Source organism: Triticum aestivum, chromosome 1B, assembly GCF_018294505.1.
Source record: "Triticum aestivum cultivar Chinese Spring chromosome 1B, IWGSC CS RefSeq v2.1, whole genome shotgun sequence".
NCBI classification, from domain to species: domain Eukaryota; kingdom Viridiplantae; phylum Streptophyta; class Magnoliopsida; order Poales; family Poaceae; genus Triticum; species Triticum aestivum.
In genome coordinates, this window is record NC_057795.1 from 504,912,069 (window position 1) to 504,983,335 (window position 71,267).

At 47.9% G+C, this 71,267-nt stretch overlaps 3 protein-coding genes across 4 annotated transcripts; 1 reads left to right on the forward strand and 2 right to left on the reverse strand.

The window, feature by feature from the left end:
* The first annotated feature begins 26,315 nt into the window (after window positions 1–26,315).
* On the forward strand, window positions 26,316–28,624 carry LOC123135139 (uncharacterized). Its single transcript, XM_044554239.1, has 2 exons — window positions 26,316–27,332; window positions 27,712–28,624. Exons 1-2 carry the CDS (start codon window positions 26,596–26,598, stop codon window positions 28,373–28,375), a joined length of 1,401 nt encoding a protein of 466 aa, XP_044410174.1. The 5' UTR covers window positions 26,316–26,595; the 3' UTR covers window positions 28,376–28,624.
* A 4,752-nt stretch (window positions 28,625–33,376) lies between these two features.
* Window positions 33,377–34,910, reverse strand: LOC123093381 (uncharacterized). Its single transcript, XM_044515337.1, has one exon. The coding sequence runs from the start codon at window positions 34,870–34,872 to the stop codon at window positions 33,550–33,552; it is 1,323 nt and encodes a 440-aa protein (XP_044371272.1). The 5' UTR covers window positions 34,873–34,910; the 3' UTR covers window positions 33,377–33,549.
* Window positions 34,911–36,173: 1,263 nt separating this feature from the next.
* LOC123135149 (protein ROS1C) lies at window positions 36,174–46,170 on the reverse strand. 2 transcript variants are annotated; one of them, XM_044554252.1, is made up of 21 exons: window positions 45,932–46,168; window positions 45,426–45,846; window positions 45,070–45,303; window positions 43,186–44,991; window positions 42,518–42,608; window positions 41,519–42,426; window positions 41,069–41,439; window positions 40,730–40,809; window positions 40,328–40,412; window positions 40,159–40,250; window positions 40,009–40,077; window positions 39,849–39,885; window positions 39,665–39,747; window positions 38,840–39,277; window positions 38,654–38,690; window positions 38,523–38,586; window positions 38,291–38,430; window positions 37,467–37,532; window positions 37,233–37,347; window positions 37,121–37,159; window positions 36,174–36,622 (listed from the first exon to the last, which is right to left on the reverse strand). In XM_044554252.1, the coding sequence occupies exons 2-21, from the start codon at window positions 45,826–45,828 to the stop codon at window positions 36,471–36,473; spliced, it is 5,310 nt and encodes a 1,769-aa protein (XP_044410187.1). In that variant the 5' UTR covers window positions 45,829–45,846; window positions 45,932–46,168; the 3' UTR covers window positions 36,174–36,470. The 2 variants fall into 2 exon arrangements, with proteins under 2 accessions (XP_044410187.1, XP_044410183.1); XM_044554248.1 differs by having other exon boundaries at window positions 43,186–45,303; window positions 45,932–46,170.
* Between the last annotated feature and the right edge of the window lie 25,097 nt (window positions 46,171–71,267).

Below are 71,267 nucleotides of genomic sequence, written 5' to 3' on the forward strand. Positions count from 1 at the left end.
GCCTCTCTCCCTTGCTCCCCTCTGCCATGGCCGACGCTGCCGCAGCCACGCTGCCGCCTTAGCCGCGCCCACCGTCGTCCACGCGCCGCTCCACCGTGTCCACGAGCTCCGCCGCTATCCTCTCCGTCGAGCAGGCCGAGCCCCGAGCGCTCGCGTGCCCCGGAGCCACCGTATCGACCTCACCCGACTCCACCACCGCCGGAGATCCCCTTCGCCGTCACCGTTGCAACAACCCGTCCCCGAGCTCGCCGTCAACTCCGTCGCACCACCGTGAGACTGGCTACCTCTCCATCCTCTCCGTTCTCCCTCTCGAGCCCCGTAGCGACTGCACGAAGCTCACCCGCACGCGCCGCCGCGGAGCTCATCGCTGATGAGGCTTCGGCCGTGCCACCTTGTCCGCTAACCTCACTGCACTTACAGGAGGCCGCAGCACCACTCCACGCGCCGCGCCATGCCGCCTAGCGACGAGTCCGAGATCGTTCGAGTCCCGGCTGCCGCCAAACTCGTCGACGGCGTCATTTCCGGTGACCCCGAGGCCAACCACCACCACCACTGGACGAGGCTCACTCCCCGCATCACGTAGATGTGCTCCGCCGTCGTTTTGGTCGCCGGAGCACAAAACCCGCACCGCACCGTCGCGTTTGGCCTCGCCGGCGGCTAAACACTGGCAAGTTTGACCCCGCTAACCGTGTTTGACCATGGGTGGGCCAGTTTGACCCCCCCTGGGTCAATGACAGGTGGGGCCCAGCCCTGCTAATCAAACTAGGATTAGTACTAATTAAAAATAGTTAGACTAATAACACTGACACATGGGACCCATTGGTCAGGTTTGACCTGGACCATCCATGTTGACCACTGACGTCACCCTGACGTAATGCTGACGCAGTAATTCAATTACTGGAATTATTCTTATACAGGAAATTCCAGAAAATACCACAAACTTCAAAAAATCATAGAAATTAATACGTAGCTCCAAATGCAAAGTGTTATATATGAAAAATGATCAGAAAAATCCAATCTATCCATCTGTACTGGTTTCATGCATGTTTAAGCAAGCCAACCTACTGTTTAGTGCAGAACAAGATAAAGCACTATTAAGGGCCATTTATGAGTTTGGAACTTGAGTCTTTGGTTCAAAATGGTTCAAACCCATCTGGTCTTAGTTGCATTAGCCCAATACACTCATTTTGCCATGTCTCATGGATGCATCATATTGTTGCACTTTGTTTGGTGATGATTGTATATCGGTGCTCTCTGCGGCAGGTTCTGCCCCCGAGGAGTATCGCGAATACCCTAGCGAAGAGCAATACCAGTCCACGGACCCGCAAGGAAAGCAACCAACCATTTGATCATATCGATACAATCCCATGTTCTCGCCTCTGCTCTCTTTTACTACATTAAGACAACGCGATTCAAACTCCTGTGTCCTACGGTAGTTGAACCCATTTCCTCTGCATGACCTGTCATTGCCCTAGTAACTAGGTGAAACCCACTAGCATGTGTAGGAGTTGATTGAGCCATGTGTGTGTGTTGTTCCTACCTTGCTATGCCTGCTATGCTTAGAGTTGTGTCAGGTCTGGTTCATCTGGGTGATGGGCTAGAGTGAAATGATCATGTCGGTAATGAGAGTGATGTGTTGAACACGATTTGGTAAAGGTATTGATGATAGGCCATGTAGGAGTACATGGTGGGTTGTTTCATTGGAAGCGTCCTTAAGCACCGAGATCTATATATGTGATTTAAGAATCAGCTACTACCATACATTGCGATCCTTAATTGACTCGCTCGACTTCTTATCCACCCTAGTCCTCTGTCCAGGAGTTGCAAGTAATTTCTGGTGTTTGTATCTTACTGGAGGCCGTGGGCAGCGCTGAACCGCGGGGTGGGCTGTGATGCGGCAGGTACATGGCACGGTGTACCGGATGCCCGTTAGGTATCTCGGGAACCCTGCACACATCATTCAGGGCTGTATGTGGAAACCTCGGCCGGACTCCCTACGGATGGAACCTGGATAGGCGATAAACCTGGACTAGTGACTTAGGTGTTTAGGTAGGTCGTGGTCTACACCCACGTCGGCTTTCGCTTGAAGTCTGCCGAGCACATGTCATGTGTAGACGCTAAGTGGTGGAAACATGTATGAAGAAGTACACCCCTGCAGGGTTAACATGATCAATTCGAATAGCCGCGTCCGCGGTAAAGGACTACTTGGTTGCCTATACAGTTCATAGACAAGTAAATGGATACTACTAAAAGCCTCAAGATAAGCGTGAGTGCCGAGGATGGCTCTTCCGTAGGATGACGGAGGTGGATCCTCGATAGTGTATTGAAGTGGTGAGTAGTGGACTCGAGTGCGCAAAAGCATTTCAAGTTGGAGTCTCGTAAGATAGCTTAGCCAAGAGTCAAAGCTAGCTTGCTGCAATAACCCCACCAACCCTTCTTGATAATGTGCATGTATGTAGGATCTGATGTAGGTCTTGTTGAGTACCTTTGTACTCATGTTGCTTAATTTATGTTTTACAGAAGACGCTGCAACCCCTTCTGATGGGTTCTTCATAGACATCGATGTCGACGAGTAGGTTGAAGCCTAGGTGGTGATCCTGAGCTCATGATGGACCATGTAGTATAGTCAGGCTTACCCAAGCCTCTTTTATTTCCTAGTTGTCTGTACTCAGACAAGTTACTTCCGCTGTTGGCTTGTATGTTTGTATGACTTGAATGCTGGGTCATGTGACCCGTACTTGTGTGTATGATATGTATGGCTCTCTGAGCCTTTAAATAAAGTACCTATGTCGTAGAGTCATGTTGTGATGCCTTGTTGTATTTGCACATATCGAGCATATTGTGTGTATGATTGAAATGCTTGGTATGTGTGGGATCTGACTATCTAGTTGTTTATCCTTAGTAGCTTCTCTTACCGGGAAATGTCTCCTAGTGCTTCCACTGAGCCATGGTAGCTTGCTACTACTCCGAAACACGTAGGCTGGTCGGCATGTGTCCTTCTTCGTTCCTGTGTCTGTCCCTACGGGGAAATGTCACGCGATGAATACCGGAGTCTTGCTAGCCCAGTGCTACAGCCTGGATTCACTCACTGATGACCGACACATTCGTTGCTGGGTCATGTATGCATGTCCCTGTAAGTTAGCGCCACTTTGGGTTTACGACTAGCCATGTCAGCCCGGGCTACTTGTCATATGGATGCTAGCGACACTATCATATACGTGTGCCAAAAGGCGCAAACGGTCCTGGCAAGGTAAGGCGACACCCATGGGAATACCGTGCGTGAGGCTACAAAGTGATATGAGGTGTTACATGCTAGATTGATGTGCCATTGAGTCGGGGTCCTGACAGCGTTGGCATCAGAGCCGGACTGCCTTTAGGTTCTCCAAGCCAAACTGGTCGATGTTGAGTCTAGAAATGCTTTAGTTATATGTAGGGGAATTGATTGTGGGATGGAATGTAAGGCTCTTTTTACTCCTTTACCTCATGGCATTCTGATCTGAGTCAGTCTATTCTTCCACCGGGGGTTAAGGATTAGGATCTCTTCCCTCTATCAGGTTCACGTGGTACTAATCAGTAGTTCCTTATAGGTTTGATGGATACAAGCCTAGTTCAGTTCTACTACCCCATTATGTTGATAAGATGGACCCAGAATCTTGATATGATGTTGTTGAGTGTCTATGCAATCCTTTGCAAAGTGTCTCAAAATCTTTTTTGAGCATTTACAGCCGTTATGCTGTCCAATTCCTGCTGGAAATTCTAATGCCTTTGCATTATATCATGTTTCAGATGGCCTCCCTGTAAGGGCATTTTTATCCCTTAGGTGTTTTAGTGATTGATGACAATGCTTTTGCAGACTAATCGTGTGCCTTGAGTTTCTCAGATACTTCTTCACTAGGCACGAGATAATTCGGTGCCCCTCGGAGACTATTGAAGTCGGCGTTGTTCTATGTTTCTCTTTGGTGGATTTGAGTCGTAGGAGAGCCATACTATTAAGAGGGGGTCCGTGTCGGAAATGTTTGGGTGGAATCAACACGTACACTTGTCCTACCTTTCCCTGCACTTTGGAGCTTCTCGTCGTTATCTTGGTTGTGCGGAAATTTGACGACTACTGTTGTACTTGCGGTAGTACCGCAAGTACAAGCGGTAGTACCGATGTGTGTCACGGTAGTACCGCTCCTCTGGAGCCGTAGTACCGCGGCTCCCAGGCCTAGTGCCGCTCCGGTACGGTAGTAGGGGCGGATGTAATTTTTTACATCCGCGCCACCCACGGTAGTACCGCTCGTCCAGCGCGGTAGTACCGCGGGGGCCCATGGTAGTACCGCTCCCCAGGAGTCGTAGTACCGTCGCCCTCCTACCTAGTACCGCAGCGTCACGGCAGTAGGCGCGGATGTAATTTTTTACATCCACGCCAGCAACGGTAGTACCGCGCCTCGCGAGCGGTAGTACCGTGTCGGATTTTTGTACCACCTCAGTTTTAGCGGAAGTAGGCACGGATGTAATTTATTTCATCTGCGCCCTTCCCAGGCGATGACTTTCCTGCCTTGCGGTAGTACCGCAAGGGGGAGCGGTAGTACCGCGCAAGCGGTAGTACTGCCCCCTAGTTAGGTAAGTCCCGGCCTCTGCTGCTGTCGCGGAAGTATCATGGTCTGCCACGGTAGTACCGCGCGGCCTCGCGGTAGTACCGCGCCCCTGGAGCGGTAGTACCGCGTGTCGCGGGCTGAACATGTGGATAACGGTTGGATATTTCCCATGACTATATAAGGGGTGTCTTCTACCTCTAGTTGACCACCTCTTCCATCTCTAAGCTCCATTGTTGCTCCAAGCTCCATTTTCGCACGATCTCTCTCCCTAGCCAATCAAACTTGTTGATTTGCTCGGGATTGGGTGACAAGGGCCCGATCTACACTTCCACCACAAGATATTTGATTCCCCCCACTTATCACTAGCGGATCTTGTTACTCTTGGATGTTTGAGCACCCTAGACGGTTGAGGTCACCTTGAAGCCATACTCCATTGTGGTGAAGCTTCGTGGTGTTGTTGGGAGCCTCCAATTGTTGTGGAGATTGCCCCAACCTTGTTTGTAAAGGTCCGGTCGCCGCCTTCAAGGGCACCAATAGTGGAATCACGGCATCTCGCATTGTGTGAGGGCGTGAGGAGAATACGGTGGCCCCAGTGGCTTCTTGGGGAGCATTGTGCCTCCACACTGCTCTAACGGAGACGTACTTCCCTTGAAAAGGAAGGAACTTCGGTAACACATCCTCGTCTCCACCGGCTCCACTCTTGGTTATTTCGTGCCTTTACTTTTGCAAGCCTACTTGTGTTGCATCCCTTGCTTGCTTATGTGCTAGTTGTTATTGCATCATATAGGTTGCTCACTTAGTTGCACATCTAGACAACCTATTTTGTTGCAAAGTTTAAATTGGTAAAGAAAAGCTTAAAAATTGTTAGTTGCCTATTCACCCCCCCCCCTCTAGTCAACCATATCGATCCTTTCAATTGGTATTAGAGCCTCGTCTCTTTTTAAGGACTTTACCGTCCGAAGAGTATGGTTGATGTCATAGATGATGTGGGAGAGCACTCCGGTGCGGATCCGATATCATCTACGGGAGATGGGGGTAACTCGATCTCACGTGAGGAATTCAATGTGGCTTTGGAAACATTGAAAACCTCCATGACGACTGAGGTCAAGGACATGTTTAAGGAATTCCTAGAAGGACTTAAACAATCTACCTCGCCGATGAAAGTGGGTGATCCCACCAACAAGGTGACGGATGCTACCTCCGACAAGGGGGAAGCTAACATTGAAAAGAGTCCTTTTATTAGTGGTAGAAATGGCACCGGCATCTTTGCCCATGTGGAACCCCCAACTTATGGAGGGCCGATTCCTTCCACGCATTTAAATCATGTCGGTCCTCCTCCTAAATATGAGAAACATGAAGATTTTGATTCTTGGGTTTATCGCTTCAAGCGTCATTTGAAACATGTGAACACTAACCTTTGGAGAATCATTGAAGAAGGTTTCTATCCTCATGACCCAAGCAACTTCACTCCTCGAGAAGCCGTGGACAATCAATTCAATGAGAGTGCTCTCTTCATCATCCAAGATGCAATCCTTCCCGAAGATCTCCCTCATCTTCGACCTCATGCCATGGCTAAAGAAGCATGGAAATGTGTTGAGTCTCTCTATCGAGGAAGTTCTAGCATTCAACGCTCCAATTATGAAGTGGTGCAAGATGAAGCCGATGAGTTTGCAATGAAAGAAGATGAAGAACCTTGTGAGCTCTTTCGAAGAGTGACCAAACTCGCGGTCTCACTCCGAGATCATGGAAGCAAGGACATGGATGACAATTGGATCAAGCGCAAGTTCCTCAAGGCCATGATGCCCTACAACAAGGCTATGTCCTCGGTCATTCGTCAAAGACCGGAGTTCCACTCCATGACCTCAAGTGAAGTGTTGGATGAGTTCGTTGCAATGAGCATCTTGGACAAGACCGCCAACAATGCGGTGCTCCGTTCTCAAAGGGCAAAGAAGCCCAATCTTGCTTTGAAGGCCAAGGTCATCATGGAAGAAGAGGAAGAAGTGGAAGATGAGGAGAGCAATCCCGAAGACACCAAGTATGATTATCATGAGCACATGGCCCTTGCTTCAAGACAATTTTGGAGCAAGAAGAATACAAGACCCAACTTCAACAAGAACAACTCAAGTGGCATCAAGGGCAAGCAACGAGTTAGAACTTGCTTCAACTGTGGCAATGTGAGCCATTTCGTTGCGGATTGTCCTTATGAGAAGCGGGAAGACAATGGTGGCAAATTCATTAGAAAAGACAAAGCCAAGTCCTTCCCCAACAAGAACAACTTTGCCAAGAAGGCTCCAACTCGTGGGTTGGTGGTTCAAGAAGAATACCAAGAGGATGACGATGATGATGAAAGTGGAGAAGCAATGGTCATGGCATCCGTTGCCATTGCTACTACTCCCCCGGTGTCTCTCTTTGATTCACCCAATGAAAACATCACCGCCAAGTGCCTCATGGCTAAAGCTTCAAACAAGGTAACCCCCAACATCACAACCACCATCATTACTAATCCCTCCTTGCAGGATTGCATTGATGAACATGTTGAGTCTAATAAGGAAGTGAATGAATTTGAGTCTTTGATGAGTAAGCTCAAGGGTAAATCCAAGAAGCACTTTGTTGCTCTCTTGGAACAACTTGGTGAGGCCAATGACATGATCAAGGCTCACGAAGAAACCATCTCTAAGATGGAAGGTCATAGTCGTGACTATGCCGATGAGATATCGGATCTCTCTAATGCTCTTGAGGAAGAGCGTGTGCATCGTTTGACTTTTGAGGAGTCACACAATGATGACGATTCTAAGTTAAAGAAAGATCTTGATCATGCTCTTGTCGTGTCTCGTGTGCTAACTTCTGAGAAGGCTAAGCTTGGGGTTGATCATGCTAGACTCAAAGAGGAGTTTGAGATACTTGACAAGGCCCACAAGGTCTTGAAGGGTGCTCACACTAACCTCAAGGAGTCTCATGCTCAACTCCAAGTTAAGATAATCAAGGAAAAGGCCACCTTTCCTCATATGGTATTAATTGATAATGCATGTGCTACTAACCCGTGTTGTGAGCATGTGCATCTTGTGGAGGAGAATGCCAAGTTGAAGAATCAAATTGAGAAAGGCCTTGTGACTTTCATTCAAGGTGAGAAGAACCTCAATGACCTTTTGAGCAATCAAAAGGAAGTTGTGGCCAAGGAAGGAATTGGGTTTGCACCCAAGTCCAAGAGCAAGAAGAAGAAGAACAACAAGACCAAACGTCCTCCTCCTCTCAAGCAAACGTTTGTGAAAGAGGGAGAGGGTGCTCCTAAGGAGAATAAGGAAAAAGTGAAGGGAGTTGACATCCAAAAGGGCAAAAGCATTTCCTCAAACCAAGCCGGCGACTTTAACCCGTCATATGTGTTGTGTCGTGCTAGTGATGGCATGTTTATGCTAAATTTGTTGGTTCTCCTTACGAGTACATTGAATGGTCTATTTGGGTTCCCAAGACCCTTGTTACTAACATCAAAGGACCCATTACTAAATGGGTACCTAAAACCAAGCATTGATCTCTTGTAGGTGTTTGCTTCCGGTGGGGGATCATGGTTGCTCGATAGTGGAGCAACAAATCATATGACCGGGAGCAAGGACTTGGTGGTGGACGTGCAAGAGATTCATCTATGCCCACCAATGTTGAGTGGGGTGATGCATCACATTCTAAGGTATTGGGTCTCGGCAAGGTTTTCATTTCTCATGATCTAACGATCGAGAAAGTCATGCTTGTTGAGTCCCTTGCATACAATTTGCTTTCCGTTCGTCAACTTGCACTAATGGGTTTTGCTACATTCTTTGACATTGATACCGTGGCCCTCTTGTGGAGCAAGACTCTTAAAGTAGCCTTTGTTGGGCATGTCGAGAACGGTCTCTATGTGATTAACTTTTCGGAGCGACCCACTAATACCGCGACATGCCTAATGGCTAAAGTTGATGTGGGATGGCTTTGGCATCGCCGTTTAGCCCACGTCAATATGAGATCTTTGCAAAGTCTTCTCAAGGGGGACCATGTCCGTGGACTAACAAATGTTAGTTTTGCCAAAGATCGTGCTTGCAGTGCTTGTATCGAAGGAAAGCTTCATGAAAAGGCTCACCCTCCATCAACCATCATCTACTCGAAGAGACCCTTGGAGCTCCTTCACATGGATCTCTTTGGGCCTCCATCTTTTGATAGTCTTGGAGGTAGAAAGTATTGCTTGGTGATTGTGGATGACTATTCAAGATACACTTGGGTATACTTCTTCAAGAGGAAGAGTGAGACTCAACAAACAGTCATCGACTTTGCAAATGAAGCTCAACATCAACACAATGCAAAGATCTTGACAATAAGAAGTGACAACGGCACCGAGTTCAAGAACTACACCTTGGATGAGTTTCTTAGTGATGAGGGGATCAAGCACCAACATGCTGCTCCATACACCCCTCAACAAAATGGTGTTGCGGAGAGGAAGAACCGGACGTTGATGGATGCGGCTAGGACCATGATGGCGGAGTTCAAGTCTCCATACAACTTTTGGGCCGAAGCCATCAACACCGCATGTCATGCATCCAATCGTCTCTATCTTCGCAAAGGCTTGAACAAGACTCCTTATGAGATACTCACCGGCAACAAGCCCAACCTCAAGTACTTTCGGGTGTTCGGTTGTAAGTGTTTCATTCTCAAGAAAGGTGTTCGTTTGTCTAAATTTGAGGCTAGAGCTCATGAGGGCATATTTGTTGGTTATGCTACAAACTCTCATGCTTACCGTGTCCTCAACAAGTCCACCGGACTCATTGAGGAGACGTGTAACATGGAGTTTGACGAAAATAACGGCTCCCAAGTGGAGCAAAGTGGTACTTGTGATGTAGGTGATGAAATTCCTCCCCAAGCCATAAGAAGAATGGGTATTGGTCAAATCCTACCCATCGAGGAACCCCTTGTGGCCAAAGGAGAAGGACAATGCTCCACTCAAGTGGAGCCATCACCTCCCCAAGACCCACACGCTTCCGAAGAACAAAGTGAAGGCCCTCATCCTCGTGAGCAAGACCAAGGGCAAGATCAACCTCAAGATGGTGGTGAACCTCTAAATGATGCCCAAGGTCAAGCTCTCCCCCTCGAGCAAGCTCAAGATCATGAGCAAGCTCAAGATCAAGAACAAGCTCAAGACGGCACTCAAGATGATCAAGTTAACCCTCCTCCTTCCACACCCGAGGAGGAATTAGAGCGTCGTGCCGTGAAGATTGCTTCCAAGCTCACCACTCAAGGCCATCTCATGGAAAACATGATTGGAAGCCTAAGAAAGGGGGTAAGCACTCATACACAATTAGCAAACTATTGTGAACATCACGCGTTTGTCTCTTGTGTTGAACCCCAAAAGGTCTATGAGGCGCTCGAAGACTCGGATTGGCTCAATGCCATGCATGAAGAACTCAACAACTTCGAGTACAACAAAGTGTGGAGATTGGTGCCAAGGCCTTCGGGGAACCACAATGTCATTGGAACCAAGTGGATCTTCAAGAACAAGCAAGATGCTCATGGGAACATCATTCGCAACAAGGCACGATTGGTAGCACAAGGCTACTCCCAAGTCGAGTATCGACTACGGTGAAACCTTTGCTCCCGTTGCTCGTCTTGAATCCATTCGTTTGTTGATTGCTTATGCTTCCCATCATAACTTTAAGTTGCAACAAATGGATGTGAAAAGTGCTTTTCTAAATGGTCCTATTAATGAGTTGGTCTATGTCAAGCAACCCCCCGGGTTCGAGGACCCCTACTTCCCGAATCATGTGTATCAACTCGATAAGGCACTCTATGGCCTTAAACAAGCCCCACGTGCATGGTATGACCACCTTACCGAGTTGCTAAAAGATCGTGGATTCAAAGTGGGGCTAATCGATCCCACTCTTTTTACTTAGAAGGTCAAGGGGAGTTGTTTGTATGCCAACTATATGTTGATGACATTATCTTTGGTTCTCCTAACAAAGCTTTCAATGAGGAATTTTCCGCTCCATGACCTCCAAGTTCAAGATGTCTTCAATGGGAGAGTTGAAGTTCTTTCTTGGTTTTGACATCAAACAAAGAAGAGAGGAACCTTCATCAACCAAGCCAAATACACTCAAGACATGCTTAAAAGATTCAAGCTAAGTGATGTCAAGCCGGCTACTACACCAATGCCTACCAAGTGCCAACTTGACATTGATCCCAATGGTAAAGCGGTGGATCAAAAGGTATATCGCTCCATGATTGGCTCCTTGCTTTACCTTTGTGCATCTAGACCGGATATCATGTTGAGTGTGGGGATGTGTGCACGGTTTCAAGCCGCACCGAAAGAAAGTCACTATGTGGCGGTCAAGCGAATCTTTCGATATTTGGCTCATACCCCAAACTTTGGCTTATGGTACCCAAGAGGAGCAAACTTCAAGCTTGAAGGTTTTACGGATTCCGATTGGGCGGGAGACAAAGTGGATAGGAAGTCCACTTCCGGAGGGTGCCAATTTCTTGGTTGCTCTTTGGTAAGTTGGTCTTCCAAGAAGCAAAGTTGTGTGTCTCTCTCATCCACCGAAGCGGAGTATGTGGCGGCCGGTAGTTGTTGTGCTCAACTCCTATGGATGAGGCAAACTTTAAAGGACTACGGTGTCATTTGTGACAAAGTGCCTCTTTGGTGTGATAATGAAAGTGCCATCAAGATTTCTCTCAACCCGGTGCAACACTTCAAGACGAAGCACATTGAGATTCGGTATCACTTCATTCGGGACCACATTAGGCAAGGGGAGATCAAGCTCAAGTATGTCAACACTCATGATAACCTTGCAGATATTTTCACGAAGCCCTTGGATGAAGCAAGATTTCGCGAGTTAAGGCATGAGCTAAATATCATTGATTTGAGCAATGTGACTTGAACCCGTGCACCCCCCACCACACTCAACTTGGTGTCTAGTTTAGGTGTAGGCATGGACATAGGGGGAGTGTTGTTCTCTCAATGAACTCTCCCTCCCCCCATTATGCATAAATCGATCACCTCTTTCACATTAGCCATTTTTTATGGTACTTGTGCTTCAAAGACAAGTTTTGGTCATGGGCCCAAGGATAATTCTTCGCGGTGCCATACCATCCAACTCAAACATAGGTGGCTTCGACCACCGCCCTCTCTCTTCGAGAGGCTTTGTCGCTTGGTGGTTTCTTGTTGTCTTTCTGCCTCTGGTTTGTGCGTGTTCTTATGGTCTCTTGTGTGTGAAAAGTTTCCGTGCAAAGGCTTTCCTCTCGTGTTGAAACTTGCAGTGACTTGAGTTCACGGTACTACCGTGGCCAGCTACGGTACTACCGCAGCCAGCCACGGTACTACCGCTAGTGGGAGCACGGTACTACCGTCACCACGCGGCAGTATTTTTTTACTGTCGTCTGGGTGAGCGGTACTACTGCCTTGGTGCGGTACTACCGCAATGATACGTGGTACTACCGCGCCAGTTCGAGCGCGTGGGGATAAGGACGGGCAGGGGGAGTTCTAACTCCCCATACCCATTCGCAGTCCTTTCCCACGTCGCCTCCTTCTCTCCCTCGCTCAAGAACGGAGCCGGCGTTCGTCGCCGGATCTCCTCCACCGGCTGCCCTCCCGTGATTCCGTCCGGTGGGATCGTTCCCTACCACGTGCTCTTGCTATGGACCAAGGTTTTTCCCCAAATCCCTCTCCTTGTTGATTGTATTTGGTGTTTCTAGGTTTTGGGGAAGACTTGTGAGTTCTTGAGATTCATAGGCTTTATCTTTGCAAGAGTAGGATGATGGAGCGTGGTATTGCATAGGATTTATACTTGTATTGTTGTCTTGTGCTAGATTTGATCACCGTAGCACCGCCGTTGTTTCGCGGTTCTTTTTCAAATTCAAACCGCCGGTTGGATCTAACACGACGCGGTACTACCGCCCGTCTGGCGCGGTACTACCGCCTGCATGGTACTACCGCCCTTCGGGAGCGGTACTACCGCGCTCTCTGCGGCACTAAAATTTTACTTCCGCTCCAACCACGGTACTACCGTGACCTTGCACGGTACTACCGCGTTTTGGAGCGGTACTAATATTTTAGTACCGCAGGCAGTGGCAGTTCTACCGTGGCTCACATCTATCGCATGCCAACTTTCTCGTATGCCTTCTATGTGTTTCTTGTGCTTTATCGTGGCCTTTGCATTGATCTTCTTCGCGTTCGTTGGTGTTTTTGCGTGTGTGTCTCAGGTGGTGGCTCTCGCCGGTCCAATCCCAGTCGTGACACTGGCTCCAAGCGTCTGCGCAACCCAGGTGAAGTACCAGAGGGATCTTCTGCCTCCAAGCGCAATGTTAAGACCTCTGCTAGCAAGCACAAGGAGCCCGTTAAGGGCATGAATGAGATAGCCCCTTCTGAGTATGTCCGTCTCAGGCAGCTTCACCCTTATGTGCACCCGCGCTCCACTATCAGAGGCTGTGAGCTGTTCTGGAACAAGCAACAGACCAACATCTATCTGGATGTCATCAAGAACAAGCAGAATACCTACATGGGGGTGAAATGGATTGATATGCATCACATGAGGAAGGACAGGTTCCGTGACTACTTTGGAGAGGCTCTGGACTTGGTGGAGCAGTTTGGCATTGAGCATGTGATATCCTTCCACCTTGACTATGACCCTGAGCTTATCTGTCAGTTCTTTGCCTCAGTTTACTTTCACTCCAATGAGGAACGGAGGATGACCTGGATGACCAATGGCCATCAACTGTCTGCTGCCTGGAAGGAGTTCATGGATCTTCTCCAGGTTCCTGATAATGGGCTCAACACTCCAGTGGGTGTTCGCCCCCATGCCAATGTTGAGTCTGCTAACAAGGACAAGCTTGCACCGTTCATGGTTGAGAAGGCGCTCGCCAATGGCAAGACAACTTTGGTGCTCAACTCTTTTCTGGATATCATGTATCGCATCTTTCGCAACTTCTTGTTCCCTCGCATCGGTGACAAAGACAAGGTTCATGCCTATATGGTGGATATGATGCTCATTTGCGAGGAGGCTCGTTCGACTCTGTCTCAGCCACTTGATGTCTCACACATCATGTGGTGTGAGCTTCGGTTTGCAGTGTTCAACCGCAAGGTGCCTATCTATGGGCCCTATCTGTTTCTGCTGATCTCGAAGACTTGGGAGAAGATGTTCCCTGATGAGGAGTTCCTTGCTCCAGACTGGATTCGCCATGAGCCCATCTGTCTGCGTATCAAATCCAACTGGGCCAACACCACTACTCGTGCCGAGGCGACTGCTGCTAGGGCTGCTGTTGATGAGGAGGATGCTGGCGCCGAGGATGTTGTTGAGGGCCGTGCTGCTAGGCCTTCCCAGAGTGCCACTATGCCATCATGGGCCAAGAAGCTGAAGGGCAAGATGAAGACTCTTTTCTGCATGCAAGCCAAGGGGCAGTACAGGACTCACGTGGCGTCCAAGGAGAGTCGTCGCCGGGACAACAAGATCATGCAACTCTATGGTGAGGAAGTGTCTGGAGGGTCTGAGGAGCGCATCACTCCAGAGGCGAGTGGATGGAGAAGCAAGGCTACAGATGGACTGATTCTGAGGAGGATGTCAAGGAGACCATCCCTGCTGCCGAGGAAACCGACGGAGAGGGTTGGGACGAGTTCCCTGCTTGAGCCACCTCTTGTGTGTAGGTGTCCTCTCTGCCTTTTTGGCGTCTTGATGCCAAAGGGGGAGATAGTGTAGGGATTTGCGAGTGTGTCATGTGTTTGCTGCTTTCTCAGTTGAACTATTTGCTGCTTTCTCGTTTGAACCTCGGTTGCTTTACTTCGTTTGGTGTAAGACATATGCACTCTATCTATCCTAGCGAGCTTGTGTTATATTGTGCTATCTTTATGCTATGCTATGATATTTATCGTGCCTTGATCTCTAAAATATAGGGGGAGTGTTGATCCTAGTCTGTGTGCTATGCAGTCCAAAGCATTCATCTAGAGTGCACACATCTAGGGGGAGCCCGTCTATATTTTAGAGAGGTGGGGTTTGCCCTTGCTCTAAATTATCTTATCTATGTGCAAATCCCGTGTTGCCATCAATCCACCAAAAAGGGGGAGATTGTAAGGGCATTTTTATCCCTTAGGTGTTTTGGTGATTGATGACAATGCTTTTGCGGACTAATCGTGTGCCTTGAGTTTCTCAAATACTTCTTCACTAGGCACGATACGATTCGGTGCCCCTCGGAGACTATTGAAGTCGGCGTTGTTCTACGTTTCTCTTTGGTGGATTTGAGTCATAGGAGAGCCGTACTATTAAGAGGGGGTCCGCGTCGGAAAGGTTTGGGTGGAATCAACACATACACTTGTCCTACCTTTCCCTGCACTTTGGAGCTTCTCGTCGTTATCTTGGTTGTGCGGAAATTTGACAACTACTACTGTACTAGCGGGAGTACCGCAAGTACAAGTGGTAGTACCGCTGTGTGTCACGGTAGTACCGCTCCTCTGGAGCCGTAGTACCGCGGCTCCCAGGCTTAGTGCCGCTCCGGTATGGTAGTAGGGGCGGATGTAATTTTTTACATCCGCGCCACCCATGGTAGTACCGCTCGTCCAGCGCGGTAGTACCGCGGGGGCCCACGGTGGTACCGCTCTCAAGGAGTCGTAGTACCGTGGCCCTCCTACCTAGTACCGCAGCGTCATGGCAGTAGGCACGGATGTAATTTTTTACATCCGCGCCGGCAATGGTAGTACCATGCCTCGCGAGCGGTAGTACCGCGTCGGATTTTTGTACCACCTCAGTTTCAGCGGAAGTAGGCACGGATGTAATTTATTTCATCCGCGCCCTTCCCAGGCGATGACTTTCCTGCCTTGCGGTAGTACCGCAAGGGGGAGCGGTAGTACCGCGCAAGCGGTAGTACTGCCCCCTAGTCAGGTAAGTCCCGGCCTCTGCTGCTGTCGCGGAAGTACTGTGGTCTGCCATGGTAGTACCGCGCGGCCTCGCGGTAGTACCGCGCCCCTGGAGCGGTAGTACCGCGTGTCGCGGGCTGAACATGTGGATAACGGTTGGATATTTCCCATGACTATATAAGGGGTGTCTTCTACCTCTAGTTGACCACCTTTCCATCTCTAAGCTCCATTGTTGCTCCAAGCTCCATTTTCACCCGATCTCTCGCCCTAGCCAATCAAACTTGTTGATTTGCTCGGGATTGGGTGACAAGAGCCCGATCTACACTTCCACCACAAGATATTTGATTCCCCCCACTTATCCCTAGCGGATCTTGTTACTCTTGGGTGTTTGAGCACCCTAGACGGTTGAGGTCACCTCGAAGCCATACTCCATTGTGGTGAAGCTTCGTGGTGTTGTTGGGAGCCTCCAATTGTTGTGGAGATTGCCCCAACCTTGTTTGTAAAGGTCCGGTCACCGCCTTCAAGGGCACCAATAGTGGAATCACGGCATCTCGCATTGTGTGAGGGCGTGAGGAGAATACTGTGGCCCTAGTGGCTTCTTGGGGAGCATTGTGCCTCCACACCGCTCTAACGGAGACGTACTTCCCTTTAAAAGGAAGGAACTTTGGTAACACATCCTCGTCTCCACCGGCTCCACTCTTGGTTATTTCGTGCCTTTACTTTTGCAAGCCTACTTGTGTTGCATCCCTTGCTTGCTTATGTGCTAGTTGTTATTGCATCATATAGGTTGCTCACTTAGTTGCACATCTAGACAACCTATTTTGTTGCAAAGTTTAAATTGGTAAAGAAAAGCTTAAAAATTGTTAGTTGCCTATTCACCCCCCCCCCCTCTAGTCAACCATATCGATCCTTTCACTCCCACACCCAGAATCAAGTTGTTCGTATGACTTGATGTATCGATGTACCTGGCCATACTGCTATGTTGGTCCGTGTAATGACCGAGGCTGGATACCGATGGTATCCCGAGTAGACCGTTGAGGAGCAGTATAGAGACTTCAATCAAAGCCAATACCTCTGCACCGTCAGGATATTCCCTTGTTATCCTGGATCCACTGAACCCCTCCATTGCTCATATGGACTTGGGGTTACCATCGAGATGTCCGTGCAGGATGCTGCTTATTCGATGATGACAATTATACGGGCCAGGACTTCCTTGCTTTAGAACACTGACTTCCGCTATATGCCAATGTCACTCCCCGGGGCAGAAGGTTACTTCACAGCTATTTACACCGACTCTTCTCATGAGGATTCGCTGCTCTGCACTACCGCACAGATGCTTGAGGACAAGGACCGTGAAAATCGTGCCTTGCGATTGGAGCTTTTCAACTCTCGGTCTGATCACTGGGCCACCTAGACCCGGTTTGCACCTGCTGTGCAGGCAGGGTATATGGATATGCGGGATCTCTACCCTGTGCGGTCTACTCTACCGGACCATATGGATTGGCGTGATGTAGGGGGCATCACTCCTCCCCGTGGACCTCTTCTACCGCCGTTTGATGGACCCAGGCCACATCCGTGTCCCTATGGACCGCAGGCTCCACAGGATCGACTGTTTCCACATGATCACATTCAGCTCCCAGGACATGGGGGTAATCTCTATGGAGATTACTACCGAAATGTCTGAGATGATGGTAGCACCACTAGTATTGTAACAGTTATATCATCCACCGTCCTGCGTGACTTGTGGGATATGACTTAGTGTGTACCACTTTCTGGAGGTGTAGAAAAATAATGTATAGGAGCTTGGGATGCCTCCGATGAGATGTAATCTTCCTTTCACCGTAGTTGTACTCCATTTGGTCTTGTACTAAACCTTGTATGGTGTGTATGATGATGGAATAAATGAAGCAATTTCTGTATTTACCATGTCATACGATGATCATCTTGCATTCCGAGTTATCCCTTACATTCTGCATTTCTATGTCAGAATCTTATCATTCTGAACTAAACCATTGTCTTGTTTTCCTAGGATGGTCAACACCCGCAACAACCCTGCTCCTCCGGAGCAGGCCGAAGGCAGTGGAGCTAGGGAAGCGAAACTGCCTCATCCTCCTTCTCTAGCTGAGGTCATGCTGGAGGCTGAGAGAAACAAGCGGGAGACCAACCGTTTGTTGGAGCGCATCGAACAGAACACAGCTCTGTACCAGAGGAATAACTTGGTGTCGCTCAGTGACTTCATCAAGTTACATCCACCCACCTTCCATCACTCCGTCGAGCCCCTCGACGCTGATGACTGGCTTCGCAGCATTACCCACAAGCTACATTCTGCACTCGTAGATGAGGCTGATAAGGTCACTTTTGCTGCCTATCATCTTGAAGGCCCTGCCAGTCTCTGGTGGGAGAATTATGAGGCCATGCGCCTAGCTGGCCATGTCACTACTTGGGCAGAATTCAATGAGGCTTTCCATGAACATCACATTCCGGAGGGTCTTATGGACCGTAAGCGTGAGGAGTTCTGCAGTTTCACCCAAGGCAGACTCTATGTGGATGCATACAACAGGGAGTTCGGTAACCTAGCATGCTATGCAACTGAGGAAGTTTCCACCGATGCCAAGAAGCAGGCAAGGTTCCGCAAGGGACTTAGCCCTGAGCTTCGTCGTGATCTCCGTTTGCACAAGTGCACTTCCTTCTAGAAGCTTGTGAACAAGGCCATCAGTGCTGAGACAGGTCAGACTGATTTCGAAGCAACACGCAAGCATGGCCGTGACACGGGTTCCTCATCCGGTTCTGGTCCTCAGAAGCGCCGGGTGTGGGTGCCTAACACTGCCCTGCCACCCAGGTTCACACCGAGGCCATCCTATCAGGCGCCTCGTCCAGCTCAGCAGTATGCACCAGCCAAGCTCTATGGTGGGCCAACCAACAATGCTCCTCCACGCACCAGCACTGTGACGTGTTTCAAGTGTGGAGAACCGGGCCACTACATGCGAGAGTGTCCCCAGGCCAACCCCAACCAGTCTGGAAAGGTTGTTGGCCGTGGAAAGCCAACAGGGAAAGTGTACTACGCCAAGCCGGCCACCGCTGCACGTGGCCATGTGAACTGTGTCTCAGCTGAAGAGGCTCAGGAGGATCCTAATGTCGTTCTTGGTATGCTCCTTGTTAATTGCCATTCGGCATCTGTTCTTTTCAATACTGGAGCATCTCATTCATTCATATCCGAAAGCTATGCTCATTTGCATAGCACCACATTCCATGATATGCCCACCTCCATGGTAATTCAAACCCCGGGATCCAAATGGCAAACTTCTAGAGTAAGCCATGGAAATGAAATTCAAGTTGACAGACTTGTTTTCCTTGCATCATTGATAGCTTTCAAATCTTCAGATATTAATATCATCTTGGGTATGGACTGGATGTCAGCCCATCATGCCAAGATTGATTGCTTCTCTAGGACTGTTCAACTTACACATCCATCGGGCGAGATAGTCAATGTCTTGACCCGAGTAGCTAAGCGACAGCTATACTCTCTTAATTCCAGTCCTTTGTCAGACCTCGAAGACGTTCCGGTAGTCCGTGACTTTCCGGATGTCTTTCCAGAAGAATTGCCAGGTGTTCCACCTGACAGAGATGTCGACTTCGTAATAGATCTCATTCCAGGAACTGTTCCAATTTCTAGAAGACCCTATAAGATGGCACCACTAGAACTAGCCGAGCTTAAGAAACAACTCGATGAGTCCTTGAAAAAGGGTTTCATCCGTCCTAGTTCGTCTCCATGGGCTTGTCCCGTCCTCTTTGTCAAGAAGAAGGATGGTACGGATCAGATGGTTGTAGATTATCGACCCGTTAACTTGGTCACAATAAAGAACAAGTATCCGCTCCCCAGGATCAGTGACCTGTATGATCAGCTCGCTGGATCCTCGGTCTTCTCTAAGATGGATTTGAGGTTGGGCTACCATCAAATCAAAATCAAGAACGGGGACATTCCCAAAATGGCCTTTGTTACTCGTTATGGCCAATACGAGTACACCGTCATGTCCTTCGGATTAACCAACACCCCAGCCACTTTCTCTAGGTTAATGAACTCAATCTTCATGGAGTATTTGGATAAATTTGTTGTGGTTTACCTCGATGATATACTCATCTACTCCAAGAACGAGGAAGAACATGTCGAGCATCTAAGGCTAGTGTTGATGAAACTTCGAGAGCATCGCCTTTATGCCAAATTTTCTAAATGTGAATTTTGGTTGCCAGAAGTGACCTATCTAGGCCATGTAATCTCTGGTAAGGGTGTTGCTGTCAATCCTGAGCGAGTTCAAGCCGTTCTTAATTGGACTCCACCTGAATCGGTCAAGCAAGTTCGGAGTTTCCTTGGCTTAGCGAGCTATTGTCGCTGCTTTGTTGAGAACTTCTCCAAAGTTGCTAAACCTCTAACTGAACTCCTCAAGAAAGATAAAAAGTTCGAGTGAACCCCACAATGCGAGCACAGTTTTTAGGAATTGAAAAGACGCCTGACATCTGCTCCCGTACTGGTACCACCAGATTTCTCCAAGGACTTTGTTATCTATTGCGACGCCTCGCGACAAGGACTAGGTTGCATTCTCATGCAAGATCGACATGTAATTGCTTATGCTTCACGGCAATTGCACCCGCATGAGGAAAATTACCCTACTCATGATCTAGAGCTTGCAGCTGTAGTCCATGCACTCAAAACCCGGCGACATTACCTCCTCGGTAATCGTTGCGAAATCTTCACCGATCACCAAAGTCTGAAGTATATATTCACCCAACCGGATTAGGAAAAGACGTTGGGTCGAGTTGATCATAGATTTCGACTTAGGGATAACCTACACCCCAGGAAAAGCCAATGTCATGGCTGATGCACTAAGTCGTAAATCTTATTGTAACAATCTGATGTTACAACAAAGTCAACCACTTCTCCATGAGGAATTTCGGAAAACTTAACCTTCACATTGTTCCTCAAGGATTCCTTTCCACCTTGGTGGTGAAACCTACCCTTACGGATCATATCATAACCGCTCAGCGGTATGACAAGGGGATATCTCGTATCAAGGAGAACATGGCTAGTGGAGTTGCTACATGTTTCTCTGTGAATGATCAAGGTGTCGTGTACTTCGGAAACCGCTTAGTGGTTCCCAAGAAGCAGCAACTATGACAATTGATCCTTAAGGAATCTCCTCTCACCATTCATCCGGGTAGCACCAAAATGTATCAGGACCTGCGCCAGAGGTTCTGGTGGACTAGGATGAAGAGAGACATTGCTTAATTTGTTGCTAATTGCGACGCCTGTCGTCACGTTAAAGCAGAGCATCAACGGCCTGCTGGCACCCTTCAACCTCTAGCTATTCCTGAATGGAAATGGGATAAAATTGGTATGGATTTCATCACCGGTTTTCCCAGGACCAAGAGATGGAATAATGCTATCTTCGTCGTTGTCGATCGTCTTTCCAAAGTGGCCCATTTCTTGCCTGTTCGCGAGAGTATAACCGCTAGCCAGCTAGCAGACTTGTATATCTCCCGAATAGTGTCCCTCCATGGTGTTCCACTAGAAATTAACTCGGGTTGAGGAAGTCTCTTCACCTCTTGATTTTGGAAAAGTTTCCAAAATGCTATGGGAACCCGCCTTTCCTTTAGCACCGCCTTTCACCCTCAATCAAGTGGTCAAGTAGAACGCGTCAACCAAATTCTAGAAGACATGCTTCGCGCTTCTGTTATCTCATTCGGAATGGATTGGGAGAAATGCCTTCCATTTGTCAAATTTGCTTATAACAATAGCTATCAATCAAGCTTGGGTAAAGCCCTTTTTGAAGTTCTCTGTGGACGAAGGTGTCGAATGCCTCTTAACTCGTCAGAAACCGGGGGAAGACAATTCTTTGGCCCAGATATGATCCAGGAAGCAGAAGAGCAAGTTCGCATCGTTCGTGAAAAATTGAAAACAGCCCAATCTCGTCAAAAGAGCCAATAGGACCGAAAACATAAGGCTATGACTTTTGAGGTTGACGAGAAGGCTTACCTTCGGGTTACCCCTCTGAAGGGAACCCATCGCTTCGGTATCAAAGGCAAATTGGCTCCTCGCTACATTGGACCCTTTCGCATTCTCGCTAAACGAGGAGAAGTTGCCTACCAATTGGAACTACCTCCGCATCTCTTCAGAGTCCACGATGTCTTCTACGTTTCTCAACTCAGGCGTTGCTTCTCGGATCCTATCCGTGGAGTGGACCACGAAACACTTGATCTTCAAGACAATCTCACGTATCGAGAGTACCCCGTTCGTATCCTCGATCAAGCCGAGCGTACCACTCGACGTCATAATATCAAGTTTCTCAAGGTTCAATGGTCGGACCATTTTGAGAAAGAAGCAACTTGGGAAAGGGAGGATCGTCTTCGACTTGAGGATCCCGCCTTCTTTCCGAAGGAACCTAAATCTCGGGACGAGATTTTTCTGAGTGGGGGTGAGTTGTCACACCCTAGCTAGTTCATGCATTAGAGTGTTGCATCATGTTTATTTCATTCATCATAAACTTGAAATGGGGATGACAGAACCCCCAACACCCTCCTGAAACCAACTAGGGTTTACTAAAAATATTTTCAATGAACCTGAAACGCCCTTCTAAAATGTTCATCACCTCTGCCTTGGTCCTAAACCACTGCCAAAAGTGATGCACAAATTTCTAGGTCATCCTAAAGTCACTGGATTAAATCATTAGTTATTTGAGTTTGGGCATTTAAATTATATAAAATATTTCAAATGCTCAAATAATCCCAAACTAAAATGTTCCATGCTGGATATATTCCAAACAGTGGCCATGTGCAGTTTGGTGATTTTTGAAAATGCCTAAGTATTTTTAGAAATGCAACAAACATACAGAAATAAAAAAACAGAAATAAATGGAAAAACACCTTACCTGGACAAACCCACGCCCCGGCCCACCTGGCGGCCCAGCACTGTGCTGGCCTGTGCCAGCCAGCTGCTTCGTCCCCGCCAGGCAGGCAGGGAGGTGACGCCGACGAGTGCGAGCTCGCCACGACGCCACCTGCTTGCCGCTTCGCCGCTGGACGGGCTGGACGGCCTCCACGTCGCGCCCCCAACCCCCTGGACACGTCCACTCGCCCCCTGCCTCTCTCCCTCGCTCCCCTCCGCCATGGCCGACGCTGCCGCAGCCATGCCACCGCATTAGCGGCGCCCACCGTCGTCCACGCGCCGCTCCATCGTTTCCACGAGCTCCGCCACCGTCCTCTCTGTCGAGTAGGCCAAGCCCCGAGCGCTCACGTGCCCCGAAGCCACCGCATCGACCTCGCCCGATTCTGCCACCGCCGGAGATCCCCTTCGCCATCACTATCGCAGCAGCCCATCCCCGACCTCGCCGTCAACTCCGTCGCAACCACCGTGAGCCTGGCTACCTCTGCATCCTCTCTGTTCTCCCTCTCGAGCCCCGTAGCGACTGCACAAAGCTCACCCACACGCGCCACCATCGAGCTCGTCGCCGACGAGGCTCCGGCCATGCCACGGTCGCGCCACCTTGTCCGCTAACCTCACCGCACTCCCAAGAGGCCGCAGCACCACTCCACGCGCCTCGCCGTGCCTCCTAGCGACGAGTCCGAGCTCGTCCGAGCTCCGGCCGCCGCCAAACTCATCGCCGGCGCCGTTTCCGGCGACCCCGAGGCTAACCACCACCACCACTGGATGCGGCTTACTCCCCGCATCACGTAGATGAGCTCCGCCGTCGTTTTGGTCGCCGGAGCACAAAACCCGCACCACACCGCCGCGTTTGGCCTCGCCGGCGAGTTTGACCCCGCTGACCGTGTTTGACCACGGGTGGGCCCAGTTTGCCCCCCCCCCCCGTGTCAATGATAGGTGGGCCCCAGCCCTGCTAATTAAACTAGGATTAGTACTAATTAAAAATAGTTAGACTAATGACACTGACACATGGGACCCACTGGTCAGGTTTGACCTGAACCGTCCATGTTGACCACCGACATCACCCTGACGTAATGTTGACGCAGTAATTCAATTACTGGAATTATTCTTATACAGGAAATTCCAGAAAATACCACAAGCTTCAAAAAATCATCGAAATTAATCTGTAGCTCCAAATGCAAAGTGTTATATATGAAAAATGATCAGAAAAATCCAATCTATCCATCTGTACTGGTTTCATGCATGTTTAAGCAAGCTAACCTACTGTTTAGTGCAAAACAAGATAAAGCACTATTAAGGGCCATTTATGAGTTTGGAACTTGAATCTTTGGTTCAAAATGGTTCAAACCCATCTGGTCTTAGTTGCACTAGCCCAATACACTCATTTTGCCATGTCTCATGCATGCATCATATTGTTGCACTTTGTTTGGTGATGATTGTATATCGGTGCTCTCTGCGGCAGGTTCTCCCCCGAGGAGTATCGCGAATACCCTAGCGAAGAGCAATACCAGTCCACGGACCCACAAGGAAAGCAACCAACCATTTGATCATATCGATACAATCCCATGTTCTCGCCTCTGCTCTCTTTTACTACATTAAGACAACGCAATTCAAACTGCTGTGTGCTACGGTAGTTGAACCCATTTCCTCTGCATGACCTGTCATTGCCATAGTAACTAGGTGAAACCCACTAGCATGTGTAGGAGTTGATTGAGCCATGTGTATGTGTTGTTCCTACCTTGCTATGCCTGCTATGCTTAGAGTTGTGTCAGGTCTGGTTCATCTGGGTGATGGGCTAGAGTGAAACGATCATGTCGGTAATGAGAGTGATGTGTTGAACACGATTTGGTAAAGGTATCGATGAGAGGCCATGTAGGAGTACATGGTGGATTGTTTCATTGGAACCGTCCTTAAGCACCGAGATCTGTATATGTGATTTAAGAATTATCTACTACCATACATTGGGATCCTTAATTGACTCGTTCGACTTCTTATCCACCCTAGTCCTCTGTCCAGGAGTTGCAAGTAGTTTCTGGTGTTTGTAGCTTACTGGAGGCCGTGGGCAGCGCTGAACCGCGGGGTGGGCTGTGATGCGGTAGGTATGTGGCACGGTGTACCGGATGCACGTTAGGTATCTCGGGAACCCTGCACATATCGTTCGGGGCCGTATGTGGAAACCTCGGCCGGACTCCCTGCGGATGGAACCTGGATAGGCGATAAACCTGGACTAGAGACTTAGGTGTTTAGGTAGGTCGTGGTCTACACCCACGTCGGCTTTCACTTGAAGTCTGCCGAGCACATGTCGTGTGCAGACGCTAAGTGGTGGAAACATGTATGAAGAAGTACACCCCTGCAGGGTTAACATCATCTATTCGAATAGCCGCGTCCGCGGTAAAGGACTACTTGGTTGCCTATACAGTTCATAGACAAGTAAATGGATACTAATAAAAGCCTCAAGATAAGCGTGAGTGCCGAGGATGGCTCTTCCGTAGGATGACGGAGGTGGATCCTCGGTAGTGTATTGAAGTGGTGAGTAGTGGACTCGAGTGCGCAAAACCATTTCAAGTTGGAGTCTCGTAAGATAGCTTAGCCAAGAGTCAAAGCTGGCTTGCTGCAATAACCCCACCAACCCTTCTTGATAATGTGCATGTGTGTAGGATCTGATGTAAGTCTTGCTGAGTACCTTTGTACTCATGTTGCTTAATTTACGTTTTACAGAAGACGCTGCAACCCCTTCTGATGGGTTCTTCATAGATGTCGATGTCGACGAGTAGGCTGAAGCCCAGGTGGTGATCCTGAGCTCACGATGGACCATGTAGTATAGTCAGGCTTACCCAAGCCTCTTTTATTTCCTAGTTGTCTGTACTCAGACAAGTTACTTCCACTGTTGGCTTGTATGTTTGTATGACTTGAATGCTGGGTCGTGTGACCCGTACTTGTGTGTATGATATGTATGTCTCTCTGAGCCTTTAAATAAAGTAGCTGTGTCGTAGAGTCATGTTGTGATGCCTTGTTGTATTTGCACATATCGAGCATATTGTGTGTATGATTGAAATGTTGGGTATGTGTGGGATCTGACTATCTAGTTGTTTATCCTTAGTAGCCTCTCTTACCGGAAAATGTCTCCTAGTGCTTCCACCGAGCCATGGTAGCTTGCTACTACTCTGGAACACTTAGGCTGGCCGGCATGTGTCCTTCGTTCCTGTGTCTGTCCCTACGGGGAAATGACACGCGATGAATACCGGAGTCCTGCTAGCCCAGTGCTACAGCCTGGATTCACTCGCTGATGACCGACACGATCGTTGCTCGGTCATGTATGACTGTCCCTGTAAGTTAGCGCCACTTTGGGTTTACGACTAGCCATGTCAGCCCGGGCTTCTTGTCATATGAATGCTAGCGACACTATCATATACGTGTGCCAAAAGGCGCAAACGGCCCCGGGCAAGGTAAGGCGACACCCGTGGAATACCGTGCGTGAGGCCGCAAAGTAATATGAGGTGTTACATGCTAGATCGATGTGCCATTGAGTCGTGGTCCTGACAGTTTTTCGGAGTTTTGAGGCATGGATATACGGATAATTACCCAAGGGGGAGCGTTGGGAAACCGGGGCCACCGAGGGGCGGCGGCGGCCTCGTGCGTATTGCACGGGCTAGCCTCTACCGTTTCCCCCATGTTACGTTAAGTGGGTACTTATCCTTTGACCCCCTAGTCCCTATATAAAGTAACGAGGAGCCATCATTGTAATCCCCTGATCATTAATTAATAAAGCTGGTCTCCTCCATATCTCTCTGTGTCATTTACTTTTGCGTGTTTGACTATTTCGACTACTTCATCTACAATGCTCGCCTTCGCTCCGCAACCTCGGACCGGACTCGCCGGCGAAGTTGCGGAACAGTGAGAACTGAATGCCTGCTGCCTTTTCTATCTATCTAGAAAAGAAAAAGCCTGCTGCCGACGCGCGCGCACAAACCGACCGTCAATGCTTAAGCGCGAAGTTTATAGGCTCTCACGACGACGGTCATCATCCCGGGGAAGCTAAATCCCAGATCTGAAAATCCTCTCCATCCTGCTACCCAAACCCTCGGTCCATCTCGACATCGATGACCCAAATCCTCCTCCTGCTTGATCTCACCTGATCCGAGATCCCGACCGGATCGAAACCCTCGGCGATCTCAACGAGCGCGTCGTTCCGGAGGACATATCGCCGGCTTGGTGGTCGCCAGATCGGGATGGAAGGCGATCCGATGGGCGTGGCGCTGCCCGAGGACGCCCTCGCGGAAATCCTCCGCCTCCTCCCGCCGCGCAGCCTCGCCACCTCGCGGTGCGTCTGCAAGGCGTGGCGCTCCATCGTCGATGGCCGCCGGCTGCTGCTCCCGGAGCTCCTTCCGCACTCGGTGCGTGGCATCTTCCTCGAGTATAACGAGGCCTCTTACCCGAGTTTCCTCTCTCACCCCTCCGTGGAGCCGGATGATATCTTGGGCAAGCTCAACTTCCATCGTCTTCCCCCCGACCCCTACCAGTGGACCTATACTCAAATCGAGGGTCACTGTAATGGGCTCCTGCTCTACCGAGACAGGCTAGGGCTCCAAGTGGCCAACCCCGCGACGCAGCGGCGGGCACGCTTGCCCCCGCCCCCGGAGAGGAAGAAGGAGGGGGGGATCGTCCGGCCGCACCTTGCGTTTGATCCCACCGAGTCACTGCACTATGAGATATTGCTCGTCCCTCAAACGCCTCTTGCAGAGGAGAGGGACCAGCCTGAGCCGTCCAAGGAATGGCCAGCATCCACATGGGTGTTGTGCTTGTTTTCATCACGCACGGGCCAGTGGGAACAGAGGGCGTTTCTCCGGGAAGGCGAGGCTGCAGGGATGGCTTCCGACGAGGTGTTGCACCGGACGTCAAAAAGCTGCAGCACTTATTGGCACGGCATGTTATTTGTGCAGTGCAACGGTGGATTCACTGTTATGAGGTAAGCACCACATGTAATTCAGTTGTGTTACTCCAATGCAATGATTTCTGAATTTAGTCATCTGCTCATATGTAGTATGTATTTGTAACGCGAATGTCTACTCCATGAGCCTGTTATATTTATTTACTTTGTGAATCGAGCCTGTTATATTTATTTACTTTGTGAATCGAGCCTGTTATATATTTGTAGCAGTAAATATATCATTGCTCTATGTTTGATATTTGGATACAATATGACCTTTAAACATATTTTCTCTGTGAGTTAATGTTTCCACATGTAGTTGCGTCCATCTGCATCTTTCTTGCCCTGCTTTTCCTCTTAAAACATTAAGCAATTCCACCAATGTTAAATGTGTCGTTGATGGTTTCATGTTTTGCAGAATATCCTTGTCAAATAATAAGTATCGGGTGATTAAAATGCCAACAGATATTGTGGAATCAGAATATTATGAGCTTCATCTAGGACGGTCAAGGGAAGGGATATGTTGTGCAACATTTCGTGATCGGACCATCCTTCGTGTTTGGATCCTTGACGATTCATGTGGTACGATGGAGTGGGCGTTGAAGCATCACATTGACCTTGACCAGAGTTTATCACGTGTAATGTGGCATTGTGGGGAAAAGGAGGGACCCTGGAGTTTACAGGATGTTATCAATGTTGAACACTATGGTCAACAGGATTTAAATGATGTTAACATGGATGAAGATCACAGCAACAATTCTTTTGTGAAGAGTGAAGTCGAATGGGATTCCGACAACGATAATATAGGTGACAATGAATCTGAGGTCGTAGAGAGCTACTTACCCTATGTTAGTTTTCTTGGATTTCATCCTTACAAAGAAGTCATCTTCTTGGATCTTCTTTCGCTAAGAAGAGCAGTGGCCTACCATCTGAATACCTCAATAGTGCAGGATTTGGGTAATATATGGCCCAATGACTACCACGTTGGGAACGCGGGAGGCATAAAAAAGTCTTTTCTGTACACACCTTGTTTGATAGCAGATTTCCCAGTAAACAAACTGAAAGCCCATGTTGAAGGCTAGCTAGCCAGCTTATTTGTTTCAAACAGTTTTGAGTCCTCAAGACCTATGTTGTACTTGTCTTTGGCTCCATGTTGTTTTAATGTCTGCTACCTTGACAAGACAAACTTGTTTACAGCTTGAATTGCCGAAGGACATGTAAGCAGTGTTATGCTCCAGCAAAATTTTGTTTGTGAACTGATTGATGTATCCATATATAATTCATCAGGCTAGTCATCTTGGCTCAAAGAATAGGATTGGCTTGTTTCTGTAGCATTGTTTAGAAATTCTATTGGCTCACAGGTTAGTTTCTTAGTTAGATTTCTTAAGTTAATCATCATTTTGTTTCTTTCCACAATATCCCTCTAGTCTGTGTGTAAATTTTACAAGTATTGTGGCATCCACTTGCCTCCATTGCTGAAGGATGGAACTTGTTTATTGATTGCCTAGGTCATATTTGGCTTGCTCGTGTTGTCTTCAGAGTTTCTCATCAGCAACATACGTACCCCACTTCGATTAAGAGTGTGCAAGCATAATTATACCTGTTCTTGCTTTTTACCTTCAAAAAAAAAAACCTGTCATTTTGGTAAATATGTTGGCCTCAAGGTTCGTGTTGATAAGGGAAAGTTTCCAACCTATAACTGCTAGGAGCATCATTGTTTTTTTTCCCACTTTGTTTGTAATGAGATATCTTGTATATTGCGTTATTGAGTTGTTAATTTCATGTTGTCAGTTCTTAATTTCCAGCTCCAAGGAAATCATGTTGGTGTGCATCTTTGAGTTCATCTTCATCACCAGTGGGTAAGCGGCTCTTCTACCACGGAGTGCTATCATAAGGAGCTGGCAAAGGTTCTTCTGGCAGGCTGCTGCCGATGGCCGCCCAAAATACCACATGGTCAAATGGGCGGACATCTGCCTACCTAAAGATCGAGGTGGGCTAGGTATGACGGCCTCTCGACGCATGAGTGTTGCCCTGATGTTGCGTTGGGTTTGGAGGATCTTGCGTGGAGAGGGCGGTTTGTGGTTGCAACTTCAAGCGAAATACTTGTGGGGTGCGCCCCTCTTGACATGCTCGCGCGTAGCTGGGTCTCAATTATGGAAATCCATCCAGAAGATTAAGCACGAGATCCGGTTCGATGCCATCTTCTCGGTTGGGAATGGGAATTAATGACACTCAATTCTGGCTCGGTCATTGGTTGGGTGATGAGCCACTACGCATTTGTTTCCCTAGCCTTTTTGCTATTAGTTCGGACCTGTATATTCTGGTTTCCGTGGCGTGGGTAGACGGCTAGTGGAACATCGCGTTCCGTCGAGCATTTGGCCAGGAGGAGGCTCTGGAATGGGAGGAGGCTCTGGAATGGGACAGACTGAGGGCCGCTGTCCCGTCGAGGCTATCACAGTCCCCTGACATTGTCTCCTGGAGTCTCTCTCCTTCGGCCGTCCCGTCGGGTCGAGGCTATCACAGTCCCCTGACATTGTCTCCTGGAGTCTCTCTCCTTCGGCCGTCCCGTCGGGGCTATCACAGTCCCCTAACATTGTCTCCTGGAGTCTCTCTTCTTCGGGAGAATTCTCCGTTAGTTCGGCATATCAGCGCTGTGTCACGCTCTGGCCATACGGTGGCTATCACCACTGTGGAATGCCACTGTGGAATGCCCCTGTGCCGCTTAAAATAAAAATATTCGTCTGGCAGCTGCTCCGGAACCGCTTGCCCTCGGGGACTGAGGTCTTTAAGCGCAACGGTCCGGGCGATGGCGTGTGCCCCCTTTGTAGTGTTCTAGAGACGGGCACTCACATCCTGTTCTCCAGTTCTACGGCACAGGCTCTATGAAGCTTTATTCGGGCGGCACTCGGGCCCGATTGGGAGGCCGGAGACCTGGCTGAGTTTCTGCAAGCCAGGGCGACCCAACCAGGTCGCAAGTGTCGTCTTTTTTGGGGTCGCAAGCGCCGCCTTTTTTGGTGTATCTTTACGGCATTGACGTGGACTCTTTGGATAACTTGCAACAAAATGGCGATTGAGCGGATCTTCCCGCAACGGACTTCTGACTCGTTCTTCAATTTTCTTGCTTTTTACAGCACTGGCACCCGCTTGCTAGACAGTGGGTCCGTGATCGGCTTGGAGCGATGTTGGATGTGCTAGTGGCAGCGGCGCGACGTCTTTCTGCTCCTTGGGCTTGCTTCGGAGTTTGCCACTAGGTGGCCTTTTTTTGTTTCTTCTTCGTTTCTTGGGCGTGCTTGTGTTGTGGCCCCAGCCTCTGTTCCTACTATTGGTCCTCTGGTACTTGGTTGTATAGAGGTTGGCTTTATTTATAAAGCGGGGCGAAAGCCTAGTTCGAGAGTGCTATCATAAAAGCTAAACATGCATGTGTCTTCATGTGTGAATCCTCAACGGTAGTTCCAAGTTTGCTGCTCGACAATTTTCAGACTGCAAGTAAATTGATAGTCAATCGTGTTCTTATTTGTAATATCTTCGACGTGTTCAACACAAATGAGTAAACAGACCCAACAATAGTCTAAAGCTGTTTATTTACAGTCTTAGATTTGTAATCTAGCATAGAAAGCATAATTAAAATCACAAGGAAATCATCTTCTTATGCTCAACAACACTCCAAGAGCCGATTCTGCATTTTAATGTCTGCTTCCTTTTTTTGTCCTTAGTAGAACACAAGTTAATTAATTCTCTGATAATTTGTGAATCTCCAAGTAAGTATTATTGGCTCGAGAATCTTACGGGAGTTAGGGATTTAATATTGTATAAGTGAAAGGGAATAGTCCCTTTAAGTAGCAATCGGAGAAAGCTTTCAGGTCAGTCTTGGCTATGAACGCAGGTGTTAATTGCTGCTCGATAGATTTACAATTAATATCATTCTTTTGTTTTCTCTAACAACCAAGACGAGTATTGTGCTGACTGAACTGGTGATGTTCCTTTCTCCAATTCTTCACCTTGATTGCTGCCACCTATTTCCTTGTTGGTGACCGAGTCTTGACACCTTGTTTGTATAGATAAAATCACCCTCCATTTCTACGTTAAGTAATTTGGGACGGAGGGAGTACTAAGGTGGTTACAAATTTGTTTCTGCTGCAAAAAATAATACTTTCAGGAAATAAATTTACACCATTTTGGAGTAATTGTAAGAACCCACCACATTAATGACTAGGTTATCAGAAAACACGGTTTACAGAGCTTACACTTTTTTGATATAATTTTAAGTTTGAAAAAACCACAAAATCTATCCCCAGGCTACAGTCGCTTGTGATGGCCAAGGCCTCAAAGCCTACAGGCTTAGGCCCATTAGCATGCATAAAACATCACAACCATTTTCTCTGCAAGTGCAGGGTACATAGTTATTGGGATTTTTTTAGTAATGAACACCGGATAGATTTTCATTTTGGTAACAATTAAATTTCTCTTCAAATGATCGTTGTATGAATATGCATTCAAAAGAACATAAAAGTTAGATGCAAAGCTATTGTCTTACCCTAACCATGAGAAATATGGCATGCGGAACTACTGAGAATGAGAAAGAAGAGAGACAAGAACACAAGAAGAGAATGCAGTATGTGACAAGATGAAGCAAATGCAAAATGTTTCAATAAAGAGAATGAGAAAAGATTTGTAACTTGCTTTGTTCACTTTTCCTTCCTCATCAAATGCTTATATGTAGTGGTAACCCTTTGTATGGATATGCATCCAAAAGAACATAAAAATTACACAAAAAACTATTGTCTTACCCTAACCATGAGAAATATGGTATGCGGAACTATTGAGAATGAGAAAAAAAGAGAGACAAGAACACAAGAAGAGAATGCAGTATGTGACAAAATTAAGCAAATGCAAAATGCTTAAGCAAAGAGAATGAGAAAAAGATAAGGACCGAATAAAGAGAATGAAAAACAAACCCATGACTGAAGGAAATAGAACGAGAAATCGCTCCAAGCCAGTGAAGAAGACTTGGTACGCAGAGCTGGCAGAGCACACCTCCAACGACGTCCACTCCAGAGTCCTGGGGCTACATGAGGTTACCATTTTTGTGCCTCTATAGCTGAGTTCGTTTGCTTCACGATAAATGCAAGATTATTGGTAGCTGCTATCCTGTAAATTTGGAACTTTTACTATCATTAGTTGCAGTACTAGGAGAGATGCTAAACAACTATCATGTAGTCCAGCAAATGCTACAAAAGTGATATGCTGTAGATACGATGATCGAAAAATGCAACATATGTACAGTTCTGCACATGATTTTACATAATCAACCTCAAGTGAATAAGGGTTAGAATGTTCAATTCTGCATTCGTTGTATCTCGGTTGGCTTGACTTATAGGAGAACTTTTCTGGGGGTATGCAGTGACAGATGGCACAAGAGAATCATTCATTCAGAGAACTGCAAAAGGCACATGTAGACGATTTTTTGTCAATTACACTATGACCTTGGAACAAATTATGTTCGTCATATGCGGCTTCATCTCTTCCCCGTGGTTGTGCTAGGAGTGATATTGTTGTGCTCAGCGCCTATGTATCATGTCCTGAGTGTGTGCGTGTGTTGTGGTGGCGTGCGTTTGTATCGGATGATTGATGATCATTGTTTTATATATAAAGCGGTGTGAAAACATTTTTCGGTAATACTCCCTCTGTTCCTTTATGTAAGGTGTATTATTTTCGGCACGGTGACCAAGGCACATAATTATAGACTAGTTAGGAAGAAATTACCCTTGACAAATTTGTTGATTAGTGGCAAGTATATCAGTTAGTCCAGAAAAGTAATCTATTTTGGAACGGAGGGAGTATCTTTTTTTTTTACTACAAAGAGAGATATAGGCAATCATGAGGCATACTTTTCTTTTTTCTGAAGGGCTAACAAGGAAATTATGAAGAATTAGAAGGAATGCATCTTATATTCTAAAATTTTATCAAAAACAAATACATCTTATATAAAGAAACGGAGGGAGTACGTAGTAGCTAGTAGTATGAAATTTCACAGTGCTCAAGCGTAAAGAGGCATCAGAAACAACCAAGTTTTTCCACATTGGTCAATTAACACTAGCCTTTGTTTATTTATTGGTGCATGCATGCACATACATTATACTGCTACTAGGTGAGTACATAATAATTAAGCCCAATAATTCTCTGTGTTTTGGGGCTCTTCTTTTCTAACTCGGCATTCACCTTCTTTTTCTCAGCCTTCTCAACCTTCTCAAGCTGCTTAATCTTCCTCAGCCTCCCGTTTGTACCCAATGGGCAAAAGGATAACCTTGAGCGCGCTAACGGCATCTTGTGCGCCGTGGATGCCCGCTTCTTCTACGTCCTCGCTATCTTTCGGGTTCCATACTCCATCCTTTTTCCAATCAAGCAGCGCCTTGGACGTCACGCCCCAAACGACGATGAGCTTCGTGTCTCGTTCGGTGATCCGGCTCGGGCCTCCTTGCTCGTCCATCGCCGCCACCACCGTGGCGTTGATCGTCTTGAACCTGGCCGCCTCGGAGACCACAAGGCACAGCCTCCCCAGGCTGGTACCGAGCTTGGCGTTGTGGGCCTCGTCCGGCCGGGAAGGGAGCCTATACGTCGACAGGAAGCGAACGTCTTGCGCGACGGCGTCCCGGTTGATGTCGAGGTCCTTCAGCTTCTTGCGGCCGCCAACGAGGCTGCCGTAGTCATGCACCTTGGGGAGCGGCGTCGAACCTTTGATCAGGTCTTTGTCCTCGGGGAAGGCGAACCAGACTCCCGCCGCATTCTTGAAACCGACGATGTAGACATTGTCGGTCCGCACGGCGAGAACTACCGCCTCCTTCGGCGTCTCGCCTTCGATGGTGATCAGGATCCACATCGGCGGCTGCTTCTTGGGGCCCGTATGGGGAGCCAGCTCGCGAACGTTTTCCACCTCCCTCCCGCTGGGCGTCAGAAACAAGTAAAGGCTTTGCTGGAAGTTCATGTACTTTGCCTTGACTTGGTAAGTGATCTTCATCGCCGGCGACGGGTCGGACTGCAGCGTCGTGATCGTCTCCACGCCGGCGGGAGGTAGCGGTGGCAGGACGCCGCCACGGGCGCGCCGCAGAGGAGCCGCAGCGGGAGGTAGCGATGGCAGGGCTCCAGTGCCACGGGAGCGCGGCAGAGGAGCTCCGGCCGGAGGCAGCGGTGGGCGTGCTCCGGCGCCCTGGATTTCTTGGCCTTTGAATTCTGGAAGGACGAGGGCGAGGGCGCCATGGGCGCGCCGCAGAGGAGCTGCAGCGGGAGGTAGCGGTGGCAGGGCTCCAGTGCCACGGGAGCGCGGCAGAGGAGCTCCGGCCGGAGGCAGCGGTGGGCGTGCTCCGGCGCCCTGGCTCTCTTGGTCTTGGGCTTCTGGCAGGACGAGAGCGACGGCGCCACGAGCCCGCCGCAGAGGAGCTGCCGCGGGAGGTAGCGGTGGCAGGGCTCCGGTGCCGTGGCCGCCAGCTGGCGGGCCAGCCTTGCCTGCCGCGCCGCCGGCAAGCAAGAGTGCCGTGGTTGCGAGCAAGCACACCATCAGCTTGGTGAGGCGATGGAGAGCCATGGTGGACGCACCTCTCTGTCTGTCTCAGTTGTTCTGGTCACACGGTGCAAGTTTGTTGATCAAGTCACGGTGTACCATCTCCTATATATACAGGAAGCCACAAGAAGGGAGCGTTTTCTCTTCGCAAGAAGAAAAAGAGAGAGAGAGAGAAGAGAAAACGCTGCAGCTGCACCGCGAATTTGCTGGACTGGAACAGGCATGCATAATTGCGCGAGGCTGTTTAATCGTGCCGGCCCATAGACCTCCATGGAGGATTTGAAATAGTAAGTAACCACCCACCCATGTGTACACCTCCATGGCTCCATGGAGGAGGATTTGAAGTAGTAAGTAACTCCCCACTCATGTATATAGACCTCCATGGAGGAGGATTTTAAGTAGTAATAAGCAAGTGCCCACTCATGTATATGGACCTCCATGGTCATGGAGGAGGATTTTAAGTAGTAAGTAACCGCCCACCAATGTATATAGACCTCTCCATGGAGGAGGATTTTAAGTAGTGTAAGCAACCGCCCGCCCATAGACCTCCATGAGGATTTCAAAGAGGGTTCGTAACCGCCCGCCGATTTTGCGGGATACTGTTTTATCAAGCTTCTGCTCTTCAACTTCTACTCCCTTGTTTCAATTGTCTTTCCTTCTTCAGTCTCCACCTCCTAACCCAAGAATGATCTTCAGTCTCCACCTCCTAACCCAAAAATGACCCTGCATGACGAATCTTGATTATTTGCCATGGCTTGGCCAGTGGAACTAATCTCGGAACTGATCCTTCTCAACTCAGACAACTTGGCAAACATATTTGTCCATTCAAGCATCCAATTGCCTTGCTTCTTCAGCGTCCCAATCCAACAACCACCACCATGCACGACGGGCGTTGATTATTTGCCATTATTGATGAGGCTTGCTGGTGAGACGAGTAATCTTGAAATTGATCTTTCTAAACTCAGATAACTTGGCTAACTTATTTGTCTTCAGGCATTCAACTGGCTTCCTTCTACAACCTCCCAATCCAAGAATGACCATGCATGATCATTTGCTATTGATTATTGATATGGCTTTGCTAGTAAGGATAATCTCCAAATCGATCCCTCTCACCTTACACAACTTTGGCAATTTTTCGCTAGTATGAATAATCTCGATGCTGATCTTTCTCACCTTAGAGAACTTGGCAAACATATTTCTACATTGCAGCTTCACGGATCGCCACGCTGCCACCGGAGTTTGGGATTATATGACACACTTTATACCTCCACAAAACTGCCAGTTACTGAAGAAATAATGGCACATGAAAATAAGTTGCGCATACATACGTAAGGTCGTCTGGCAAGACAAGTTTTTCAGAGGAACCATGATGTATATACAACAAGATGCCGGTACATAACAAAGGCCTCTTTGCAAGCGGATAAACTGGTCGGAAAGTAAATTCAAGGTACAATAGAGCTCACAGGGATTTTAAAAAAGGTACTACAGCAGAAGTATACACTCAGACCAACTGGATGATAATTCTCTTGCGCAGCGGTTTATTTCCTACAAGAACGGCTGTAGCCCGGCAGGAACCAACACTAGCGTACCCATGCACAGGTCGATAGCCGGTGTGATGATACTCATGGAGCCGATGCCTTTGCTGAATCCGAGTTCAGCCCAGCTGCTGCCGCGTTGCGTGATCTCGGCACTTTGCTAGCCGCGACGTGCAGATGTTGGCATAGAGGCCTTGGTGCCCCGGTTTCCCTCTCGAATCCCCGCACACAGACAAATCCTGCACCACAGCATCACACTCTCTTGTGAGGGAAACTCCAGATAAATTATGGAGAAAGATCATCCCTTTCCACCCGAATAAGTTCACAAGCAACAGAAGCAATCCTTTGTAAATGCAAAAAAGATGAGGCCCATATAAGAAAAAGGAAAATGCAAAAAGAAATCCTTTGGAGCCATAGCCTTGGTTGTTTGGAGAGAACAAGAGGCTTCCACTATTTTTAACTTGAGCCTGGAAATTGCTTTACACCACAGTTGGTGCATTTCAAAGATAAATTCCACTTTAGTTAGTTCAGTGCTGTATTTCATACTGATGATCTAGCAGTTCTCAGCATACGGTACATGGGCATGTCTGTTCAAGCATTAATGCATACCCTTACTCATAAAACAATGGTTATATCATGTGATCTTCATTTTGCAAATTGATGAACGACAAGAGGCAGCAAGATGTTCCCCCATGGTAAAATGCATTGGCAACCTAACTGAAACGTATTGTTCTTACCTTTCCAGAAGCACTGCTGTATTTCTTCAGTTGTTAGACCTGCAGAGGAAAATAAGAGCTGTTGGTAATTACAGATAATTTGTCTGAATTGGTGATGTATGTTGGTCACGACCTTTGAATATGGAGGGCACTGAAGTTCCAAAGTAGACCATTCGTCTTTCCAACTTCCATAACTGCTCCCTTGCAACGTATATGGGATCGTAGCTAGATTTGTGGTCTGCAAATACCTGCGTCAATAAATTCACAAAAACATTGAAAATCAACTCTGTAGAGGGGAGGCCCATGGCTCGCAGCTTATCTCTACCCTATTCATGAGGAAAAAGAAATATGTGGGTCTATGACATACCTCATTAACTTGAAAATAAGTGCCGTTCAGTGGGAAACTACCCTTCGTAGCTGTTCGACACGGAACCTGTTAATGTTCCAGTAACTCGTCATTAGTAGACTGGAGAAGCACATGCAATTTTGCAGACAACAATGAATTATTATATTATTAATAAACCTCAAGTATTTAGTAGCTCACTAATAATATTATTTTGCATAGATGGAATGGCTAAGAAACTCACATTTATGCAACCCTTTTTCAGCGCCAGTACTATAGATTATTCTCATGCAATAAATACTCCCTCCGTTCTAAAATAGATGACTCAACTTTGTACTAACTTTAGTACAAAGTTGGGTCATCTATTTTGGAACGGAGGGAGTACAAGTTAAATATAAAGAACAGAAGTGCATTTGATCGACCAGCAATGAGTTATTCATATAATTCTTAAAATGTTAGTGTGTATTATGTTATTATGTAGCTCACCAATATATTTTTAGTACACCTGGACTGGCCCAGAAGGTCAAAACATACACGGATGTTCTTCTTTTGAGCAAAGATTATAGATTATTATCATGCAACAAACACAGGCTAGATACAGCACAAATGTGTATTTGAGCAAAGATATAAATTAAACACACTATGTTAACCTTCAACTTTTCCTTGAAGTAAAATGCTTTATGAGTTAAGAGATTGACTAACAACTCTGTTATTTTATTTTATTATGCAAATTCAATAATTCAGGAATTTATATGTGGCCTACTTCTAGGATGGCTTTGCTCACGTTACATAAACTAACATCTCTACTCTAAACGGTATTCAAGATTGCCAGGTAATTATTGCTTTACCAGAATGGTGGCTCTGACATATCTAGATTGGTTTTCCCGCTCAAGCACACAATACTGGCACTTCTCATTATTACAAAATCGATCTTCCATCGGAGAGTCAGAACATGGTTTGGGGGCCTTGATCATTTCATTTATGTCATCTGCATTGAGCCACAATATCCACTTAAGATCAACTTACAAGTGCAGTCAAATTACATGTGCAGTCATGCATTCTCAAATAAAATAAGCTTGCCTTGCATCCATATCGTCAATAGGTAAGGGCTTGGATCGCCAGTTTCCCGTTGATCAAGTCCTAGCTGTAAATCATTTTCTGGGTCAGGAACAATGTTTTCAAAAGCTTAAATGTAAGTGACAGTATCTAACCTGCTGCACAAGGGAGTGTGAATCTGGAATTTCGTAACTGCAGGGAAAATCTTACTTCAGTGATGGAAATCAAAGAACTGAGCATTTTCTAGATAAATAATATTATTTACATTGGAAAACAGTAGCTATATAGTAAGTGTAAAGTCATGCAAGTTTAAGCCAAAGCAAAATCAGATCACTGCTTACACATAGTGTTCTGTCCGAAGCCTGCGCACGTTCTTTAGTTTAGGGACAGGAATTGAAGCTGATCCAGTGCTAACAGCAACAAGTGCTTTCGCGATATCATCAGACCCAAGATCCATATTGCTTTCTTTAATGCAGTTTTCCAAGTTCTGAGCAAAAGCTTGCAAGTTAAGCTTAATTAGTGGGATTTCACCAGTATCTGGATCGTAATCTTCAATATCATTTTCAAGAGTTTCTGGACATTCTTCCCGTGCTGGACTTGCTGGCTCCTCAATAATTGGCTCTGAATTGTTAGTGCAAAAATCCTGTCCCTGGGCACTTCCCTCAAGCTGAGGAAGCACAGTTGAGTATGGAGTTGGCATGCCACCACTCTGGAAACTGAATTGATTGCTCGACATCACCAAACTTTTCTCCTGAGGTGCAGGAAGTGCAAGCCGTGCACTTCATTAAAAGGAATCAGGAAAACAGAAGAAGATTCAGAAGGATAAGAAATCCACAAATCAATAAGTACGCAGAAGTAAGAGCTCCCAGTTAAGACCAAGAGTCCGAGATAGGTGTCACATAAGTTTTGGTTGCACAAAAGATAAGAAATATGATGTTTGTATCGAAACTAACAAAACCATCTGATTAGTAGCATGTTATACTCTGAATGGAACTAATGTATCTCACAAATCTAAACCAACAGAAGGCAATTGGTGCAAGAATCAATTATGCAAGTCCAATCAGTGCTAATTTTTTTCAAGTCTCCTGGTTGCTTCTTAAGATTCTTGTTTTTTGCTCATTGAATGTAGGTTACTATTTCTTAAAGAGTAAAAACTGTGATAATACCTTGCGAAGGCACTTGCGAAATGCCTGCATTCGCTTCTCATTGGACAAGCATTGCAATTTGGCTTGTTTTTTGTACAGAACACCTGCGATGATTGGAAAAAAAATACTTATTACCCTTTCTAGGGAATATTTGTCTACTAGTTCCAAAAGAGAACAAATTCATCTGCAGATCCTAATAAAGTACCTTTCCAAAAGTAATCATATGATAATGCAGCTCATACCTGTGAAAATTGTTAAATCTGTTAACTACTTTAGTTATTATGAGTACATGATTTACAAAAATTGCAATTTACATGGAAAGAATAACATATCATTTACCAGTAAACTGATATTAATATACTCACAGTGTTTTTTGATCAAGTTTACACAGACGAGGCCAAAGGTACTTCTGTATAGTCTCCAAGACAGGATATCTTTGACAAGAAATCGACATAAACAAATATTAACTGAAGATACAAGATGAAATAAATGTTTAGACAATGGAGGACCCTTACAGCTCGAGGAGATGTAGCTGCAGAGATTCTGGAAGGGGTTGAATAGGCACCCATCCCAGTCTTACACATATGCGGCCAACATTAGTGTCAACCTAGAGTGATCAAAGCATTGTTGGGTAAATATGAAATTGATTGCAGGTGAATTAAAACTACTCCAATAGCAACTTACAGGGAAAGCGAGATGATGTAATGTCAGTAGACGAACACATTCAACACTTTTGAGCCCCAGTCCACGTATGCTAAGCAAGTAGTCCCTGAAAAGTACACCAGATCGTTTTTTTAGCAGAAAAACTTCTCATACTGCATGGGGCTCATTTTCCTAAAACTAGACAAATCATTCACTACTTTAGTCAACTGCATCACATTTTACAACCTTTTTGTTCCATTCACATAACTTGTACATTAGCAGTTCAGCACATAGTGCTCAGTTTTTAGATATTAAATGCAACATCCAACTTGTTGGGCGTCTTGATCCATCTCATTCCTTCACACTAGGTTATAGTTAACTTCTCATTTCAAACACTAGAAAATGTCACCAGCAGAAGGTAAAGTGATATACTGAGTATCTTACTTTGCTGAGTCAGGGGGGATATCTCTTAACCATTCAAGATCAATGCTTCCATGATCCCTGACCAAGCGATTCAGGAATTCCTGAAAACAGCAATTAGTGTGAGCATAACTGGAGGCATTAGATATCTCAGTGCTACAGAAGAATTTAATCCAGCGTCTGCTATTTCAACAAAACATCAAACAGTACATACAAAACTAGTAAATCATTGGCTCCTAGTTACTATGTACTATTAAACCGTAAGGTTACAGTCGCCTTCCCAGAAAGAGAACATATGTAACTTTGAAAACAAAATCAAGCAGTGCAAACAGAACTTATTAAATCCCACTATTCAGTTTGTACCTGGATTCGTTCTGACAAAACATTATTCATTCCTCGTTCCCGGATGGCCTGAGAAATTCTTTGTACATCTGCACATCGTACTGCTTCCCAATCAACAGAGTCTCTTCTTTCAGACTTCCTTTCTTTCATGTGGCCATCAGCAAAGGCCTGTCTCCGAAATTTGTCCCAGTCGAAGTTTTCAGTATTTTTTTTTCTTGTGGTTCTTGTTTTCTTTGGACTAGCTGCTTCTGCTGCTTTATCTGGTCCTCCGACAGTAGATTCATCCACCCTGTTTGCTGTTTCTGCTACCGTTCCACCAGTGACAGAGTGTGATTCATGCTCCTGGAAATCTGTTGCTTCAAAACTAGTCTGCTCGTCATAGTGCGACTTGACTGCATGGGCATCAACATTTTGTCAAGCAACTAACAAAACTACATGTCAACAAAAAAGATGGAAGAGATGCTTGCTAACCTGGAAGATCCATGCTTGTTTTTGGAGCATTTGGTGTTGAGATAACAGTCTTGCTATAATTCATTTGTGCTATATGATTATCAAATGGCACCAAGAGAGGAAGTTCCTTCTCAGTTCTGTCATTTTTTAAGTGCAATGATGCAGAACCTGAGGAACTATTAGAAGATGTAGGCAGAACATATGATTCATTTGTCATATCTAGTTGTTGATGATCAACTGAGATAAATGGATAATACATAATGGAAGTAGAGGGAATTCCATGCTGACTTGCACTATCATCATTTATTGCTGTTGTTTTGATTCTTTGGCATTCAAGTTCCTTGGTTGAGGCATCGTTTCCTGCTAATGAATTTTCACCATCGAAATTGCTTCCAAGCTGCTGAGAAGCTGAACCACCGCCGCTGCCAACAGAATCTTTAGGTGAACAATTTTTCCCAGAACTTGAAGACAATCGAGATTGAAGAATAGTTTCTGAAACTGCAACACTTTGAGAAGATGACATATCCTTCTGGAACTGCATTGCTCGTGAGCTTCTTTCTGATGTTATTAACTCGATGAAGAAATCTGGAAATTGTGATGCTTTGGGGTCTATTTCTGTCTCTTGCTGGTCGCAAAAATCTCCATTTGGTTCTTTGGAGTAGAAGGAATAATCTTCACCTTTAGTCAACTCATAAGCACTAGAATTGTTCTTTGTTTCTACATGTATGTTCTCATAGTTTGTTGACAGCTCCTCAAAGTTCTCTCGTAGATCTGGTCTTGCACCGTTGTCAAAAAGGTCAAATGTGCTTATCCCTCCTACTGCACTCGTGCTAATTATTTCTTCATAGTCTTGACTGATAATATCATCCTTACAATTGCTATTAACTGGCCCTGGAGGAAAACTTGCAGCAAGGGCCATATAGGCAGAGCTGAAAAATTAGCAACCATAACCAGAGTTCGTAAACAAGAGTAGTTCATTTATTTTAGATTGTATAAGAGTATTGACTATGGCTATCATACCTCGAAAGATGGTCAGCTACATTCTGAGTGAGGAAAACCCCTACTACGGAGTCAACTACTGATCCTTTCCATGGAGAGAAGTGTCTGTCGCCTGATAAACATGCGGGTCAACATAAGCTATAAATTTCAACCATCGGTTCATGGAAATTAAAATTTTAAAAACAATACAATTAACATTTTCACACCCATCTTTCATATATACTGCAATTTGTTGTATTCAGAGATCAAACACGAGCCTAAAGGTTACTATCATATTCTTCCACCGGTGTTGATGGAACATGAATGTTTCACATTTACCATTCATGAAAGCCAAATCCAGATTTTTGGAAGCAAAGCGCAAGCTTCTCAAATTGCAAACTTTGAACATTACCTATTATAAGTTGCTGCAGTAGAGAACTACTGATCGCTTGCTAGAGAACTACCAGCCACCACACTGAGCAGAGGGGTTACTTCAGCATTAAAGGTTTTTCAAACTAGGATGCCCGATAATAGTTAATGTGGATGTTTCAGTAACTATATCGAACAACTCTTTCATTGGCAAACCCTTGAGATAGGTGCCAGGCGGTAAAAAGGGGTAACAAGAATGTTCAAGAAAAACTGAATTCAGCATAGCATGAATGTTAAAATTGATTTGAAATCTTAATGAATTTACGCCTCCAACAAAGTACCTTGAATTAGTCGCATGCGTGCTACAAATGAATTAGCACGGCCTTGAAAAACCTCTCTTTCTTGTTGCCACCATTTCTCTTTGTCAACATCATTCCCATCAACAGGCACATCAGTTGCTTTCCCCATCAAGAGGTTCCAAACTCTTGTTGTCTCAAAATCCAATTCAACTTTAGCTCGAGGGCGCTGCTTCTTGACTAAATGCAATGGCATCTCATATGGAAAGATCATCTGACTACCAAATGGTACAAGAGAATTTGATAGGCTGCATGTTGCTCCAAAAGGGACAACAGCTGATGTAGTCAGAGATGGATACATCTCATTCGTATGCACAGGCTCGGTGTTCAAATCAAGATATTTCAGCCCTGAGGCAACTCTTTGAAGGAAATCCATATATGGAGTTGACTTATATTGTGAGTTTTGTGAGCTTTTTTCTGTTGCTTCAGAATAAACATCATGATAGAATTTTCTGTTTTCTATAGGCTGAAAAAATCCATCTGGTCTGTGGTAATGGCGTCGTACCCTTCGTGAACGTTTCTTGGTAAAAAAATTAAAACCAGGACTTTCATACAGGGCCTCCAGGCATGACTGAGATAACCGTGGCAGTACTTGTGCCCTATTCATCTCAATATTCATTATAGGAACATACGAACTCCTGCGGACTCGGACCGTTCGCTTCTTTTTTACCCCACCAGCTTGACAAAATGCTAGCATCTGAGCAGCAGTCCTTAAGATGATCGAGTCCCGTGAGCCAGCTAGGGAGGACTCACTCTCTCTGCGCTGCTGACGTTTCTTTTTCTCCACTCTCGACACCTTAGTCTGACTTTCTGTGGATGCTGTTTCAGGTATAAACATAGCTGAGCAATGCATAGCAAAACCAGCTTTGCTAGAGTCGTTTGCCTCCAAGCCCTTGTTATACCCTTCCATTACGGGAACCCCGATCCTTGTGGCATCAAGACCATGAGTTCTTCGTGCACTGTCTTGTTTTGTTGTTGGCTTCCTGCTAAAACATCCAGAAGTTTCAGGCGGAACTTCTTGTGTACAGTTTGTTCCCATCTCTGGCAAATGTATGTACTCATCTAACAGTTTGTTCATCTTGCGACTCATGCCAAAAGCTAATCCTCCTGGTGAAGTTTCCATGTCCACATGTAGTCCATGTGCACCCTGTGCAGTTGATACAGTGGCAGTTGAACAGAAAGAACTTTTAGCATGAATGAGTTTCTCCTCAATGTGGAGACATGAGTTGCCAGCTGATGATTGGTCTCCCAGCGCTCCTTGTTCACCAAATTCCAACTGCAACCTTCTTCGGACTGATACAGCTCTGCTTCTAACAGCGTCTTCTGCTCCCCTGGAGACTGATTGGTCGCTAACAGGTCCCGGGCAATTCTCCAGAGAGCTGAGATTTCTTTTCTTCCGGACATAACTTCTCTTGGCTTTCTGATTAGTTCCTTCTTCTGGCGTTGTAACAGCAGGCTTTTGCTTCTTGATTTGCTTGTTAAGTTTCTGATTAGAGTCTTCTTCTGGCGTTGTAACAGCACGCTTTTGCTTCTTGATTTGCTTGCGAAGTTTCTGATTAGATTTTTCTTCTGGCATTGTAACAGCAGAGTTTTGCTTCTTGATCTTCTTGTCTTCACGGATTACCTTCGCTCTATGTTTCTTCCTCCGAGGCTTCACTTTTCTTGCAGGGGCCTCCTCAATTTCCTTGAATGCAGCTGCTACTGACAAAACTGTGTGATCATTCAGCTGACTTTGTGTCTTGAGCTTTTCTGGTGTCTGCTGAGATGTTTGCATGTTCTGATCAGTCACACCTTCAGGAAGCAGTGAGGCCAATTCATCAGTATTTGCAGGAATAGCCGATTGCAAATTACAGTGGCTGTCAGAGATACCTGGTGATGATGATGACGATTGTTGACTATCATCTGCTTGAATCCCGGTTGTGGGTGCTTCTGCATCTACACCATTTGGCTGAAGCTGTATTGGTGGATGTTCAGAACTGCAATTAACTGGAACTGCTAGCGTTGAAGGATCTATGGCCATATCATTGGCAGCAACATCTGACTCCCTTCCAAGTGACAGGAAATCTCTTCGAGCAAACTGGATAGAAGCATCATCTTCAGAATCTGTAGAGAAAATACAGAAAGAAGAAAATTGCAGTCAAGTCTTCGTATTCAGCCCAAAGATTCGAGGAAGCTAACATAAAACCTCGGAAGATGTCATGTTGCCATGAAGAGGAAACGGTCACCTCGTGCTACACCGAGCGGAGCAGGAACTGGAGTGGCCGTATGAGGTGGTGGCGGCACAGGCCTGGATGCCCTCCTATGGAACACCACGATACTTATCGGCACCTGCGTGCAGCACCCTGCAGGCAGGTTACAGGGCGGCCGGACGGAGGACCCAGCATCTTGTTGGGCAGCGCTACTCATCGGAGTGGCACCCCCGCGCATAGCATTCACCATCGCCGTGGTATGGCTGATCCCGGGTCCAGCATGATTTTGCCAGCCTATGGTGGTCGCCGCATCGCCCTGCAGGAACAAGGGCGTGTTGCCAGGAAGGCTTCGAGCGCCGCTCTCCGGCCACACGCCCGGGGCCCAATTCTCTTGGTTAATGGCAGGATTCGCCTGCGGATTGAGCCCCGAGGGCCCCATCCGTGCTTAATCCACAACCTGCGCAGAGAAGTAGAAGATCGAATCGGGGAAAAAGCAACAAATAGCACGCGAAAGGGAGAAACGGGGCAAGGGGTTGCAAAACCTCCACAAACCCCTGGAAACAGAGCAGATTTGTGGGGTGGCACCCCGCCGTCCAGTCTGCCGGAGAAGAGATTGATCCGGCGAGGGAGGGGAAGGGCGCGAGCACAGGGAGTGGGAGAGGCAGAACTGGAGGAGGGGAGGGAGGGGCTGGGCGGCGGAGCAAATGCGGGGAGTTTGTTAGACGAACACGAGGGGCGGCGTTGAGAGGAAAAAGGAGAGATACTGCGCTCTCCTCCGATCTCTCCGTACCTTAACCGCAACCAAGCGCAAGAATCGGAACGTACACCCTCTATCGTTTTGAGCGAGTGGACTCCTCCCGCGCGCCGGCGCGAAGCCGACGCGACGGAGGAGTTTTTGTCTGAAAGACCGCATGACCAAAATCTCTACTATTAAAAGAGAGTTTGTCGTGTGTTTCGTTCATTTTTTTAACATTGTTTTGTTTATTTCTTGTATCAACTTTGACGCTATATTATTAGCCTTTTATTCATTTTGGTCGTCAGTTTACCCTATGTCCGTTCATATTCATGCCAATTTGTTTGCAATGCACGCAACTGGCCGACCTATTTGATCCATTTGGCCAGTGCGCTGACACATTTATCCCTCGGTCGTTTATTTTCAACTTCCATATTTTCATAATCAAACATTAGATAGCAAAAGAAATAATTTTACTCCCTTCGTTCACTTTTTGTAAGTCATTTCAGACAACTAAAAATGAACTGTTGTGCACACTGTCTGAAATGTCTTCAAGGACTTATAAAAGTGAACAGAGGGAGTAGCATTTTGCATAAAACCATATGCCATGCCGGCGGGGAGGGTCAACCCCCTCCCCCTCCCCGTGACGGGCCGGCTCGCGCGCCGGCGCTCCTTTCTTCCCGCTGCCTTTCCTCCTCCTTGTCGCCACCGGGCTGCGTCCGCCGGGTGAAGCCCGTGGGATGCGGGCGGTGACGGGGCCTCTACTTCCCTCCCCTGTTCGTAATTGCGGCGGTGCCGGACAGCTGCTCGGCGGCGTGGGGCGCGAAGTCTGACGAGCTCCCGGCGGCGGGGATGTCCATTCGACGGCTGCTAGGCTGGGAGGCAATGGTGCATCGTCACGGCGCCGGTGGCGGAGGTTCGGTTGGGGTTGGCCTGATCTGGATCTTGATTTGCGGCGTGCGGTGCAGCCGGTGGTACTGGTGGGGGTCTCGCCCAGCAGGGGTAGTCTGGTGGGGGGTAGACACGGCTAGGAGGGTCGATGGTTTGCCCCTCCTCACGTGGGACTCGCCGTGATGGAGCCTGCTCCAGCCCAGATCGGGGTCAAGTAAGGTGCGCCGACCAGGTGAGGGGTCGCACCGAGGGGGTTGTCGCCGCCACCTACCTCCTGAAGTGGCACGGCCTAGGAGTCGGTAGCCGCCTTGGACGGCCTTGTGTCATGGGCTTGCTGCCCAAGGTCATGCTGCCCAGTTCTCGATAGCATGGGGTCGGGTGTCGGACGGGCGACTATGACTAGGGGTCAAGGCAGCCGGCGTCCGCTCGTCTGTACGTGGTTCTGTCACCGGCCTAGGGCCCGGGACGGCTTTACCTAGTTGGCTTGACAGAAACCGGTGGTTTTCTAAGGCGGTGGATTTTTCGTCCTCGACATGGTGGTCATGTTATAGTGGCTAGGTAGGATGGTTCGGCGAAAGCGGCGTAAGGCCTTGGCCGTCCTTAGTGACGACGATGTCTATGGACGTCGTTTTCCTCCTCGGTCACATTGCTTACAGTCCATCCTCCCCAGGCAATCTGACTTCCTCCCTATTGCAGCGTCCTCCCGTCCCTGACATCTTCTTCAGTGGTGTTCATCTGATTTATCGATACCAAGATACCTCTAGTGGCCTCTTGTCACTGATAACGTACCTTGATGTGACCTTGGTCTATTTTAGATGACAAACTACTTGGTGTGCAAGGTCATCCCAGACCAAGGGGTTGCTGGGATCGGTGTCCTGCAGGTAGGCTGTCAGAGGTATTCTTTAGTCAAGTTGCATTGTGTGTGGTTGTCAGTTACTAGTGATGCTCTCTCGAGTTGGCTGGTGGGGCGCCAATGAATGTCGTGCTTGACCTTGTCAGACCGACAACGACGACGTCCATGGATGTCGCTCTCCTCCTTGGAGGCGTTGTTTATTGACCCTTCCTCCGTCAAAGTGATGGTATCTTACTTCGCCTGGCCTGTCGATTGAAGTGTGCCTAGGATTGGTGGCATGCATGGTGAGGTGTGTTGAGGAAATCCGGAAAAACTTGGGCTTTTGACTACAAACAGTAGGGTAAAACCCCAGTTCAACTTTTATTAACAATAAGTAAGAACAAAGGTCTTAGAAATTACATGTGCGCTTGAGCTAAGCCCTAATGAAAAGAAAAGAGACTACTCTAATCTAAAATAAAATAAAAATCTACAAAAAAGAAAGAAGAAAAGGAGAAAAAACAGAGAGAAAAGAAGAAGAAATAAAAAGGGAAAAAGACAAATAAACTAAGCTAAGTAACAACAACCAAGCAGTAAATTGAGTGGCATATTTTCTTTCCATCTTGTATCTTAGTAATTTGAGCTCTTCAAAATAAATGAATTTTCGGCCAAGGAATGAACGTGTGATGTTTTCAAAAATCTTGTTGTTTCTGGATATCCAAATGGCCCTTGATCCAGAATTATGAGCTCCATTAAGAAGGGATATCTGAGTTTATCTTTCAAATCCTGAAAAGCCTCCAGAATAGATAAGTTAGCATTTCTGGAGGGGCAAATGAACTCCTAGCATTGGGCAGCAAAAGAGCACCCCCAAAACAGATGGTATAGAGTTTCTTCCTATTGATAGCTATTGACTGCACAATTATAAGCCTCAAGTTCAAAGCTCTTTCTTCTCAATAAGTTTGTTGTGTTTACCCTGTCATGGAGAAGCATCCAGAAAAAAACCTTATGTTTAGGCTGGCAAGGGCTTTTCCAGATCCAGTTAAAATTGGGGGGGGGGGGGGCTACTTATGGCCAATTAACACCTTATATGCTTTGATTGAAAAGTAGAATTCATTTAGCCACATGTAGCTCCATGTGTCCTGATACATCTCCAACGTATCTATACTTTTTTATATTGCATGTTATTATAGTATCTTGGATGTTTTATGCATTTACAAGCAATTATATCTCATTTTTTGGGACTAGCCTATTAACTTAGTGCCAAGTGTCGGTTGTTGTTTTTTGTTTTTTTTAGAATATTAATACCAAACGAAGCCCAAATGCCACGAAACTTTTTGACAATTTTTTCTGGGCAAAAGAGACCCTAGAAGGTTTGGGAGAAGACCAGAAGACGAAGGAGGTGCCCACAAGGTACCAGGGCGCGCCCAGGAGGGTAGGCATGCCCTGGTCTGTTGTGGGGCCCACGTTCAGCTTTTTTACCTAATTCCATCTCTATAAATCCTCTAAAATCGGGAAACCAACAGAGAGCCACCCGAAACCCTTTTTCCGCCGCCACAAGCTTCTGTTCTTGAGAGATCCCATCTGGGGCCTTTTCTGGCACTCTGTCGAAGAGGGAATCAACCACGGAGGGGTTCTACGTCAACCTTGCTGCCCCTCCAATGATGCGTGAATAGTTTACCATAGACCTACGGGTCCGTAGTTAGTAGCTAGATGGCTTCTTCTCTCTATTTGATCTTCAATACAATGTTCTCCTCGATGTTCTTGGAATTCTATCCGACGTAATCACTTTTTGTGGTGTGCTTGTTGGGATCCGATGAATTGTGAGTTTATGATCAGATTATCTATGAATATTATTTGAGTCTTTTTAAACTCTTTCATGCATGATTATTATAGGTCTGTATTTCTCTCTGGTCTATTGATATGATTTGGACAACTATATTGATTTTTCTTGCAATGGAAGAGGTGCTTTGTAATGGGTTCGATCTTGCGGTGCTCAATCCCAATGACAGAAAGGGACATGTCATGTATTTGTATCATTGACATGAAGGATAAAAATATGGGGTTTATTCATGCGTGAGTTTACTTTGTCTACATCATGTCATCTGGCTTAAGGCATTACTCCGTTCTTTATGAACTTAATACTCTAGATGCATGCTGGATAGCGGTCGATGTGTGGAGTAATAGTAGTAGATGCAGGAGGGGTCGATCTACCTCTCTCGGACGTGATGCCTATATACATGATCATTGCCTCAAATTTCGTCATGATTATTCGATTTTCTATAAATTGGCCAAAGTAATTTGTTCACCCACCGTATGCTATTTTCAAGAGAGAAGCCTCTAGTGAAAACTATGCCCCCCTGGGTCTATTAAATCATATATCAAATCCCAAAAATATATTGTTGCACTTTTACTTGCGTTACTTTATTTTGTGTTTTATTTTTCTTTCACTATGAGATTTGATCCTTGCAATTGACCGCCAAGGGATTGGCAACCCCTTATTGCGTTGACTGCAAGTATTTGTATTTTGTGTGTAGGTGCTGCTAACGAGTTGTTGCGTGATTCTCCTACTGGATTGATAACCTTGGTTGCTTTTTCGTGTTTGCTTGCTTGTCTTAATATTATGACTACCATAACTATCCCTCCCTTGTCAACGGATTTTGAAGTTCTCTACTTCAAGTAGAAACAAGGAGAAAATTTGAAAGATGCTTGGTATAGATTAATAGAATCTTATCATGTTTGCACTATAAAAGGGGATGTAAAAAAATATTCGCAATTTTTATATAGGTTTAACCATGGCCCATAGACAACTCTTGGATTTTGTTGCAAAAAGGAATTTTTTAGAGTGATGCTAATACTGCTTACGAGATAATGGAGTGTATTTGGAATTGCACCTTCATAGAAAGGATTCAATTATACTCAAGAGGGGATCCCAATCCTAGACGAACTAGGTGATATGTAGAAAAACTTGACTGTATTGTGATAACCCACAAGTATAGGGGATCACAACAGTTTTCGAGGGTAGATTATTTAACCCAAATTTATTGATTCGACACAAGGGGAGCCAAAGAATATTCTCAAGTATTAGCAGCTGAGTTGTCAATTCAACCACACCTGAAAGACCTAATATCTGCAGCAAAGTATTTAGTAGCAAAGTAGTATGGAAGTAACGGCGACGGTGGCAAAAGTAACAGTAGCGGTTTTGTAGCAACTGTAAGAGTGGCAACGGAAAAGTAACTAAGCAAAGATCAATATGTGAAAAGCTCATAGGCAATGGATCAATGATGGATAATTATGTCGGATGGCATTCATCATGCAATAGTTATAACCTAGGGTGACTGTCGGTGTCAAAACCGGCAGATCTCGGGTAGGGGGTCCCGAACTGTGCGTCTAAGGATCAAAGGTAACAGGAGGCAGGGGACACGATGTTTACCCAGGTTCGGGCCCTCTTAATGAAAGTAATACCCTACTTCCTGCTTGATTGACTTTGATGAGTATAGGGGTTACAAGAGTTGATCTACCTCGAGGTCGTAATGGATAAACCCTAGATGTCTAGCCTGTATGATTATGATTCCCTCTATGGACTAAACCCTCCAGTTTATATAGACACCGAAGGGGGCTAGGGTTGTACATAGTCGGTTTACACAGAAAGGAGTCTTCATATCCGAATGCCAATCTTGCCTTCCATGTCAAGGAGTCCCATCCGGACTCGGGGGAAAGCCTTCTATTTAGTACCTTCACGGCCCACCAATCCGGCCCATATCACATAGCCCGGACGCCCGAGGACCCCATAATCCAGGACTCCCTCAGTAGCCCCCAAACCAGGCTCCAATGACGATGTGTCCGGCACGCAGATTGTCTTTGACATTGCAAGGCGGGTTCCTCCTTTGAATACTCCAAAGCAAATTTGAACAAAAGAACTGTATTCGATGCAATATCCTGCTTTTATGTCTTCGGTTCTATTAGGTGTGCCCTCCATGATACTCCGGACAACTTCGGCTTCACATTAAATATCATATCCCTCAACTTTTTTGCTACCATCGCCTCGGATTCCATGTGTCATACGAATACGAAAGGTCCAAGTGTTTTTATAGATAACACCCTGACGACGCAGGGAAGGCGTCTATTTAAGGAGATTGGATCTCAAATACCATTCCAAACCAGGCAAAAATCCTTAGAGCTGGCAGCAGAGAACCACGCAAACATGGCTGGCACTCCCAGTTCTTCCTCACGCCCTCACGACCCTCAAAAAGGTGATTGGGAGAGCTGCTCGGTCTCCCATGCCCAGGTGACCAAGCTCCAGACGCAAGGATATCTTCCTCCCACGGATCTCGTTCCCGTTTGGGCAGGATTAACTTCCATAAATGGCGAAGCGCTGGCGGAAAATTTCCCAATCCTACTGAAGGGGAGAGAGTGTGCTTCGTTTCCTTCCTACTAAGAGGCGTTGGATTTCCAATCCACCCTTTCCTCCGAGGTCTCCTGGAGTACTACGGCCTCCAGCTGCACAATCTCATGCCTGGCTCCATTCTGCACATCGCGGGCTTCATTGCTCTTTGTGAGCTGTTCCTAGGTTGCGAGGCCCATTTTGAGTTATGGAGAAAACTTTTCTGCCTCATCCCCCGCTCCCAAAACAGATACATATTCGAGATGGGCGGTGCCGAAGTATGGCGTATAGCCGGGATAGGATACATGTCCGGCACTCCGAAGAAGGCATTCGAAGAGTGTCCCTCAGAGTGGTTTTATATTGAAGATGTTATTCTCCCAGACCCAATTCGACGGGGCCTACCTGAATTTTCCAACACTCCGTTGAAGAAGCGCCACAGCTGGCGCCCCTGGAGCCTAGAAGAGGAAGATAGTGTGGAGATTAAGAAGTTGATGAGCAAGATAAAGATACTCGTCCAATCCGGACCATCTATAATTGAGGTAATGGCGATTTCAATAACGCGAGGCGTTCAGCCACTCCAATCTAGAGGACTCCCCATGTGGCACTACAACGAGGAAGATGACGCATCATGCTGCGGGCGCAAGGGTCCGGACAACTTTGCCGCCTTGGCTGCCATGTTGGCTAATCTTTATAAAGGGGAGAAAGAAGATTTTACTCGCCTTAAGTGCCGAGAGGGCCTTTCCATGTACAACCCTCCTAGCTGGGTGAGCTTTTGCTTCGTAACCTTACTCAATCCTCTTCCTGAGTCGCACCTAGTTGAACTTAATCCGACTATTTTTAACAGGAATTGAGGAAGGTTGTCGCGGGGATCTATAGCCCCACTCCGCAGCCGGAGGACCATATTCGAGACCTGGATCCTGGATTTTAAGAGGATCCAGATATATTTATAGAGATCAAGGAGGGGGTCTTTTATCAGGCAAGCTACGACGACACAGAAGTGGCCATCACAACTGATTATCCTGGCCTTCTCCCCTCCTCCCACGCAAGTGTCCAGGAGACATCTTATCAATAACAGCCTTCCCATTGCGCCTCACCCATTGCACTATCTCATGCTCCAAAGGGGCGGCGCTCGTCCCGTCAAACCACATCGAAGGCGCTCTCCAAGAAGGCAACGCCTGTGCAGGGCAAGTCCTTGAAAAGAAAAGCGGGTAGTGATACCATCGAGCCTCCTCGTTCATCGAAGAGGTATAATTTTCAACCTGCACTTAGCAAATAGGCCAGATTATAATGTGCTCCACTGTGTTATATTTCAGGAAGTGCATACACCGGGCCGTATCCGGGGATCCCACTGGCCATGCATCGGTCAATCCGGCCCCGAACCCTACCACTAGTACAAGGGTTCGTACGGGTGCCATGCCGGATCGTCACCTCCACGAGGATTCGGATAACGTATCCATCACCAATTCCGAAGTAGAGAGCGCGATGGTCCATCGGCAGCGAAAATAAGCCATGCGTGATCCAAGCTTCACCGAAGAGGTGTTCAATGCCCTCAGCTCTACGGATGCATACATCCGCGCTGCTCGAGATGGACTTGCCGGTGCTACCCATCAACTTTCAAAGGATATGCGGGTAAGGCTTTGTGTAGATTCAATAATCCTGTGCACCAGTAGCCCCCGAGACTTGAAGTAGTTGGCACAACTGATTTGAGGATTGTTGTATAATTAGGTACTCCCGGAGGCTATGAGTTGGTTTGGAACTTGGCATCGCGTGTATCTGACAGGGCTTGTCGAGCCATTCATCAAGGACAGTTCTGAGTCCCAATAAGGGCTTAATTTTCCTTTCCGTGAAGTAATGATGAGGTGCCCCGTAAGGGTACATCCTTTTTGCCCGGCCGGTGGGTGGCTTAAAGGCCGGTGATTCCCATCGAGTTGTCTGGGCTTTCCACGTGCTTTCCATTGCGCAATACTTCTGTACTATGTGTGCCAAATCTGCAAAGTGTAGTATATGATGCCGATTAAGGTCATTGATGATCCCCTTGTCTGTACAGTTGCGACAAAAGACTGATACCGCATCATCGTCGCAACAATCTTTGATCTTGTTTTTAACAAGTAGGAATCTAGCCCAAAAGTGGTGGACTGTTTCCTGAGGTTGCTGTCGTATGTACATTAAGTCACATATGTCTGGGGAACCGGAATTGCTTGGAGAGTATTGATTGTGGTGGGCGGGTGGGCTTAAATCCGAGCCCTAGCCCACCGCGAAATCCGGATTTTAAAAACTTTCTAAGGTCGTTGGCCCAGGATCCGGAGTGTCCTTGGGGCTGGGGGTTCTTAGGTTCGACGCCTGATTCCATGCTCGGAGGACAAATGATCTCTTTTCGAAGATGAGTGTCCAGCTCGTGGGGCTCGGAGATCCGAACATAGCTTGTTTTTAGCATAGGAGGAGTAGTATCCTCAACTTGCTCTTCCACAACAGTCACCAGGTGGGTGACTAGTGGGGACCTGATTTCCCTCTGATCGGGTTTAAGCCCAATCAGATCATAATCCGTTGTGACCCCCAGGGCGATAATGTGATCTAGAAATTCATTTAAAGATGAGATATCTGCTGGATCCATCTTATCGACGCTTTCGGGTTGATGTGGAGATGATTTTTGGCAATCCGGGGGACCGCCTTGGGCTTAATGGTCGGGCGGGCGCCTATGGTGAAATTACCGATCTGGAGGGTCTGCCCAAGAACTAGGGCCCTTACAGAGGTGATTTTTTCATTGATGACAAGGCGAGCCATCAGTCCTTCTATCGACAATACGGAGGAACTCTCAATGAAAGCACCAATGTCGGTGTCAAAACCGGCAAATCTCGGATAGGGGGTTCCGAACTGTGCGTCTAAGGATCAAAGGTAACAGGAGGCGGGAGACACGCTGTTTACCCAGGTTCGGGCCCTGTTCATGGAGGTAATACCCTACTTCCTGCTTGATTGACTTTGATGAGTATAGGGGTTACAAGAGTTGATCTACCTCAAGATCATAATGGCTAAACCCTAGATGTCTAGCCTGTATGATTATGATTGCCTCTACGGACTAAACCCTCCGGTTTATATAGACACCGGAGGGGGCTATGGTTGTACAAAGTCAGTTTGGGTTTATGCAGACTTATGGAGAAGCCTGCATTTACAAGAAAGTGAGTGGGAGCTCTGTAGCATTTCTCATATTATATGTAGATGACATACTCCTGATGGGAAATAATATAGAATTTCTGGACAGCATTAAGGCCTACTTGAATAAGTGTTTTTCAATGAAGGACCTTGGAGAAGCTGCTTATATATTAGGCATCAAGATCTATAGAGATAGATCGAGACGCCTCATAGGTCTTTCACAAAGTACATACCTTGATAAGATTTTGAAGAGATTCAGAATGGATCAGTCCAAGAAGGGGTTCTTGCCTATGTTACAAGGTATGAGACTGAGCTCAGCTCAGTCACCGACCACAGCAAAAGATAAAGAAGAGATGAGTGTCATCCCCTATGCTTCAGCCATAGGATCTATTATGTATGCCATGCTGTGTACCAGACCCGATGTAAACCTTGCCGTAAGTTTGGTAGCAAGATACCAAAGTAATCCCGGCAAGGAACACTGGACAGCGGTCAAGAATATCCTGAAGTACCTGAAAAGGACAAAGGACATGTTTCTCGTTTACGGAGGAGACGAAGAGCTCGTCGTAAAGGGTTACGTCGACGCTAGCTTCGACTCAGATCCGGATGACTCTAAGTCACAAACCGAATACGTGTATATGTTGAATGGTGGAGTAGTAAGCTGGTGCAGCTGCAAGCAGAGCGTCGTGGCGGGATCTACATGTGAAGCGGAGTACATGGCAGCCTCGGAGGCAGCACATGAAGCGATTTGGGTGAAGGAGTTCATCACCGACCTAGGAGTCATACCCAATGCGTCGGGGCCGATCAAACTCTTCTGTGACAACACTGGAGCTATTGCCCTCGCAAAGGAGCCCAGGTTTCACAAGAAGACCAGGCACATCAAGCGTCGTTTCAACTCCATCCGTGAAAATGTTCAAGATGGAGACATAGAGATTTGCAAAGTGCACACGGATCTGAATGTCGCAGATCCGCTGACTAAACCTCTCTCGCGTGCAAAACATGATCAACACCAGAACTCTATGGGTGTTCGATTCATCACAATGTAACTAGATTAGTGACTCTAGTGCAAGTGGGAGACTGTTGGAAATATGCCCTAGAGGCAATAATAAAAGTATTATTATATTTCATTGTTCATGATAATTGTCTTGTATTCATGCTATAACTGTATTATCCGGAAATCGTAATACACGTGTGAATACTTAGACCACACTATGTCCCTGGTAAGCCTCTAGTTGACCAGCTCGTTGTGATCAACAGATAGTCATGGTTTCCTGACTATGGACATTGGATGTAGTTGATAACGGGATCACATCATTAGGAGAATGATGTGATGGACAAGACCCAATCCTAAGCATAGCATAAAAGATCGTGTAGTTCGTTTTGCTAGAGCTTTGCAAGTGTCAAGTATCTCTTCCTTCGACCATGAGATCGTGTAACTCCCGGATACCGTAAGAATGCCTTGGGTGTACCAAACGTCACAACGTAACTGGGTGACTATAAAGGTACATTACAGGTATCTCCGAAAGTAGCTGTTGGGTTGACACGGATCGAGACTGGGATTTGTCACTCCGTATGACGGAGAGGTATCTCTGGGCCCACTCGGTAATGCATCATCATATTGAGCTCAATGTGACCAAGGTGTTGGACACGGGATCATGCATTATGGTACGAGTAAAGTGACTTGCCGGAAACGAGACTGAACAAGGTATTGGGATACCGACGATCGAGTCTCGGGCAAGTAACGTACCGATTGACAAAGGGAATTGCATACAGGGTTTGATCGAATCCTCGACATAGTGGTTCATCCGATGACAACATCGAGGAGCATGTGGGAGCCATCATGGGTATCCAGATCCCGCTGATGGTTATTGACTAAGAGAGTCTCGGTCATGTCTGCATGTCTCCCGAACCCGTAGGGTCTACACACTTAAGGTTCAGTTACGCTAGGGTTATAGGGATATGTATATGCAGTAACCCGAATGTTGTTCGGAGTCCCGGATGAGATCCCGGACGTCACGAGGAGTTCCGGAATGGTCCGGAGGTAAAGATTTATATATGGGAAGTCCTGTTTCGGGCATCGGGACAAGTTTCGGGGTTATCGGTATTGTACCGGGACCACCGGAAGGGTCCCGGGGGTCCACCGGGTGGGTCCACCTGTCCCGGGGGGCCACATGGGCTGTAAGGGGGTGCGCCTTGGCCTAATGGGCCAAGGGCACCAGCCCCACATAGGCCCATGCGCCTAGGGTTCAAGGGGGGCAAGAGTCCTAGGAGGGTAAGGCACCTCCTAGGTGCCTTGGGGGGAGGGAAAACCCCCCTTGGCCGCCGCACCCCCTAGGAGATTTGATCTCCTAGGGCCGGCCACCCCCCCTTGGCACCCCTATATATAGTGGGGGGAGAAGAGGGACTTCATACCTGAACGCCCTGGCCTTTGGTTGCCTCCTTCTCCCTCCCCAACACCTCCTCCACCTCCATAGTGCTTAGCGAAGCTCTGCCGGAGTACTGCAGCTCCACCAACACCACGCCGTCGTGCTGCTGCTGGTGCCATCTCCCTCAACCTCTCCTCCCTTCCTTGCTGGATCAAGAAGGAGGAGACGTGGCTGTTCCGTACGTGTGTTGAACGCGGAGGTGCCGTCCGTTCGGCGCAGGTCATCGGTGATTTGGATCACGTCGAGTACGACTACATCATCACCTTGCAAGCTTCCGCACGCGATCTACAAGTGGTATGTAGATGCAAACTCTCTCCCTAGACTCGTTGCTTAGATGAACTCATAGATGGATCTTGGTGAAACCGTAGGAAAATTTTTAATTTTCTGCAACGTTCCCCAACAGTGGCATCATGAGCTAGGTTTATGCGTAGTTCTCTTTGCACGAGTAGAACACAACTTTGTTGTGGGCGTGGATTTTGTCATCTTACTTGCCTCTACTAGTCTTTTCTTGCTCAACGGTATTGTGGGATGAAGCGGCCCGGACCAACCTTACACGTACACTTACGTGAGACCGGTTCCACCGACTGACATGCACAAGTTGCATAAGGTGGCTGGCGGGTGTCTGTCTCTCCCACCTTAGTTGGAGCGGAATCGATGAACAGGGCCCTTATGAAGGGTAAATAGAAGTTGACAAAATCACGTTGTGGTGATTCGTAGGTAAGAAAACGTTCTTGCTAGAACCCAATTGCAGCCACGTAAAAGATGCAACAACAATTAGAGGACGTCTAACTTGTTTTTGCAGCGATTGATCATGTGATGTGATATGGCCAGAAGTTGTGATGAATGATGAATTGTGATGTATGAGATCATGTTCTTTGTAATAGGATTCACGACTTGCATGTCGATGAGTATGACAACCGGCAGGAGCCATAGGAGTTGTCATTATTTTTTGTATGACCTGCGTGTCATTGAATAACGTCATGTAAACTACTTTACTTTATTGCTAAACGTTAGTCATAGAAGTAGAAGTAGTCGTTGGCGTGACAACTTCATGAAGACACGATGATGGAGATCATGATGATGGAGATCATGGTGTCAAGCCGGTGACAAGATGATCATGGAGCCCCGAAGATGAAGATCAATGGAGCTATATGATATTGGCCATATCATGTCACAACTATATAATTGCATGTGATGTTTATTATGTATTATGCATCTTGTTTACTTAGGACGACGGTAGTAAATAAGATGATCCCTTATAAAATTTCAAGAAGTGTTCTCCCCTAACTGTGCACCGTTGCTACAGTTCGTCGTTTCTAAGCACCACGTGATGATCGGGTGTGATGGATTCTTACGTTCACATACAACGGGTGTAAGACAGTTTTACACAGCGAAAACACTTAGGGTTAACTTGACGAGCCTAGCATGTGCAGACATGGCCTCGGAACACGGAGACCGAAAGGTCGAACACGAGTCGTATGGAAGATACGATCAACATGAAAATGTTCACCGACGATGACTAGTCCGTCTCACGTGATGATCGGACACGGGCTAGTCGACTCGGATCGTGTAACACTTAGATGACTAAAGGGATGTCTAATCTAAGTGGGAGTTCATAATTTGATTAGAACTTTATTATCATGAACTTAGTCTAAAACCTTTGCAAATATGTCTTGTAGATCAATGGCCAACGCTAATGTCAACATGAACTTCAACGCGTTCCTAGAGAAAACCAAGCTGAAAGATGATGGCAGCAACTATACGGACTGGGTCCGGAACCTGAGGATCATCCTCATAGCTGCCAGGAAACAATATGTCCTAGAAGGACCGCTAGGTGACGCTCCCGTCCCAGAGAACCAAGACATTATGAATGCTTGGCAGTCTCGCGCTGATGATTACTCCCTCGTTCAGTGCGGCATGCTTTACAGCTTAGAACCGGGGCTCCAAAAGCGTTTTGAGCATCACGGAGCATATGAGATGTTCGAAGAGCTGAAACTAGTTTTTCAAGCTCATGCCCGGGTCGAGAGATATGATGTCTCCGACAAGTTCTACAGTTGTAAGATGGAGGAAAACAGTTCTGTCAGTGAGCACATCCTGAAGATGTCTGGGTTGCACAACCGTATGACCCAGCTGAACATTAACCTCCCAGATGAGGCGGTCATTGACAGAATCCTCCAGTCGCTCCCACCAAGCTACAAGAGCTTTGTGATGAACTACAACATGCAGGGAATGGAAAAGACCATTCCTGAAGTGTTCTCGATGCTGAAGTCAGCAGAGGCTGAAATCAAGAAAGAACATCAAGTGTTGATGGTCAATAAGACCACTAAGTTCAAGAAGGGCAAGGGTAAGAAGAACTTCAAGAAGGACGGCAAAGATGTTGCCGCGCCTGGTAAGCCAGTTACCGGGAAGAAGTCAAAGAATGGACCCAAGCCTGAGACTGAGTGCTTTTATTGCAAGGGGAAGGGTCACTGGAAGCGGAACTGCCCCAAATACTTAGCGGATAAGAAGGCCGGCAACACCAAAGGTATATTTGATATACATGTGATTGATGTGTACCTTACCAGTACTCGTAGTAACTCCTGGGTATTTGATACCGGTGCCGTTGCTCATATTTGTAACTCACAGCAGGAGCTGCGGAATAAACGGAGACTGGCGAAGGACGAGGTGACGATGCGCGTCGGGAATGGTTCCAGAGTCGATGTGATCGCCGTCGGCACGCTGCCTCTACATTTACCTACGGGATTAGTTTTGAACCTTAATAATTGTTATTTAGTGCCAAGTTTGAGCATGAACATTGTATCTGGATCTCGTTTAATACGAGATGGCTACTCATTTAAGTCTGAGAATAATGGTTGTTCGATTTATATGAGAGATATGTTTTATGGTCATGCTCCGATGGTCAATGGTTTATTCTTAATGAATCTCGAGCGTAATATTACACATGTTCATAGTGTAGATGCCAAAAGATTTAAAGTTGATAACGATAGTCCCACATACTTGTGGCACTGCCGCCTTGGTCACATTGGTGTCAAGCGCATGAAGAAGCTCCATGCCGATGGACTTTTAGAGTCTCTTGATTATGAATCGTTTGACACGTGCGAACCATGCCTCTTAGGTAAAATGACCAAGACTCCGTTCTCCGGAACAATGGAGCGAGCAACCAACTTGTTGGAAATCATACATACCGATGTGTGCGGTCCAATGAGCGTTGAGGCTCGCGGAGGATATCGTTATGTTCTCACTCTCACAGATGACTTGAGTAGATATGGGTATGTCTACTTAATGAAACACAAGTCTGAGACCTTTGAAAAGTTCAAGGAATTTCAGAATGAGGTGGAGAATCAACGTGACCGAAAGATAAAATTCTTACGATCAGATCGTGGAGGAGAATACTTAAGTCACGAATTTGGTACACACTTAAAGAAATGTGGAATCATTTCACAGCTCACGCCGCCTGGAACACCTCAGCGAAACGGTGTGTCCGAATGTCGTAATCGCACTCTATTGGATATGGTGCGGTCTATGATGTCTCTTACCGATTTACCGCTATCATTTTGGGGATACGCTCTAGAGACAGCTACATTCACTTTAAATAGGGCACCGTCTAAATCCGTTGAGACGACACCGTATGAATTATGGTTTGGAAAGAAACCTAAGCTGTCGTTTCTAAAAGTTTGGGGATGCGAAGCTTATGTCAAGAAACTTCAACCTGAAAAGCTCGAACCCAAGTCGGAAAAATGCGTATTCATAGGATACCCTAAGGAAACTATAGGGTATACCTTCTACTTAAGATCCGAAGGCAAGATCTTTGTTGCCAAGAACGGATGCTTTCTGGAAAAAGAGTTTCTCTCGAAAGAAGTAAGTGGGAGGAAAGTAGAACTCGATGAAGTACTACCTCTTGAGCGGGATAGTGACGCAACACAGGAAACCATTCCTGTGATGCCCACACCAACTGAAGAGGAAAACCATGATAATGATCAAGGTACTTCGGATCAAGTTACTGCTGAACTTCGTAGGTCCACAAGGACACGTTCCGCACCAGAGTGGTACGGCAACCCTGTCCTGGAAATCATGTTGTTAGACAACAATGAACCTTCGAACTATGAAGAAGCAATGACGGGCCCGGATTCCAACAAATGGCTTGAAGCCATGAAATCCGAGATAGAATCCATGTATGAAAACAAAGTATGGACTTTGACAGACTTGCCCGATGATCGGCGAGCGATAGAAAACAAATGGATCTTTAAGAAGAAGACAGACGCGGATGGTAATGTTACCATCTATAAAGCTCGACTTGTCGCTAAGGGTTATCGACAGGTTCAAGGGATTGACTACGACGAGACATTCTCTCCCGTAGCGAAGCTAAAGTCCGTCCAAATCATGTTAGCAATTGCCGCATACTATGATTATGAGATATGGCAGATGGACGTCAAAACAGCATTCCTTAACGAGCATCTTAAGGAAGAACTGTATATGATGCAGCCGGAAGGTTTTGTCGATACTCAGAACGCTAACAAAGTATGCAAGCTCCAGCGATCCATTTATGGACTGGTGCAAGCATCTCGGAGTTGGAACATTCGCTTTGATGAGATGATCAAAGCGTTTGGGTTTATGCAGACTTATGGAGAAGCCTGCATTTACAAGAAAGTGAGTGGGAGCTCTGTAGCATTTCTCATATTATATGTAGATGACATACTCCTGATGGGAAATAATATAGAATTTCTGGACAGCATTAAGGCCTACTTGAATAAGTGTTTTTCAATGAAGGACCTTGGAGAAGCTGCTTATATATTAGGCATCAAGATCTATAGAGATAGATCGAGACGCCTCATAGGTCTTTCACAAAGTACATACCTTGATAAGATTTTGAAGAGATTCAGAATGGATCAGTCCAAGAAGGGGTTCTTGCCTATGTTACAAGGTATGAGACTGAGCTCAGCTCAGTCACCGACCACAGCAAAAGATAAAGAAGAGATGAGTGTCATCCCCTATGCTTCAGCCATAGGATCTATTATGTATGCCATGCTGTGTACCAGACCCGATGTAAACCTTGCCGTAAGTTTGGTAGCAAGATACCAAAGTAATCCCGGCAAGGAACACTGGACAGCGGTCAAGAATATCCTGAAGTACCTGAAAAGGACAAAGGACATGTTTCTCGTTTACGGAGGAGACGAAGAGCTCGTCGTAAAGGGTTACGTCGACGCTAGCTTCGACTCAGATCCGGATGACTCTAAGTCACAAACCGAATACGTGTATATGTTGAATGGTGGAGCAGTAAGCTGGTGCAGCTGCAAGCAGAGCGTCGTGGCGGGATCTACGTGTGAAGCGGAGTACATGGCAGCCTCGGAGGCAGCACATGAAGCGATTTGGGTGAAGGAGTTCATCACCGACCTAGGAGTCATACCCAATGCGTCGGGGCCGATCAAACTCTTCTGTGACAACACTGGAGCTATTGCCCTCGCAAAGGAGCCCAGGTTTCACAAGAAGACCAGGCACATCAAGCGTCGTTTCAACTCCATCCGTGAAAATGTTCAAGATGGAGACATAGAGATTTGCAAAGTGCACACGGATCTGAATGTCGCAGATCCGCTGACTAAACCTCTCTCGTGTGCAAAACATGATCAACACCAGAACTCTATGGGTGTTCGATTCATCACAATGTAACTAGATTAGTGACTCTAGTGCAAGTGGGAGACTGTTGGAAATATGCCCTAGAGGCAATAATAAAAGTATTATTATATTTCATTGTTCATGATAATTGTCTTGTATTCATGCTATAACTGTATTATCCGGAAATCGTAATACACGTGTGAATACTTAGACCACACTATGTCCCTGGTAAGCCTCTAGTTGACCAGCTCGTTGTGATCAACAGATAGTCATGGTTTCCTGACTATGGACATTGGATGTAGTTGATAACGGGATCACATCATTAGGAGAATGATGTGATGGACAAGACCCAATCCTAAGCATAGCATAAAAGATCGTGTAGTTCGTTTTGCTAGAGCTTTGCAAGTGTCAAGTATCTCTTCCTTCGACCATGAGATCGTGTAACTCCCGGATACCGTAAGAATGCCTTGGGTGTACCAAACGTCACAACATAACTGGGTGACTATAAAGGTACATTACAGGTATCTCCGAAAGTAGCTGTTGTGTTGACACGGATCGAGACTGGGATTTGTCACTCCGTATGACGGAGAGGTATCTCTGGGCCCACTCGGTAATGCATCATCATATTGAGCTCAATGTGACCAAGGTGTTGGACACGGGATCATGCATTACGGTACGAGTAAAGTGACTTGCCGGAAACGAGACTGAACAAGGTATTGGGATACCGACGATCGAGTCTCGGGCAAGTAACGTACCGATTGACAAAGGGAATTGCATACAGGGTTTGATCGAATCCTCGACATAGTGGTTCATCCGATGACAACATCGAGGAGCATGTGGGAGCCATCATGGGTATCCAGATCCCGCTGATGGTTATTGACTAAGAGAGTCTCGGTCATGTCTGCATGTCTCCCGAACCCGTAGGGTCTACACACTTAAGGTTCAGTTACGCTAGGGTTATAGGGATATGTATATGCAGTAACCCGAATGTTGTTCGGAGTCCCGGATGAGATCCCGGACGTCACGAGGAGTTCCGGAATGGTCCGGAGGTAAAGATTTATATATGGGAAGTCCTGTTTCGGGCATCGGGACAAGTTTCGGGGTTATCGGTATTGTACCGGGACCACCGGAAGGGTCCCGGGGGTCCACCGGGTGGGTCCACCTGTCCCGGGGGGCCACATGGGCTGTAAGGGGGTGCGCCTTGGCCTAATGGGCCAAGGGCACCAGCCCCACATAGGCCCATGCGCCTAGGGTTCAAGGGGGGCAAGAGTCCTAGGAGGGTAAGGCACCTCCTAGGTGCCTTGGGGGGAGGGAAAACCCCCCTTGGCCGCCGCACCCCCTAGGAGATTTGATCTCCTAGGGCCGGCCACCCCACGTTGGCACCCCTATATATAGTGGGGGGAGAGGAGGGACTTCATACCTGAACGCCCTGGCCTTTGGTTGCCTCCTTCTCCCTCCCCAACACCTCCTCCACCTCCATAGTGCTTAGCGAAGCTCTGCCGGAGTACTGCAGCTCCACCAACACCACGCCGTCGTGCTGCTGCTGGTGCCATCTCCCTCAACCTCTCCTCCCTTCCTTGCTGGATCAAGAAGGAGGAGACGTGGCTGTTCCGTACGTGTGTTGAACGCGGAGGTGCCGTCCGTTCGGCGCAGGTCATCGGTGATTTGGATCACGTCGAGTACGACTACATCATCACCTTGCAAGCTTCCGCACGCGATCTACAAGTGGTATGTAGATGCAAACTCTCTCCCTAGACTCGTTGCTTAGATGAACTCATAGATGGATCTTGGTGAAACCGTAGGAAAAATTTTAATTTTCTGCAACGTTCCCCAACAACAACATGTTTACAAATGCAGAGCACCCCTGTAGATGGTATCTCGCTAGCCCTTTCTGAGACCGCAAAACATAAATGCAGAGCACCCCTGAAGATCAAGGACTGACTAGACATTGTAATTCATGGAAAAATAGATCCAGTCACAGTCATACTCAATATAAATTAATAACAATGCATACAAATGATAGTGGTTCTCTCTAACTGGTGCTTTTTATAATAGGATGATGACTCAGCAATAAAAGTAAATATATAGGCCCTTCGCAAAGGGAAGCATGGATTTGCAGAGGTGCCAGAGCTCGAGTTTTTGAAACAGAGGTGAATAATATTTTGAGCGGTATACTTTCATTTTTCAACATAACAACTAAGAGATCTCAGTATCTTCCATACTAGATACATTATAGGAGGTTCCTGTCGGATATCGGGTTCCGGCAAAACCCTTAAGGTTCGAACACTGGGGTGCGCGCAAAGATCTCTCCCTATCGAAACATGCCCACAACCTCGCCGTCTCTAAGCTAGCACGATGAACAACACAAGAGACACAAGATTTATACAGGTTCGGGTCACCGCGCCTGCACTCCGCGCCTGCACTTGTCCCCTTTGCACCAAAGAGGAAACAAGGACACTGCATGGGCTGGCGCCCGCCTGGTCTCGATCGTCACGGCTTGCGTCATGAGCACCTCGCGAGGTACCCCTTGCCTTGATCTCTCCGCCTCCTCGCGAGCATGCCTGGTGAGGCCACTCCTGAAGAGGCCTTGCATCGTCCGCTCCGCGAGGCTTGGCCCCTCGCGAGGGTCTTGAGAGTTGGTTGATGAAGACGGGCCATACTAGGCCACCGATTGAGCCACGCTGCAGGCTGCAGGCAGGCAAGTCTGGGGACCCCCATTCCCAGAATGCCGACAGTAGCCCCCGGGCCCAAGGCGTGCTCGGGCCTGGCTTAACAACGAATCCAAAGGACAAGTGCGGAGCGCCGCGGGCCCCAACAGCCTACGGTCGTGGTCGCCCCGTGGCAACTAATTGCACGTGGGCGTCTCCGCTTCCCCACGCTACCTCGGCAACTGCCCGACTGACAAAAGGCTGGCTTGGGCAAGGCTTGCCTTCATTGCTCTCCTTCATCTTGCTCCAGGTCCCCTTCCTTGCTTCCTTGCTTTCGAAATCTCCAGATCCGCTCCACTCCTTCCCTTTCAACGAGCAATGGCGCCCCGCAAGGTCAAGGTCGACGCGCTGCCGGCTTGGTATTCGCCAGCCCTGGATGCCCCCAATATGTCGGAGAAGAATCTCGCCGCTACGCGCCTGATGACGGCGATGAAGGGCAGCGAGATGGGGGAGACCAAACTCCGGGCTGGCTCCGTCGAGCCGGAGGCTAAGGGGAGCACCTTCTACCCCTTCTTCATGAACGCCATCTTCGCCGGCCTAGTTCCTCCCTTCTCCGACTTCTTCTACGCCGTCCTTTGCCATTACAGGTTGCAGGCCCTTCATCTCCATCCCTACTTCATTCTTATTTTGTCGATTTTCGCCTACTACTGCGAGGCGCATGTTGGGGTGATGCCATCTGTGGCTCTGCTGTGCCACTTCTTCTCATTCCGAATCAATGGCGAGCACGCCTCAGCATGTGCCAACTTCATCGCGTACGCCAAGGCCAACACGATCTCGAAGACCGGGAAGAGGGCCGACAACTTCTGGAGAAAGTGGATCATGGTGGACGCCAGGTGTATCCACCCCCGGTTGGTGTTGCCAATGGAGATGCCCCAGCCTGATGAGGGATAATCTCACGCGAAGCTTGCTGATGATAGGGCGAAGTTGGTGCTGGAGAAGATGAATGCCGACTTGAAGCCGGGCAACGTGAAGGCAGCGAAGCTGATGGGGGCCACACTCCTGAGGGAGTTCCTGACGCAGCGGGTGGCTCCGCTTCAGGCGCACTCGCGCCCCTTATGGACGCTTGGGGGTGCAGACGACAAGCTCCGCCTGAATCCGGCGGCTCTAGCTGACGATGAACTGGCCTCAGCTCTTCGTCTCTTGGTTGGAGACGACCAGGAAGGTCTGCAGGGTGCCCTTGCCCCCTTGTTCCTCCGTGAGGACCGGGAACATGTGGTGGCTGCTATGCCCACCTTTGATGGCCGCAGCCTGGTGCCGGCGGCGCGTCTTGTGGCCCAGGGGGCGACGGCGTCGGTGGACGTGTCTTTAGGCAACTCCCATGGGGGAGGAGAGGGAGAAGAGGAAGAGGAGCGCGACTCGGAGGCGACCTTTGAGGGAGTGGGGAGACCTCTCCCCTGTGCAGGTCCAACATCCTCTGTACCTTGCCGGACAACGACGAGGCCGATGCCACGCGGGAGGAGGGGGATCCACCTGTGATCCTAAAGAAGGACAGGTGGGCGCTAATCTCCCGAGAGGCTGCTTCTGCCCAGGCACCGCCTGGAGCCGCCTCCAGCCCTTCACCTGCGCCCCGGGCCACGAGGCTCTCGGGCTTCAAGCTCGACAAGAGGACGGTGAACTATCCTGCGATTGACCAGTAAGTGCTCGAACTCCATCTTGTTCTTGATTATGCCGCCGGGGCTTGATGTTCTCCATCAATTGGCTAGGCCGCTGCTTGTGGCGAAGAAGAAGAAGGGGGATACGGTGACTCCGTCTGGGGCAAACTCATCTGCCGCGGCCGCGCCTTCATCCGTGGGAAGGGGAGGCGATGACATTCACACCTCCCCTGCCCGATCATCCTCGCGAGGCCTGGAGGAGCGCCCTGGCGGGGTGCCAGCCCCCGTGCCCCGCTGGCTCTGGAGGTGCTAGTGCCCGATGCTGTTGTTGAGGTACCCAAGGCTCAGGTGCCCCCAGTCTCCCGAGCCGTGGTTACGCTGCCGCCTTCTCCTCCTGCGCCGCTGGTTCTGGGTTCTTCTGCCTCCTCTGCTGTCTTGGACCATCCCCTTTCCGAGTTGGGCCAGCTACGCGAAGACCTCCAAGGCACCGACTCCCACTTGGTAGCCTGGCGCCTGGAGCTGGTCTCCGGCTGGATTCATTCCGATGCCTCCGTCCAAGGGGCGCTAAGGCGGGTCGCGGCTGCTTCTGAGGAGGAGAGGCAGGCCGCCACCCAGGCTGCAGCTGCTCGCGAGGTGGCATTGAAGGATGCCGTGGTCGCCCAAGACTGCTGCAAGGTGCTGGAGGCCGAGCTGCAGGGTTTGCGCGATGAGCACGCCAAAGAAGCTCGCGACCGCCAGGCAAACAAGGAGAAGATGAAGGCTCGGGAGGACGCCGTCAGGGACCGTGACACCGAGCTGACCGCTGAGTGCGGCTGGCTAGGGACACTGGAGCATAAGTTGAGGGCAGAGAGGGCCGAGCTGGACTCCAAGGAGAAGGTCCTGGCCGAGGACCGCGTGGCCTTCATGCTCCTTGAGGAGAGGTCTCGCAAGGAGCTGAAGACGCTGTCGGATATCGGGTTCCGGCAAAACACTTAAGGTTCGAACTCTGCGGTGTGCACGAAGATCTTCTCCCTACTGATCCACGCCCCAAAACCTTGCCGTGAATCTAAGCTACACGATGAACAACACAAGGGACACGAGGTTTATACTGGTTCGGGCCACCATTGTGGTGTAATACCCTAATCCAGTGTGTGGTGTGGTGGATTGCCTCTAGGGCAGATGATGAACAGTACAGAGGAAGAACAGCCTCGCGAGGGGTGTGATTGAGTTGGTGCGGTGTTCTACTTGGAAAGGATCTGATCCCTTTCTACTGTGGCGGCTATCTCTATTTATAGGGGCCCTGGTCCTCTTCCCAAATATTGAGCGGGAAGGGAGCCAACAACGGCCATTTTGAAGGGGGACAACTAGTACAAGCTATCCTGACTAAAGTTGGTCTTCGACTGCCAAAGGCACTGGCGATGGCGCTATCTTGGGCTCCACGGTGACCTCCGTCCTGCCGTCCTGCTGGTCTTGGTCTCGTTGCACCGATAGGGAAACCTTTGCTTGACGCCTCGGTACTCCACGCCTGCGCTTGCCCCCTTTGCACCAAAGAGGAAACGAGGACACTACGCTAGCTGGCGCCCGCCTGGCGCCCGCCTGGTCTTGGTCGTCATGGCTTGCGTCACGAGCACCTCGCGAGGTACTCCTAGCCTTGATCTCTCCGCCTCCTCGCGAGCCCGCCTGGTGAGGCCGCCCCTGAGGAAGCCTTGCATCGTCCGCCCCGTGAGGCTTGGCCCCTCGCGAGGGTCTTGAGCTTGGGTTGATGTAGACGGGTCGTACTAGGCCACTGCTTGAGCCACGCCGCAAGCTGCAGGCAGGCAAGTCTGGGGACCCCCGTTCCTAGAACACCCACAATAGCCCCCGGGCCCAAGGCGCGCTCGGACTTGGCTTAGCAGCGAAGACAAAGGGCAAGTGCGGAGCGCCACGGGCCCCAACAGCCTTTGGCCTTGGTTGCCGCGTGGAGGTTGATTGTACGTGGGCGTCTCCGCTTCCCCACGCTGCCTCGGCAACTGCCTGATTTGACGAGTCCCTGTTGCATGCAAAAAGAGTCATGATTACCTGTGATCGTGGAGGCCGACAGTTGGCCTCTCTTGGGCTATACATGTGGAGGGGCGCAAGCCCCCGCTGCACATCTCCCTTACCCCCACCTACTTCTTCTTCCTCCTTTCTCTGGTTGCTTGCCGTGTACCATGGTGCCCAAGAAGAGGTTCTCGGCCGCGAAAGAGGGGAAGGCTCGCCAGGAAGGGCCTGGCTCTCCCCCACCCAAGTGCGGCCATGGTCATCCCCGCAAGCACCCCGCGACTCCTGCAGTGGCTCCTCGTGGTCGCGGTGGTGGTCCTTCGCGCGATGATGGCCGCCCAGTTGGTGGGGGAAGATGCACCGTGGCTGTGCGGCCTCCCCGACCACGCTTTCATTTGGCAGAGGTGCTGCCGGAGTTTGTCGTGTGGTCGGCAGATCCAGCCGGCAACTGGCTCCAGCTCCCCTGCTTCTTTGCCAGCGAATTGCCGGCCGATGGCCCTGGTGGGCTCTGGCTGCAGGCTGACGGTTGCTGCAGTAGGGCTTCCTGGGTCGTGGTGGAGATCTCCGTCGCCGGGAACGTGGCCCTGGCCCGCGGCTGGCAGACGTTCGCCCGCGCGCGTGGCCTGGGCCGGCGGTGCACCATGCACTTCAAGTTCGACGGTGATGCGACCCTCTACGTGAGGGTGTTCGGGGAAGACGACTGCCGTGCTGGGTGCTGCCCCAAAGACGACGACGATGATGAGGTGCTTGGCCTTGGCGACGGCCGTGACGAGGGCGAAGGCGAACCCGCTCCTGGCGGCGTCCGCAGCTCGCCGAGCTTCAGCGGCTCCTCCTCCGGTGACAGCTCCTCCAGCAGTGGCCACGATCAACCACCACGTCGCCGCGCCCACTTTGAGGGCGGTAGCGGGTCATCCCACCGCCGCGCCCCAGTGAAGCGCGAGGCGGAGTCTGATTGAGCTCGGGAGGATGGTGCGGATCCCTCCTCGCGAGCCGTCCCGGAGCGCACGCCGTTTTTATTTTGTTTTTCTCCTTTTCCTGCATTGAGAGAGAGAGAAGTATGGAGCCCCGTGGGGGCGTGGAAGACTATTATCCCTAATTATCATGCTATTTCTATCGTTCTCGTGATGTGTTATGGTGTTGCGGCTATGTGCTTGCGCGTAGGAACAACTTAGCTCGGGATGTTCACTGCAGTTTTTGCCTCGCAAGGTACTTGCGTGAGGCCTCGCCGGGTGTCTTAAGGTCTACAAAGATCAGTCAAGAGAATAGTTTTCGAACCTTTGTCATGATGGTGACCAGCTTAGATCTGGCGCTTTGCGTCCCAATGCCCGTGGGGCATGGACCGGGAGGGGTGCTCCGTTGTGAACTTGAGTGAGGGAGGCTCGCGAAATCAGGCGAGAAAGGGCTCACGAGGGCGCTCGCGTAGCCCCCTTGCAAGGCTTGCGAGAGAGAGAACGATCCAGGCGAAAACCAAAGACAGAGAACAGGAGCAGGGGACGACAAACAACACTAGAAGCAACTCCAATAAAGGTTCAAACAAGGGAGAACAAGCCAACTGCGGAAAGCAAA

What these genes read in the sequence shown, in the direction of transcription:
- LOC123135139 (XM_044554239.1), top strand. Translation starts at nt 26,596, where the DNA reads ATGGAAGGCGATCCGATGGGCGTGGCGCTGCCCGAGGACGCCCTCGCG. An exon ending in GGTGGATTCACTGTTATGAG is followed by an intron (nt 27,333 to 27,711) that starts GTAAGCACCACA and finishes CATGTTTTGCAG; the next exon opens with AATATCCTTGTCAAATAATA.
- LOC123093381 (XM_044515337.1), bottom strand. Translation starts at nt 34,872, where the DNA reads ATGGCTCTCCATCGCCTCACCAAGCTGATGGTGTGCTTGCTCGCAACC.
- LOC123135149 (XM_044554248.1), bottom strand. Translation starts at nt 45,828, where the DNA reads ATGGGGCCCTCGGGGCTCAATCCGCAGGCGAATCCTGCCATTAACCAA. An exon ending in ACGCATGCGACTAATTCAAG is followed by an intron (nt 42,609 to 43,185) that starts GTACTTTGTTGG and finishes CATGTTTATCAG; the next exon opens with GCGACAGACACTTCTCTCCA. An exon ending in CACACTCCCTTGTGCAGCAG is followed by an intron (nt 38,587 to 38,653) that starts GTTAGATACTGT and finishes AATGATTTACAG; the next exon opens with CTAGGACTTGATCAACGGGA.